The sequence below is a fragment of the Ursus arctos genome, unplaced genomic scaffold (genome assembly GCF_023065955.2).
Source record: "Ursus arctos isolate Adak ecotype North America unplaced genomic scaffold, UrsArc2.0 scaffold_18, whole genome shotgun sequence".
Taxonomy (NCBI): domain Eukaryota; kingdom Metazoa; phylum Chordata; class Mammalia; order Carnivora; family Ursidae; genus Ursus; species Ursus arctos.
Window position 1 is genome coordinate 57,937,078 of NW_026622852.1, and position 56,137 is coordinate 57,993,214.

General features: G+C 57.3%; 1 protein-coding gene, 1 long non-coding RNA gene and 1 other non-coding gene across 4 annotated transcripts; 2 read left to right on the forward strand and 1 right to left on the reverse strand.

Annotated features, from left to right (window-relative positions):
- Window positions 1-4,305: 4,305 nt before the first annotated feature.
- BRD3 (bromodomain containing 3) lies at window positions 4,306-36,415 on the reverse strand. 2 transcript variants are annotated; one of them, XM_048223202.2, is made up of 12 exons: window positions 36,282-36,415; window positions 21,863-22,187; window positions 20,935-21,072; window positions 20,043-20,190; window positions 18,982-19,196; window positions 16,712-17,083; window positions 13,803-13,931; window positions 11,879-12,070; window positions 10,732-10,973; window positions 7,373-7,665; window positions 6,150-6,278; window positions 4,306-4,516 (listed from the first exon to the last, which is right to left on the reverse strand). In XM_048223202.2, exons 2-12 carry the CDS (start codon window positions 22,073-22,075, stop codon window positions 4,401-4,403), a joined length of 2,187 nt encoding a protein of 728 aa, XP_048079159.1. In that variant the 5' UTR covers window positions 22,076-22,187; window positions 36,282-36,415; the 3' UTR covers window positions 4,306-4,400. The 2 variants fall into 2 exon arrangements, with proteins under 2 accessions (XP_048079159.1, XP_048079160.1); XM_048223203.2 differs by having other exon boundaries at window positions 13,803-13,928; window positions 36,282-36,386.
- Window positions 36,416-37,005: 590 nt separating this feature from the next.
- LOC130544059 (uncharacterized) lies at window positions 37,006-51,665 on the forward strand. Its single transcript, XR_008960005.1, has 3 exons — window positions 37,006-37,221; window positions 50,663-50,956; window positions 51,394-51,665. It is a non-coding gene; the product is annotated as an uncharacterized LOC130544059 (long non-coding RNA).
- A 4,191-nt stretch (window positions 51,666-55,856) lies between these two features.
- LOC113266652 (U6 spliceosomal RNA) lies at window positions 55,857-55,960 on the forward strand. The gene has a single exon (XR_003320455.2). It is a non-coding gene; the product is annotated as a U6 spliceosomal RNA (small nuclear RNA).
- The last annotated feature ends 177 nt before the right edge of the window (window positions 55,961-56,137 follow it).

A 56,137-nucleotide genomic window follows, 5' to 3' on the forward strand; every position in this document is an offset into this window, starting at 1 on the left:
TGTGCAAGTTCATTAGCAAACATCCCAGAAGTGGAACTGCTGGGTCAGAGCACATTCCCCAAACGTCCAATGTCCAGCTGGAGGCCTGGTCCTTAGTGATGGATGCTCGGCTGGCCTGCTGCGTGGGTTGGGCGGTTGGAAGTCACATTTCCTGAATCTCCTCCCGGAGTTGAAGAGGGAAGCTTGCCCCATCTACACCGAGTCAGACCTGCCATAGGGCCTGTCCGTCCAGCAGCCCTGACACCGGGATCACCCAGCAGATCGTTGGCTCAACATCTCTGCAGCTCAATCTACGTCCTGCTTGGGAAGAAAGCAAACTGCAGACTCTTCTGGAACGCCTCTGTGCTGCATGCTGACGCACACCTCAGATTAGCCTGAGAACAGGTGGTGCTTAGTTTGACCCCAGGCATGGACAGCACCTGGGAAGACCAGCACCGGCCACGGCTGGTGTCTGCACAGGTGACCGACAGGCACTGGCCACTCATAGGACAGCGGGCGCTAAGCTGCTTAGAGTGTAGAAGCCACCATCTGCCAAAGGGAAGCCTGGGCGGCTGGTTTCCCTGGCCGGGGCTGGGGCCACCGAGGTGGACACAGCCCAGTCCCCGTCCTTGGGGAGGTCAACCTGGATGAGAGAGGGTAAGAGTCTGGACAAGAATGGCGCATGCACACTGAGGGGATGCTGGAAGGGTGCACCTGCTGACAGCCAGGACGGCTCTGCAAGGCCAGGCGCTAATAGCCATGACTGCTCAGAAAACTGCGTCAAAGTGCCTGTCTGCCATCCATTCCTTGCAGAAGCCTCTCTTCCGTGCCGGGCTCTGCGCTGCGTGCTGGAAAACTTCAGCAGATGGGCAACTGTGCCCGCAGGACAGCGTCGGCTGCCCGCCGTCCGGGAACCCTGCCCAGTGCGGCCAGAGCGCGGGGAGGCATCTGCCCAGAGAGGAGCAGCAGTGAGCGAGGACCACAGTGTGACCGAGGTCGTGCTTCTTGTTCTAGGGAACGGTTAGCGGAAAAGAAAGGCTACAGCGATGTCCCCCAAATCCCCATGGCCTCCTGCCCAGGCTGAGGACCACAGCTACTCCAACGGCTGCGCGTTCCAGGGTGCGAGCCAGCAGGAGCTCCACGGCCCGGCTTGCAGCAGCGAGGGCAGCGGGCTGCCTTCGGAGAACCCGCACGCGCACACACGCGGGGCTGGGAGCCACCAGAAAGCACAGGCAAAGGCACGCAGAGGCACCTCTTTTTTTTCTTTTTTTGGTTTTATTATGAAAACAAAACAAATGCCCCAGGAGAAGGGTCCATGATTACCAGAAACATCAAAGAGTACTTTCTACCATTTTTATTCTGTTGTGTTGAGGCCAGCATTGCAATAAACAAGCTAAAACTACTTACATTGGACTCATTTTCAGTAACTGACATTTACAGGAATATACTAGAAACGGCACTAAAAAGTTTAAGAAAAGTTACGGTAAACTTGCATGCACATCATACAGAAAAGTAACATTTTAAATATAAAAAAGAAAAACTTCTGGAAGCGTTATGCCAGTATCGAGGAATGGGCTACACTGGGTGGAACGCATCCTTTCTCTGGGTGGTGTTTTTCCCAGAGGGCTGTCACAGACGTGGATGTCGCATAAGAACAAAAAGAGAAACAAAAAGAAAACATATCTTACAGTTTGTAAGCAAGATGACGGCGCCCAGCATGAGCAGGGGTCTCTGCCCCTGGGCCTCCGGGGCTCCCGGGAGACCCACCTCCTAACCACACGGTTCCTGCGCCCTCGAGAAGAGGCCGTGAGAAGCTGCCCTCAGGCTCTCCGTGCTACAACAGCCCTGCCTGTCCAGCTGCAGTCACGCCAACACAGAGACGTGGAGATGGCAAACACCCACAGGCTGACCTCGAGGGGGCTGAGGACGTTCCCCCAAACTCGGAAGAGAAACCGGCTTTCAAGTCTGCACAGAAAGCCTTAAGAAACCACAGCACCATCGAGCTACACTGCTCAGGATGGACGGCAGCTCTCTGCAGCACGGCGGCCAGCAGCCTCCTCCCGGGGGGCAGGGGAAAGGGGCAGAGATGGTCCAGAACCCACGTGTCCCACAGAGCCGGCGGATGGTGAAGTGCTCTGAAACGCTTCCACTGTACCGGACTCGAGGACCACGCGCCCCCTTAGCTAGCGGCTCACATGGGCCACGGGCTCCCACCATGCCCGCAGCTGGACAGGTGCTCCACGGGAGCACCCCCCATGCCCCCCAGCCCCCTCTGCTGCACGTTGCCAGAGAGATCCTGTTTTAACACCATCCATCGTGTCGTGTATTAAAGTCCTAGTTTAAATATTCCGTTACAGATCTGCTTAGAAAACACCTTTGAAACACAAGGGTAACTCTAAAAAATGGCAACTTGAAAAATCCACATATATCTTTTATTATAAACAAAACTTAATGAAAAGTTTAACAAACTGGCTCAAAACTCACCAAGCGTCAGAATCACCAGCAGTAAGAAACATGGTAACCCGCCACCCACCGCCTCACCAGTTCCACGTCCAGTAAGGGCATCCGTGGCCGTAAGGGCCGGTGGAAACTAAATCCATTTTAGGATTTGTAAAGACTGCCCCCCTACTCGGATACGGATGACCAGTCCCCCTGTCCGCCTGGAAACTCGCCACCAGACCAAAGGCCAGGCCACCCGCGGCCCCGCCCCCAGCACCCACCTCCAGGAAGTCCTCACAGGGAGGTCTGGGAGAACGCCCTGTCTCAGTCATTTCTGTGCTAACGGGAAAATGCTCGAGCAGGGAGCCTGGTGTGGTCTTCGGGGACGAACCCTCCTGCAGCCAGAGGCTCCTCCCGCCCCAGGAGAGCCCAGCCAGGCCCCTGCCCCTGCCCTCGGGGCTGGGAGGTGAGGGGCGCCCCATTGGGGGGCCTGGACGGCCGGCCCCGGGCACTCGAGGCCGAAGCCACAATGCTCCGAGCTCAGGCGGGCAGTGTGGGGCGTCCCTGCACTCAAAGGCCGCAGGGCAGCCTCTGGAAAAAACAAAACCAAAACATAACCTTCTGTTAAACTCTGTATATTATTATTATTTTTTTTTACAATAGAAAGTTAAAAATCAAGACTTAGATTTACTATACATTTTCTTCTCTCAGATTACAAAGTTTATATTATATAACTGGGGTTCCCTAAATTGATTTCTTGTAAAACAGTCCTAAAGAGACCAGAAGTGAGTACAAAAGAACTCAACACACAGAACGAAGACTGAGAGTGTGCTGCAGCCGGAAGTTGTCTATGCCTGTGCGACTCCAGATCCCACCCACGCACTCGGAGCACAGACACAGAGCCCCGCGGGGCAGGGCGGGGGCGGGGCGCGCACAGACGGGGTTGAGCACCGGCAAGGTGGCGGGACGCCAGCACCTGGAGGTCACAGTCCGCCATCGCAGCAGGGTCTGGGGCTCTCCTTCCAACCACTAAGGCCTGCGTTTCTGCTATTTTTTTTTAATGCATTTCTTTTGCAGTTTTGTTTTTCTTTTTTTAAAAAAAATGACCAATGATGTTAATAAATAAAGTGTTCATATATACACGAAACTGGGAGAAGGCTCCAGAGTGTGCGGCAGCGGCAGCTCACAAGTTGGGGACACACATTGGGCTGGACTTTCGTAGAAAATTGCTGAACCTTACAAAAAAGTCTCCTTTTGTTTTTTTTGTGGTTTTTTGTTTTTTGTTTTTTTTTAATCTTTTTTTTTTTTTTTTAAGTTGAGGTAAAAGTTTCAGTGTATGGAAAGCTGCGCGTGGCACACGCGGCCCCCGTGTTCCCTCCCGGGAGCTCCCGACGCCCCTCCCTCCGCGCCCACCCGCCTCGCCCCCACCCTCCCCCACGGAAGCCCGGACTGGAGCCCGCACCCCGCCCCCCCCACCCCGGCAGGCGCCCCCGCAGCAAGAGGTGACCCTGATGGGCCGCGGGGCTGAGCTCGGGGCGAAGGGCAGAGACAACAGCTGTTGGCAAAGCTGACAGCCCTCAGTACAGTACCATCTCAGAGAAACTTCCTTTCCAACAATTCTTTCTGGAGCTACAGACCAGGTTGGGCCTAAGAAAGGGGTTTTTGCAAGAAACTTCAGATCACATCTGACATGTTTTTCTACGGTCATCAGGTCAGCGTTTGAAGTTGCCATCTCCAAGCAACTGAACTCTGCTACGAAGAAAAGACTTTATGCGGGCTCACACCTTCCCATAAAGCCTCACGTACACACGAGAAAGATCTTTGACCTATTAAAGCAAAAACTGGAAGATACCATAACACTGAGTTAAAAAGAAAAGCTGCACACCGTGGAACGAAAGTAGTATATTAGCCGTGGAAGGGAACACTGCAGAGTTTCGGCGTGCGCGACGTCGCTGGTTTTGTTCTGTCTGTGAGTCCAGAGCTCACTCCGAGTCGCTGCTGTCCGAGCTGGATCCGCTGGAACTGCTGCTCCCGGACCCGGAGGAGCTGCTGCTGCTGAGCCGGGACGGCCCTCCCGAGGGCGCGGAGCCCGCTTTCTCTGAGGGAGACGCAGCAGGTGAGAGGCGCTCCCCCACGCACCCCACACACCCCTGCACTCGCCGCGCCAGCTTTTCCGGAACAGCCACCGGCTTCACGCCCACACGTCCCGAGCCTCAGCCCACCCATTTCCTCACCCCGTCGCTCCACCAGTACTAACAAATCTTTGCTGAAACGAACGTCTGCATCAACGCGGTTACGGTACGGAAAGAAATGCGCGTGGCCTTTGTCCGGGTTCCAGGCACAGAGCTCCGAAAACCCTTGGCGTCCCCTGAGTGATAAGACTGTCTCTGGTTATTCACAAGGGGCCCCTGTGGCTCACACCTGACTTTCTGCTCAGGCTGGTCACTAGGAAAACCACGGGATCGGGGCGGGGAGCCCCAGGGAGGGGAGGCTGCCTCAGGTAGAGTGCTGAAACACTCTGGGTGCCGGGAGCTTCCGGGCTGGGGGGCACGGGGAGGGGGGCATACCCAGCAAGGAGAGGGAAGCTGCGTGCCCCTGCCATGCCTCTCCCTGCACCTCTCTTCCATCTGGCTGTTCCTGAGCTGTATCCTTTAGGATAAACTATGCAGTAAGCAAAAGCACTTTCTAGCAAACGGTCAGACCTGAGCAGAGGGTCACGGGAGCCCCACTGTACAGCCTGCAGGTCAGCAGTAAGGCAGGCCCGGGACTCACACCTGGCACCTGAGAGAAGGGCGGTCTTGTGGGGGTGTGCCCCCCCACCTGTGGGCTCTGACCTACCCCTAAGTAAACTGTGTCCGAAGGGAACTGAACTGCCGGACCCCACCTGCACCTGGGAGTGCAGAAGCCCACACACCTGGTGTCAGAAGTGTGAGCAGAATAGCTCACAGGGCCACAAAACTATCGCCATATGCCAGAGTCTAGAAACCACGAATGCGGTCCACCAGGAGGAACTAATGGGGCGTGGGGGGAGGTCAGCAGTTTGAAGACAGTCGTCAGTCACATGGTGCCTACTCTGCCCTTCCCAGGGGTGATCTAAGGGGGCCCTCCCCACCTTTGGAGGGAGCGGGCAGGGCAAGCGGGACCTGGCGAGGTGGCGGCGCCCAGTTGCCCTATGATCGTGGACTCTGACCGCTCATGACCTGGGCCCCACCATCCCCGGGGCTCGGAAAAAGATCTGTCCTTTCTTGCTGGCTCCAGAGGAAAGAGGTAAGCAGTGAAATCACCCGCTCACCTAAAAGAAGACCCCATTGTCCACAAAGCACAGGAGCTGGAGACAGGGAGCTGGAACCTGTCTCCTGCCTGGGAACAGCCAGAAAGCTGCTGCCGGGGGTCAGGACCCCACTCGCTCTCAAGCCATGGGGTCTACGCCCAAAGACCACAGCTAGGCCCTTCCAGGGAGTCCTCCCCGGGGGGTTCTGGCACGGGGCGCACTCACACACACCTTCCATGTGCTGGAGCTCCCTGCAGGACCGGGGCTCTGGCCCCCGGGTCACAGACAAGGGACTTGGGGTTTCAGGAGCTTGAGAGCTTCATCTAAGGACACACAGCTCCTTAGCTGGTCGAGCCGCAGCCTGAAGCTTGGGGCTGCCCGCCCCCCACCCCCAGCCAGAGCAGCAGCAGGGGCTGCAGGGGCCCGAGCCCTGGCAGCAGCACGGCCCGCACGCAGGTACCTTTCTTGGCGGGCTTCTTGCTGTTGTTGAGCTGTCCGCTGACGTCCTGCAGCCGCTTCTCTAACTCCTTCTTCTTTTCCTGAGCTAACTCCTCCTTCGACTTGGCCGCCTGCTTCTTCCCGCTCGTGGCTGTAGAGGAGCACAGAGCTGAGCCGGCCGGCGGCCACCCCTGGAGCTCAGCAGGGCAGCCTCCAGGTGCCATCCAGCCCCCCCGGGGGCTCACAACGCGGGCCGGGACCCCGCACGGCGGCTGCCCAGGCTCTGGACAGGACGACACAAACCCTCGCCACAGGCAAAGCCCTTCCTGTGACCCTCACGCCGTCCCCACTCCACACAGTGCACAGACGGGGCACATGGGGCTTGGCGACACCGTCCCCGGTGTGGAGGGCAGAGTCGAGACCTGACGCCGACCCTCCGACTAGCCCTTCTCCTCCACCGCGGATGCGGCGCTCCCTCAGGCTCAGCAGGGAGGCCTCCACTGCCTGGCAGCCTGTGCCACCACCTCTGAGTCCAAGGAGAACTTACCAAGGGTCAGATGTGCCTGACTGCAGGGCTCATGCGACTCCATCCAGGAGAAAGCAACTGACCCCTCAGAGTGACGGAGAAAGCCCACTGGGAGGGCCCCACGCAGGCCTAGGTACACCCTGGGTGTGACCTGGGGCCAGGACCACTGCCCAGCTCTCCTGCAGCTGCGGGGCTGCCTCAGGCCTGCCCTTCCTCTCACTCCCCAGGACGCACTGCCCCAGGCAGTGCCTCGTCCCCATCCAGTAAAGTTGCTGACTTCCGGGACAAGCCCGGGCCAGTGCCAACGTCCATCCTGGAAGGTCTCTGGACCCTCAACTCCAGGCAAAAGGGAACTGGTCTTTCCCAGCAGGGGACCATCGAGAGGTCACCTGCAGCCCTGGTCCCAAACAGAGCCTCAGGAAGGCTCGTGGCGAAGACCTTCACTGGCACTTAAACAAATGGGGGCTGGGGGCCGACCCAGGGCTCCTGCCTGTCCTGGGACGGCCAAGATGTGCAAAGCACTGCCCACCTGCCCAGAGCAGGGAGGAAGGGCCCGGCTGAGCACAAACCGTGTCCTTGGGGCACACGGTGGGAATGGGCAAGGAGAGTGACCCGCCCCACTGCCTGGCTTTCCCCCCCAGGCCTAAAGGAGAGGGGAGGAGGGGAGGCAGGGGTGAGGGAGGGGACGGCGAGCATGGTGCTCTGTCCCCACGACTTACAGAATGGCTTCCTTTGCTTTTTCTGTAAACAAGACTTGACATATCTCTCTAGCTCCCGCAAAGTGGTGGGTTTCAGAGTCTCAAAGTCAATCTCTATCTCGTCGGGGTTGGAGTCCCTGAGCGAGGGCTCCCGGGACTGGATGATGTGCACCACGCGGCCCAGCTTCTCCCCGGGCAGCCGGTTGATGTCCAGGCTGAGCTGCCGCTTCTCGTCGTAGCTCATGGGCAGGCCCTCTTCCTCCTCCTCTGAGTCGTAGGAGGCCGATGCCTGCTTGCCACCCTTCTTCGGCTGCCTGAGACACAAGGCAAAGAACACCGTGGCTTGGAGTTCCCTGCCTCTTTTCCCCCAGTCCCTGTGGAGCCCCCAGCTCCTGTCCCCCCAGCCCCTGTGGAGCCCCCAGCTCCTGTCCCCCCACCCCCATGGAGCCCCTGCTCCTTGCCCCCATCCGTCTGGCCTTCTTCCTCTCCAGAACCAGGCTCTTCTACCAAGAGGCAAGCCCTAAGTGGTGCCCCGGGCATAGCAGCCAGGTGGACTGTCTAAGGGCTGCATATGTGTCTGCAGGGACATAGAAGACCCTGTTTCAGAGGTCAGAGCAGAAACTGCTCCCCACTTGGGGGTTTCTAGCCTCAGCCAGGAAAGAGTCTAGTGGTTAGCTCCCCTCAACACCCCACAGGCATCTCAGATTCGGCAGGTCAAAAACTGATCTCCATATTCAAATAATCCAAAAGGAGGCAGAAAAGGGAGACAGAGGAATAAAAACCACAGGGACAACAGAAAATAATGGAATGGCAGACTGAAATGCAACCGTATCAATCCTTACACTAAATATAAACAGTCTACACACCAACTAAAAGTCATAGACTGGATAAGAAACAAGACCCAACTTACATGTGGTCCACCAACCCCACTATACATACAATGACAGAAGTAGGTTAAAAGTAAAGAGATGGGGGGACTATCCACGCAAACACTAACCGAAGGAAAGCTGCAGTGGCCGTGTTAACTTCAGACAGTGGAGACTTCAGAAACAGGAATAGTGTCAGGAAGAAGAGGGACACAGCATAGTGAGAAGAGGATCAACTGACCAAGAAGACATCACTGTCCTCAATGTGTGTGTGTCTAAAAACCGAGCTTTAGAATGTATGAAGCAAAACTGACAGAACCAAAGGGAGGCAGAAACATCAGAATTACAGCTGGGGATCCAACGATTCTCTCTCCCCGTGATTAATAAAGCATATCAGCAAGAGGGGAGAAGACCCGAACAACACCATCAACCAAATTAACCTGACACGTTTCTGTTTTGTTTCTTCCCTAACTAATATTTAGATGACACTCAACCCAACAGCAGGAGAACACATGTTCAAGTCCACACGGAACATTCCCCAGTTCTCAGCCATAAAATAAATCTTAACAAAAGCACTGAAATCACACAAAGTATGTTCTCTGACCCTAATGGAATTAAGCCAGAAACCAATAACTGAACCATGTCCAGAAAAAAATCTCCTAATACTTGGAAATTAAACAACATACTGCTAAATAACCCGTGGTCAAAGAGGAAGTCAGAAGGGAAATTAGAAAATATTTTGAACTAAATGAAATCATACATAGCGAATTTGTGGAGTACAGCTCAAGTACCGTTTTGATAGAAATAAATAGTACTAAATGCTTACATTAGAAAAGAAGGTCTCGAATCAGTAATCTAAGTTTCTACTTTACGAGCGCAAATTAAATCCAAAGCAAGCAAAAGGAAGTAATAAAAATTAGACCATTAACAACAGGAAGTGAAAGCAGATAAAAGCCAATGACATCAAATGCTGGTAGCTTCATTCAACCACCAATAACTCAGCAATCTCTCTCCAGATTCACCATGAAAAAAACCAGATTACCAAAGAAAGGACACATCACTACAGGCCCTACAGAGGTTAAAAGGACAATAAGGGCACACTGTGAACAAAGCAGTGCCCCTAAATTCCACAATTCAGATGAAATGGAGCACAAATCTCCAAAACTCAAGATGAAACTGATCACCTGACTAGTCCTGTATCTGCAAAAATAACTGAATTCATCATTAAAAACCTTCTCACAATGAAAACTCCAGGCCCAGATGCTTTCACTGGGGAGTTCCACTTAATATTTAAGAATTAATACCAACTCTATAATAATCTACCCAGGAAATACAAAAGAATACTCCCAACTCATCTTTGAGGCCAGTGTTATACTGACACCAAAACCAGACAGACATTACAAGAAAACCTGATTTCTGCCTCCCCTCTGAAAAGGGAGGGAGGACAAAACCCAACCATTTCCACCCCCACTCCTAGCTAATGCCGCTGACTAGCCAGCTGCCAAGGCCCAAATGCCCCATTCCCCACGTCCCTGTCCTCCTCCTTCCAGACACCAAGGCCTGTCCCTTCTGCTTCCCACCTCCATGGCCACCCTGGCCTCTCTTGCCTGCAGAACGACAGAACCTTCCCAGGCTGTTCTTTCTCCCATTCCTGCGTCCCACTGATTCATTCTCCACATTGACCAGGATCTGACCACGTCCAGCTCAAACACCTCATGACTTCCATGCACTTGCTTGCAGGATAAAACAAGAGGCCTCAACAAAGCTGGCCAACCTCAGCTGTCTCTCCCGGCCCCTCTTCCCAAACCAGTCTCCATTCCTCAGTGGAACCAACCTTGTCCTAATTCCCGCTAATTCCCAGAACAAGTTTGCTGGCATCCACAGCTCCGTCCCCGCTGTTCCTGACTCTTGGAACCCTATCCCGACTGCTGCCGAGTTCACTCCTGCACAGTCGTCACCCCTCCTCTGGGAAGCCTTCCTTCTACCCTGCAGGAGAGGCACGCTGGCCCTGAGCACCTCCCCCCATCTCCTCTCCCTGTCGCCCTGTCCATGGCAGGCATTCCTCAGGGCAGTGCCCGGCACAGGAGAAGTGAAGACAGAAGGCAGGTGGACCAGGAAGTAGAATCCGTGCCAAGGCACAATGGCCCCTAGAACTCCTTGGCCCAAATCAGGAAAATGTCCCCAAAGACTTGGGATGCCAAAGTCTGTGCCAGATAGTGCAGTCACTCTGGTACCCAAGATCAGGAGGCTAACCCCACAGACAGCTGAGTGACACCCTTGGGAGCTCAGTCTTCCCAGCAGAGGCCTCATTTTGTCCCCCCAAGCTCCCCAAAAGATGGCAGAGACAAGGACCTCCCAGCCCCCATCCTGTTTTCCATGTACCAGCCCAATCTCCGTGTCACCAGGATTTGCAGCCAAGGCGTGAAGGCCCAAACCCAGTACTCTTCCCACCACACAAGCACCTAGGACACGCAACACTGGGCTCCCAGGGCCCTGAAGGGCCCCACAGCCCACCTGCTGGCCGCGGCCGTGCTGCTGGCCTTCTTAGCGGGAGCCTTCTTCGGCTGGGCCTGCTTGGCAGGTGGGGCCACCTTGGCCTTCTTCTCGTCCTCGGACTTTGCCTTGTGCCTCTCCTTGTCCTTGTCTTTGTCCTTGTCCTTCTTCTTCTTCTCCTTCTCCTTCTTCTCCTTCTTCCTCTTTGGCTTGTTCACTGGGGCCTGCGACAGGGCAGCCAGCTGCTCGTGCACAGCCTTCAGCTGGAAAATAGCAGGCGGCTGAGCAGGACTCCCCCGGGGCTGGCCCGAGGGGGCCTTGGGGTGCCCTTGAAGCCACCCCACACATGCGGGGAGGTGAGCCCGGAGCACCAGGGCCACAGCCTGCTGTCGAAAGCCAGACAGGTCCAGGAGCACGTGGCGTCAAAGGCCCCCCTGCCCTCACCACCCCTGTGAGCGCCGGCGAGCTGCTGGGCCTCACCGCCCTCACCTGAAACACGGCTCACGGGTGGCCGAGAGGCCGACTCACGAGCCTGGTGGCACACTCAGACCTGCACAGGTGGCACGGTAACAGTTTTCTCTCAGCTTATGATTTTTCAGACAAAGACGACTCTACCCAGAGGTTTCTACGTCTGTACATCTGTACGAAGGAGACGTGCAAGAGCTACCTTCAGAAGCCATGTGCACGTCGCACGGCATACGTACAGGATGAACACGATCCAGGGCCAGCAGCTGACATCTGCCCCGTGCCGACACGCACCTGGCAGCGTGCTCAGCGCTCTACGTACTCCTCACTGCAGTGGCCCCCACGGGGCCCGTGAGGGGCCACCATGAGCTGCGTCCCACAGGGGAGGCAGCGGTGTCACAGTCCGGGACCGCCAGGTGGCTGCACCCAGGGCCACCTTCCCTGTGGCACCACCTCTAACGAGGCTCAGGCCAAAGTGACCGCGGGGCCATCTCTGCTCTACTCTCTCCTCCCTGTCGGAGGCCGAAGTGGGGCTGCCTCATTCCTGCGGCAGCCACGGAGCCGGCACCCACTAGACACTTCCACGGCGGGCGAGGCACCGCATGTCAGGCTGGCACAAGCCCGACCTGCAGTGCTCCCGAGGGGCCCTCGGAGCTGACGCCTGCCCCAGGTGCCCGCCCAGGCGGCCCACCCCGTGGCACACCTGTTCCTGCAGTTCCGCCAGCCGGGTGGCCCGCTCCTCCTCCGAGTCCGAGCTGCCGGAGTCCGAGGAGCTCTCCTCACTGCTGCGGCTGCTCTCGGCGCCCTTGCTCAGCACGGGGGCCGCGGGGGCAGGCAGTGCCGGCGCCTCCACGGGCTCATCTGGCATCTTGGCAAACCGCATCTCGAACACGTCCTGGAGGAAAGCCGGGGCCGCGTGAAGTCCTAGACGCCCATGGGGCAGCCCCTTGGGGTGGGGGACCCACACCTGAGTGTCCCTGAGCTGCTCTCGGAGCTGCACCTGCAGCTGCTTCGAAGGCCAGGCCCACAGGGGGACTGGGCCAGCCCCAGCTTGCTCTCCTGCTCTCCCTCCCTCCTTCCCTGTCCAGGCACCGAGTGCGGGTCCGGGAGTAGGGGCCGTGGGGCCCAGAGCCACGGACGCAGCCTTCTAGGACTGGTCCGCAAGCTCCCTTTATCAGGCATGCAAGCCTTCTGCAGGAGATCTACGTGTCCTCTTGGCCTGTGGGTCTGAGCCCCTGCGAGGCTGCTGCCCACTGCAGCTTGAGTGCCAGCCTTTGTCTGAACTATGACCCCTACGGGGCCCCCAGCTGCCGGGTCTGGGGGCCAGTTGGCATTGTCCCCCTTTCCTCACCCTAGGGCTTTACCACAACATCACCTCTCATTCCGAGTTAGGCCCAAAAGTTGGCTCCAAAGGCAAAAGTCTTGTCCTGACAAAACAGGCTCTGGAAAGCCCCTTGCCAGCTCGCACGGAGTAGGCCCCAGGCCCTCAGGAGCACCTCCCAGCCAAGGTCCCCTCTCCTGGCTGCCCAGATTCATTTCGGATGGGGGCCCACAGCCACGTGAGAGCTCCCTCTCTGCTAAGCCCAAATCCACACCGGCTCACACTCACGCTCCCCCATGAGGCAGTCTGTATCAGCAGAGCCTGGGAAAGGCCCCCCCACAGGAGGACCCAGCAGCACGAAAAACAGCTTCTCCCTCCTCCCTCCTCTGGGTCCTGGGTGGTCAAGGGTGACACCATGAGCTGTTTCACGGGGTTTTCAAAAGTGTTCTGAGCAAAAGACTAGGAACATTCACACAACCAAAGCCTGTATCCTGGGGGAAAAAAACCGCTGGAAGAGAGCAGAGATCCACAACTTTTACTCTTTCCTCCAAAAAAAACTCTTCCAATTACATAACGTTTAAAATTTTGGTGCTGTTGGGGCCCCTGGGTGGCCCAGTCGATTAAGTGGCCGACTCTTGATTTCGGCTGAGTTCATGATCTCAGGGTGGTGGGATCAAGCCCCACGTCGTGCTCCACGCCCAGCGGGGAGTCTGCTTGAGAGTCTCTGTCCCTCTCCCTCTGCCCTTCCCCCAAATTTGTGCTCACTCTCTCTCCAAAATAAAAAAAAACAACAACAAAACTTCAACATTCTGGCGCTGGTATTCATAGAAGCAACAACACACATCACAGAGGACACTGACCCACACCTACACAGGTGGGCGGCACCACGCCGGCAGAAGGCCACACACAACTGTCACGTGACCCGGCCTCCAGCAGCCTCACTGGCAGGCCCGTGACAAAGCCCCCCTCGCACAGAGACCGAAGCTGCGGCAGGAGGGACGCCTCCCTTCTCATCCTCTCCTTCCCTGCGGAATGCGTGCCCGTCCCGGAGAGCGCCTTCCCCGCGCCTCTGCCTGCAGCTCCCGGAGGACAGAGGCTGGCCCGTCCGCCACCGTGTGCCTGGGAAGCAGGCCTGGGGCCTGACAAGTGCCGGGTGCCGCTCATGAGCAAGATGTTCTGCGGGCGAGGCTCTCCCACGGGCCCCTGGCTGGATGCTCTCCGGAAGGCCTCTTTCCTGGGCGCCCGCCCCGGGCTGCTGGTCCCCTCTGTGCCCAGAAGGCCCCTCTGCCTGAGCGCCTCGGGTTACCTGGAGCTTCCTGGCCATGGCCACCACCTCGTGGTCCGGGGGGTTGTACTTGTAACAGTTGGAGAACATTAACCGGACGTCGGCGGCAAAGCCCTGCGCGTCTGCGTACTCGCGGCCGTCCATCTTCTTCTGTAACACACACGCGGCAGGGGTGAGGCCACCGCCCCGCATCCCGGGGCTCAGCCAGACCCCGCGTGCACGCACTGGACACCCGCCACGCGACCACCATCCACAGCCGGCCCCAGGCCTTGCCCCGGGAGCCCCGAGGGACGGTATGGGCGCGGGACTGCAGGGCTTGGAAGGGAGGCTCTGGGACCCCCGGGGAGGCGGCTGCCCTGGGTGGAAGGTGGAGCAGGAACCCCGGCTCCTGCAGCCGCCACGTTAGCTCTCTCGCTCTAGCTTCCAGCTCTACCCCTTGTGTGACTCCACAGAGCCAAGTCCCCGACTTGGGAGGAGGAGCCAGGAAATGTCACTCGGGGCGGGGGAGGCGAGGTCTCCTCAGTTCACGGATCGAGACATTGACTTCATCTCTGTGAGAATCCAGGTGTTGTTGGCCCGCCTGCCCCTCGCAACCCAGCAGGACAAGGTGGGGTTGGTGGGGCTGAGACAACAGGCACGCTCACGGGGAGGACAGAAGCGCGACCATCGACAGACACCGCCAGTCGGGGCAAGCGGAGGGGAACTGCTTGGTGAGGCAGCGAACTCCCTGTGTCTGCACGGGTTCAAGTAGAAACCATCAGTCAGGGACCTCCTGTCGGTGAGGGGCACCCCCTCTCCTGGGGGCTGTGCGCTGCTGGAGCAGGACACTGCAGGTGGGAGCCTGACCACCTGTCTCACTCGCACCTACGCGGACACAGTCCTGGACGCTGGCGGGTGGAGCGCAGCCCGACTCCAGGGCCTACAGCCTCAGTCCTGCCTTGGGTATGCACCCCTGCCAGTCGCAGAGCTTCTGACAGCTCCCAGGCTGCATGGCTCCGGCCCTCAGCACAGCTAGGGAGGCCCAGCTAGGAAGGACCAACGGGCGCCCGAGACCCTCTCAACTTCTGCCAGATTTTCAGGCTCTGGTCCTAACTTGACCGCTGGCCATTCTCCTGGGGGGTGGGGGGGGCATGGGAACAACAGGCTAGACGTAAGTGCACTTGGGGTGCCCAAGGGCAGGCAGGCAGCTGTCTGTCATTCCTCACCATTTCCTGGATGATGGGGTGTTTGTGAAGGGGAGCGCCAGAGCAAACCACCCGCATGCATGCAACGCCCCCGCCAGGTCTCCCAGCAGGACACGGCCTCAGCCTGCGGTGGCACCAGCACACCAGGGCCGGGCAGCGCCCCCCGCCCCCGCCACACCCTGGCTGTGTGGCATGGACAAGTCACTGTCCCCACTGGCCTCCCGAGAGTTCTGGGGGTTAAGAAGGGCACAACGCGTGTCACTATTGCCAATAATGCCCTCATCTGGCTGACGTGAGCTCTGCCGTCTCAGGTCAAGGCTCCAAGAGTCAAAGATGTGGACTTGGGGACTGGCTCCACCAACAGCTTACTCGGGGTGGGCCCTCCAGCCTCAGCTTCCCCATCTCTGAGCAGCAGGGGTGCGTGCAGACAAAAGGCCCAGCCCCTATACCCCCCACCCCAAGTCCCAGCCACAACATTGTCGGGAGGACAAGACGGGCCACAGTCCTGTCTGGGGCTGAGGGGGCCAGCCACCCACTGCAGGCCCAGAGCCAGGACCCCACAGACCCTAAGCAGGGAGAGCTCAGCCTCGGACCCGTGCACTTGGCAGCCCCGTTCCTGCTGCCCCACAGTCAAGACCGGCTAGGAGAGAGCAGGCCTCGGCTGAGAGCGAATCCAAACCACGGTTAGGAATTCTCTCCGGAAAAAGGGGCAGCAGTGTGCTCTGCCCTCCAGCCTCTGCTTTGCTGGAATTTTCCCACTGGTTCTCTACTTGCTGCGCTGGCTCACGCAGATAAGGCACCGTCCAAAGGAAAGGACGTTACCGGGCTCCCAACAGGGGCAGGATGGAGGGTAACTGAGGAAGAGGCTCGGTCCCCCGTGTGGTTTACCTGGCACCACCGCCCCACACAGCCAGGTCTGTCCTACCCGAAACCCTCAGGTGCCCTGGGGGAGGCCTCCAGTAAGGAGATTCTGGCCCAAGCTGGCATCACTGGGGAACCAGGCAGAATGCCAGAGACCAGCCATTCAAGGCCCAGACCCTCTCAAATGGAAAGAAGTAACCGCTACCCTTTGTGGGGGTACCTCCCAGGGCCACATGGGCAGCAGTCCCCAACGGCCAGGGGCATTCTTGAGGGGGCCAGGGACCAACACCAGGCTGGCAGGAAGTGCTCCCTGAGGGAGGGCAGGTGCGCTGGGGCCCCAGCTGATCGGAGGGTCGGAACCCCACCTGCGCGTGCCCAGCCCTGGGTCTGCTGCCCTTGGGGCTACCGCCACCGCCCGGGCACCTTCTCCCTATGGCCCAGCACACGCCTGCTCTCTGCTTGTACACAACAGGCCGGACTCGGAACAAAACCCATGAAAGTCCAGGGAGGAGCCCCCAGCACGGGAGGCCCAGGCTCTGGGTCTCAAGTCTGCTACCTCCCCCGCTCTAGGGCCTGCCCCTGGCCAGGGCAGGGGAGTGGGTCACCCGTCACTTGCAGACGTTACAAAACCCGCAAACTGAGACAGGAGACGGGTTCCGGCAGAACGGAGGACCGCGAAGCCCCAGGTCCAGTGACAGCAGGCAGAACGCACCTTCTTCCCAGACCCGGCCGGACCCATGCCTCTAGTGGGCCACGGGACAGCGCCATGCTGAGCCGCCCCCCAGCCAGCACAAGACATCAGCACGACACGGCCTGGACAGCAGGAGAGCAGGCGGCTCAGCCAGGGTCAGGGCCGCACCCGCCCAGAGCCCCGGCACACGGTACCTTGACGGTGCTGAGGTCCATGGGGTGCTTGATGATGTCATGGTAGTCGTGCAGCTCCAGGGCCTCGGCGTCCACCGGCTTGTAGAAGGGCCAGGCGTAGGCCGCGTGCTTCTTGGACAGCATCTCCTTGAGGATGCTGTCACAGTGCCGCAGGTGCTCCGACAGCTTGCCCTTCTTGCCCGCGTGCTGCGGCACCTCGCCGTCCTCCAGGTCCTTCTTGGGCGGCTTGATGGGGCGGCCCCCGCTCTCCCGCCGCGCCACCACCTTAGCCTGCTTGGGGTCTGACAGCGGCGGCGGCGACTCGCTCCGGCTGGCGGTGATGGCGGACGTTGTGGGCGTCGTGGTGTCTGCTTTCCGCTTCACGCCCTTTTTCTGCGGCAGCGAGACAACCGGTGAGCCCCAGCAGGGAGCACGGGGCACGAGAACGCGGACGCCGGTAGCTGCGCTTCCAGAGTGCTCTCTGCCAGGCACCGAGCAAAGCCACGGCATGCACAGCCGCACCGTCCCCCCGGCTGCCCCCCGCGCTACGCAGGACGCCGAGGCTCAGAGGGGCCATGTCTCCGGCCCAAGGTCACACAGCTGGTAGTGGGAAGGCTGGACTCAGAACCCACCCCAGGAGCTGCCCCTCGGGGGTCCCCTCCCTCTCTCCCCAGGGCTCCGAGGTCACGTGGACCAGAGTGAAGTGCGGCATGGCATTCACCTGTACCGAACCTCGGGCCCGTACAGGGGGCTCCAGAGACAACATGACCGAGTGGATCTGGCACTGGGATCACCCCCAAGCGACTCAGGCTAAGGGACAGCAGAGACGAACGGAAATCCCTGCGTAGAAAGGCCAGTGGGAAGGACCCAGACGAGGGCCCCCAAGCTGGAGCTCCGAGGACAGCCATCGTGGAGCGGGCCGAGGCCAGGAGCAGGGAGAGCATGCGGGGCAGGGGCTGGGCGGCAGCAGTGAGTTTGGGACCACGGACTCCCGGGGACTGACTGGGCAGGTCTGGACTTGAAGCCTGAAGGCAGGGGGAGCCACAGGGAGCTGTTTTCCACAAGGGGAGGGAACCCTTTTGTGGCTGTGTGCAGGGCAGACACTCACACGGGTTGTGCCCCGAGGGTGAGAACGTGGGAAATACCCCCGGGTCCTGGGCCGTGCAGGTCTCAAGCACCGCGCCCGGGGCCCCCAGGCATCACGGCACGCTCCGCAGCCAGGGCTCAGCACGTCCCCGAGACCAGCTCAGCCAGCTCCCTGCCTCTCAGACTGGCAGAGGAGCCCCTCGGAGCCACAGCGCCCGGGCTGATGGCCTCACAGCGGCCGGCTCTCTGGGGCACCACCATGGCCTCTGCCCCAGCCGAGCCGCCGCCCTCAGGCTGGCAGGGGCACGAGCCGGCTATTCACAAACACGTGGGGGCACCCACAGTACACCAAGCGTGTGCCACAGAGGCCCGGAGCGGGGAGCTCACCCGGCCGTGGCAAACAGGACATGCTCCAGGAACAGCCGGGCCCGATGGAAGGCAGCCTGGCCAGGCGCCGCCCGAAAGTGCAGGCAGTGAAGGCCACGGGGGAGGGAAAGCAGCGGCGGGGGCGTGTTACCTTGCGGGGGGCCACTTAACCCCCCGAGCGCCTGCTTCCTCATCTGTAAGATGGGGGAAATACTGTCTGCCCCACAGGGCCGCTGTGAGGGGCAAACGAAGACGACACACATCAGCGCCCCGCACACGGCCTGCCCGGACCGCACGGGGAGCACGGGGAGCACGGGCTCTGAGCCCAGACCCGGCCAGGACGGCCCCTGCCATGAGAGTTCCCAGCCACACTGGGGACACGGACATGCTGGAGCTCACGCTACCAGGGCACACGGGGCAGGCCGTCGGGGCTGGCTCCTCACCGTGCACCCGGGCCGCTGCCCTAAATCCACGTGTGGGCAGGGGGGTCCGGGACCCTCCACCCTCCTCTCCCACGCCTTCCCACAGTGACCCAGGCACGGCAAAGGCCAGGGCTTCAGGGCCAGAGAAACTGGGGTTCAGCGCAGCCCGCCCTCACCAGCTGTGTGACCTGCAGCTCCCTGAGCCTCGGGCTCCCCGTCTGCGTCAGGGGCAACGGCCCAACCTCACGGGCACAGAGAGAACCACTCCAGAGTCACGTGTACCGAACACCCGATAAGTAGTGGGTACCCAGGGACAGGTGGCAGATGTCCCCCCTGCCCTCCCCACACCTGCCCGAATCCAGGAACCCCGGCCTGGTGATCAGACAGCCAGCTGACCTTGTCCCCAAGGACACTCACCTTGACTACAGGCGGTGTGGGAGGGACCACGGGGATGATGGGCGTCGAGGGAGGAGGTGGGGCGGCGGCCGGGGGAACGGGGACCGACGTGATGTTTGCAGTGATGGTTGGCACTGGGGTGGCAGCAATGACAGGCGTCTGGGAGACAGTGGGGGGGACGCTCTGGAAGGGGGTTGCTGGGGAGACAGAGGACACGGCCACCACTTGCTGCGTACCTTGAAGACAAGGAAAGGACACTGAACACACTAAGCTCTACCTGCCAGCTAGCTTCCAGAAGCTTCCTGGACCATCCCCTCCAGCCAGAGCACAGCTGTACCAGGGAGCCCCTCCTCCTGAGACCCCTGGCCCTGCACCGTGGCTGCTCCACGGAACCGGTTTCCACAGGCGCTCACCCAACAAACGGAAGGGAATCCCTCTGGCCAGAGACCAGAGTCTGAATGAGGAAGCCTGGACTAGGTGCAGCCTGGGAGGAAGAGCCAGGCCTGGGCCCAAGAAACCGGGGGTTAACTCAGACTCCACCAATAACCAGCTGAGTGACCTGGGCAGAGCTACTTAACCACCCACCCATCTCATCTGCAAAGTGGGATGGCTGGCACTGGTGGGGGGCTCCTTTGAGGGCTGGGGTGCCAGGCCTGCCTCTCCATCAGGGCGCACCTCTGCTCCCTGTTCCTGGACCAGGTAAGATCCCCTAGGGCTCCTAGTGCTAATCCTCATCCCCATCGCCCTCCCCGACAGGTGACACGACCCCTCTACTGTCCCAGAACATACAACACCTGCTAAGGAGGCCACATCCTAGGGGGAACCAAGGGACCTCCTGTCCAGACTTCTGGAAGAGGTGGCCTCAGCATGGGGGCACAGCAAGACCACAGTCTCCCCACCAGAGCAGGCTCAAAGGCAGATGGTAACAACGCCACCAAGGGCCAGCCGTGTCGCCCCAACTTCACAGACAGGGACACTGAGCTCAGAGGGGCAGAGGGATCCGCACAAGAAATGCTGTTGTCAGGCCCCGGGGTGAGGGAGTGGTTATCAGGACAGAAGGACGGCACCGTCCGCCCCATTACCTGCACTCTGGGTTCCTGCAGCCGGTTTCCGGCCTTTGCCCTTTGGAGCAGGGGGTAATAATTCAACTTCCTCCTGGGGCATCTGGGCCACTTTCTGCAGAAAAATTTTCTCTAAGGCTTGGGCCATTAGCACTATGTCATCTGTGGGCTGAAGACACAGGGAGAGCCAAGGTCACTTGTTGGGCAAGGGGCCACGTGTTTGCAAAGACGTCACTGGCTGTGGCTCAAGAAAACATTTATTCAAAAATCCGTTAAGAGATTTGGTCGGGCAGGCGGGGGCGAGGGGGCAAAAGGAGCGTATTTCAGCGTGGAGACTCTTGAAAGAATTCAGAAAACCAAGAAGAACAAGAACCACCCTTTGGCCCATCCCGTGCAGAAAACAGAACGCTCCACTCGGTTTAGCTCATCTCGGCTGTATCCCGTCGCAATCGCAAACAACAAAATCCCCACCGAGTCAGGACCACGTGGGCCTTCCCTAACCTACTCTTCTACCCGAAAACCATCGTGAACACGTGCTCCCTGGTCGTGCAGTGGCCCGGCCACGTGGGGCGGCTGCACGCGGATGTCACAGTGTGCTCGGCCGCCCGCCCCCCCCCCCCCCGCTGCCACGTGTGCACGTGCTGTGACACCAAACATGTGAGCCCGTCCCGACAGCTGGAGTCTCAAGGTCTGAGGGCAAGAACAGTTCAAAGCGTTTGGTATACAAACTTCCCCCCAAAAGGCTGCTCCAGGCTTTACTACCCTCCCCCGTGGGGGGGCGTGGGCAGCACATGGGACCCCCAAGTGGAGACTGCAGCCAGGGGGATGACATGCCCCCATCTGAGAGCCGCTACAGAGCCCGGGCCCCGCCAGAGGGTCCCCTCTGGGAGCCACGTCGCGGGCGCTTTCTTACCTTGTTATAAATGTAACAATTTGTAAACATGGTGTTGAAGTCCTGCATACATTCGCTCGCGCTCCAGTAATAATTATTTTCTAGTCTCTTCTTAATAGTCCCCATATCCATTGGGTTTTTTATGATTTTATGATAATCCTGGGAAAGAGATTTTCAGAGGCACCATCAGCAGATTCTGCGGCGTTGTGTTCGCCGTCCCTGAGGAGGGCGACTGCACACGGAGCGTCTTCTCGGGTGAGCTGGGCACCGGGGTCGGGCCAAAGGCAGTGTCTGGTCAGCGGAGGGCAGGTGCAGGGTCCGGGGCGAGCGCCCGGCCCACTTCCAACCCCTGCCATACATCTCGCCCGACAGATTCTGCCTGCACAGGCCGTTCTTAGAGACGCACGGGACTGGGCAGCTGGGGCAGGCCCCAGAGCTGATCGGCACTGTGGAGAGGGGGCCGAGTCCCTCCCAGACTCCAAGTCCCGGGCCCACCAGTGACCGGTGCCGAGCTGGGCCTAGAACCCAGGCCACCAACGAGTGGCCCAGGGCTTCCCCAGGCAGCACTCAGGGTTTCTCTATTTGGGTCCAAATAAGAAACCCATCAGATGATGGGGCCAGCACTGAGGAAGCAGCCAGTGTAACCTCCCCTGGAAAGTGGGCCACGACCTGCACTGCAGGGGGCAGAGGCATGGTTCCATGGGAGGGTACACGGCAACAGCAGGGAGGCACGGGTTCTCCCCTGCTCCCTACACTTGGGGACCACCGCCCTCCACACTGTCACGCCCCTGAGGAGCCCCTCCACTCCTCGGTCACCACAGGCCCTGGGCTGTGCCTGGCTTACCGGCACCACAGCTGCCTGGGCCCAGGGGCAGTCCTTCCAGGAGGGGGGCAAGAGAGGGGCAGGAATGCCGGTGGGTGGGGGAGGGGAGGGGTGGGGGGCACTCACGGGCAGGTTCAGCTTGATTGCGTCCACGGGCTGGTAGAAGGGCCAGGCGAACTGGTGTTTCCAGAGGGTCTTCACCACCACATTCTGCATGTACTGCAACTGGTTGGTCTTGCGGCCGGGCTTGGCGGGGTTGGAGACCTCCGGTGGGGGCGGGTTCACCGGGCCCGGGGCCGCCGGGATCCCCGCAGGGGCGACCGTCGTCGTGGTAGACATCCTCCGCGGCTCGCTCACTGGCCGTCACAGCAGCGGCTCGGGGAGGCCCTTGCTTCCACTGTGCTCCTTTTGGAGGCCTGACATCCCATTTCTGGGCCCAACCGGGCAGCACCTACAGGAGAGGAGGGATGGCAGAGACAGGCCGGTCACCCAGGCCCCCCATTCCCAGCCTTGTGGACTCCCGAGCACACGCGAGTGGTCACAGGGAGGCCAGCTCACGTCCCTCAGGCCACTCGCCCTGCTCAGCCCAGCCCTCACCTGTCACAGACCCACTCTCTAACCACTGCTCTCCAGTGGGGGCAGGGATGTGACTTGAACACGGGGCCGCCTGGGCGGGGGCGGGGGGGCAATGCAAGGGCGGGAAGGTGGCGGTCCAGGCACACAGCCAGCAGTGGGAGGCGGAGGCCCAGGACGTGGCCTCTCCTGGCTCACAGCCCAACGGCCTGCCTACTGGGGGCTGACTCGGACTGATCTTGATCGTGGCAATTTTGGGGGAACGATTCACACATAGAGAGCGCTCCGGCATGGACCCCACAGAGCTGAGCCAGGCAAGCAGAGCGTGTGCGGAACCACGCGTGGCATGCGGAGCTGGGCCCCTTTGGGGCGAGGTTCTGACGTAACCGTGAGAACCAGCGCTGGTTTGTGATGGCGGGACAGGGTGTGACACGCCCAGCCCCAGGCCAATGGGAGGGCAGGAGGAGGCGCACCTCGCCCCGCACTCGCAGCAATGCAGGGCTGCTGCGGGCCTCCCCTGTCCCCCTCCAGCTTTCAGGAGTGCTTGCCAGGCTCACGGCTGGGAAGGAAGATGACCAACTACGCCCCAGAACCAACAGGCCAGTCCCGACATCAGAAGCCCCACTCCGTCCTGGATGGAGGCCACGGGCCCCACTTTTACTTGTAGGGCCCAGAGCAGACTGGGGGCCACACATGGAATGAGAAGACCAGGCCACGTCTGTGTGCCCTGCCACACTTTAGGTTTTTATGTGTCCTTGTCACGATACTCAGTTGGGTTGGGGCTGAGTGGCAGCACCCACAGCATAAGGGGCTGGACGGGACTGGGGAGACAGAGCAGCACACGTCCGCGACTAGATCAGCCGCCCCACCTACGACTTGCAAAAGCGGATCGTTAAAGCTTTGAGAATCCCATGAGCTGGTTAACGTCCTGCTGGGAGCTTGCCACCTGCCACGTGGGCGTGTTTGCACCAAATAACTGGCACTTGCTACGAACCACTCCAACCAGGGTGAAAAGGGTTCAAGCAGATAGCAGGTGTGCCTCACCCACCAAGGAGACCTGCTCTGCATTCAAGGGACACCCTGGAACCCCCACGAGGCGCCACGCCCATCACCCCAGGGAACCTACAGCCCCTCCCCTCTTCCACACCCTCCCGGGCGAGCTGGTACCTCTTCTTCTTCTCCATCTTGCCAAGCCAGGGCCATGGCACAGTCAGCATGGTGCCCACGGCCCCCACCAGCTGCTCAGTGGGGGCGGCGGCCGTGCCAGCTCGTGCTAATGGCAATGAGGATGGGTCCTCACTACCAGAAAGATGTGGGAGTCTGGAGCAAACCTGGGTCATCCCTCCCGCCCCACTGCCCCATCCCTACCCCCACCCCCACCCGGTCAGCAAGTGCAAACTTGGCCCGGGCACCACCACCACCTGTGGGGATCTCCCCAGCAGCCTGCCCTCCCTACGTGTCCGGCAGGCGGGGCGGGGGGGTGGGTGTCCAGCACCCAGCACTGCTGCTGCTGCAGGTGCATGGCACAGAAAGCCAGGGAACAGTCAGGGTGCAGCCAGGGCCTAACAATGACCTGGGGGTCAGCGGCCAAGGTGCAGGCCGGCCTCCTCCAAGCAGGAGGACAGGCAGGCATGCTCAGTGCAGCAACAGGCTCAGGCTGCCACCAGGACTTGAGGCCTGCCCCAAGGCCTCCCTCTTCCAGCTCCGGCCACCGCTCCAAATGTGTGGCTGAGCAGGAAGCCAGCTCTGGCCACAAACATGGGAACGCATCCCTAACCCTGTCTTGAGGGAGGTGCCCGGGGGCAGCACGGCAGCTGCCATGAGTCTGAGCCAGGAGCTTGGAGGAGCTTCCTGGACTGCTGCACACCAGCCCTAACCCCCCAAAAACGGCAGTGCCAGGGGGTCCCAGACCACAGAGTGCCCGCAGAGTGCCCGGCACTGGTACGTGCTCCCTGAGGGCCAGCGGTCACTACAGGCCACAGGAATCCTTCCACAGTGGCCCGAAGCAAAGCTTGCCTCTGGCTCGACATCAACAACCCCGGCAGAGTCCATGAGACTCAGCGGGGATGCATGCAGAAAGGGCCAGGTACGCTCCAGCACACAGGTAGGTGCCCACGCTCTGCGGGACTATGCATGGCGAGGAGCCTGTCCCCTTTCTACAAACACTCCGCTGACACAGGGCAGGACACCCCCCACACTCAGACCCCTGCGAACACCTGAGGACAGCCGCAGGGCTCATGGTGTCCCCTCAGGGTGGCAGTGTCCAGCCCTCTGCCTCTCGCAGCACCCGGCAGCCCGGGTACCAGCTCTGGGAAGGTGGGGGGGGGGAGAAGAAGGGCAGCCAGAGCATAAGAGGTTGGGGGCCCCGCATAAGCCCTGCCATCCCAGATGCCAGAACCTACCTCTCAGGACGAGACCAGCAAGGGGACGGTCAGAGAACTTGGGCCAGATGCCCCCAGAGCCTGACCCGTGGGAGCCGCCCCGGGGAGGGAAGAGGACTCAGAGAGGCTCCCCGGGCACAGGTCACCCAGCGCTATCCCCTCTGGGGTGGCAGGCAGGGTGAGTGCCCGCGTTCCTGCAGGGGCACGCACACCATCACCCTTCAGACAGAGCCAGACCTGGGGGTCAGACACTGCCCAATGCACAGCGGGACGGCAGGTCCAGGGCGAGCAGAGCCACAGTGAAAGCCTGGCCTTGCCTTTTTCCCCTGGACGCTTCTCCAGGCCGGACAGGGATGTGACAGACACTGCCGAGCATGCAGGAGAGCCCAAGGCCACCTTGGGAAGCCCCGGGCGGAGGCAAAGGACGGAAAAGGGCCTCCTGGGGGCCCGCAGCCAGCAGAAAGCGAGCCCACTGATCACCACCCACCAGCCCGTGAGGACAGGGGCTCTCACCCTCTGCTTGCATTTCTGAACAGGTTTCTTCAGCAAATGGAAGAGTGCACTCAGTCGATGGCCAAGTGTTTGGGGCTTCTGTTTCTCCTCCTCCAAGGCCTGGGGACGCTGCCCAGGGGTCAGGGGGAGGGCTGAGCAGCCCAGCGTGCTCCCCGAAGGGGAAATCCTAGGACCACCATGAGCCCAAAGCAGGGACTTGCGCTCAGCAGCACTGCCAGCCCCTGGGGTCGCCAGCTCTCACGGGGTCCGCCTGTCCTCCCAGACGCCCAGAGCACCCTGTGATCTTTCAGTGTCTCACGTACAGCCTCTCCCTGTGACATGTCCAGCATCCACCTCACGCCCTGCCCCATGTGACTGCCCCGCCACCCTTGGGCCCAGCCCTCACTGCTGCCCTCCAGGGTCAGGCCAGTGGGAGCAGACAGCAGCAAAAACACCAAGAAGTACGTTGAGTGGTCGGCCATGGCCGCAAGCCCTTCACCCCTGCTGATGCTGAGATGCTCGTGTGACCTGAGGTCAGAGCCACTGTGCCCACTCACAGATGACAACGCCGAGGCTCCTCCCCCCTTGGGGTAGTTCCTGAGCCTAACCACCTGGGCATTCGGGGACAAAAGCCACAGTGGGGGGAGGGGGGATACCCAGGCAGCTGAAGCAGGAGATGGCCCTGCTGTCACCACACCAACATCAAGGACACCTATCAAGGAGGGCCGTGCAGAGGGCGGCAAGGAGCACCCACCTGGGCCTGCCCCACCAGGATTCAAAACTTGGCTCCCCTCACTGGCTGACCTCCTACCGAGTGCTCTCAACCCAACCCCATGGACAGAGACACGGGTGCCATGGCTTCCCACCCACAAGGTTGTAGGGGCCAGGGACATCCTGGCCAATGGCTAGGGAGATGGGTGACACTGGCATGCTGGGCTGGAAGAAAAGGAGCTGTCCTGGTTCCCAAGTCACCTGGGGAGGGGACATGGCACAGCCAAGCGTCCGGGACCAGAGCCTGAGGGTCTCTATACGCCCATTTGCAGGCACTCTGCAGACACAATGAGGTCACACGTGGGACAGATAATTGAAACAGGTCTACCTCAGATAAACTCAGCCTTCCATCCTGCCTCTGTGGCCCAGCAGAGCAGGACCAGACCCTCGATGTCCGCCCAACTCCATGTTAAGGCCAGCCACGCAGGGAAGCATCCTGTCTGTCCGAGAAGCAGGAAGGCTCTTGCTGCACCCACTGCTCTCCCTGGGCCTGCATCTCCAGGTGGGATCTGGCCCCTCTGCAGCCCACCAGGCTTGGGTTCTGTGCAGGAACACGAGACCCCTCAGCCCCACCCCTTGGCCATGCCAGTCTGGGGAGAAACGCCCGGGCAGAAGCCTGGCCCCACACGGGCTGGGGACAGACAGAAGGAGAGACAGAAAACTGCCATGGGGGTCAGCTTGGCCTGCGTCTACTGCCAGGGACCTCCAGCACCTGCTCCTTGAGGGAGTCCCTAGTGGGATACCCCAGGGCCCCCAAATCAAGAAGGAAACAAAGGCAAATTGCGGCCCCAAAAGGGTCTGGTCCCATCTTGTGGCCCAACCTCGTGGCTGGATGGGGGACACCAAGAAGGGGGTCACGTAAGGAGGGAAGAGAAAAAGCCCAGCTGGGACCCGATTTCTCAGGGTCCCCCATCAGCCTGTGGCAACATGCACTGGGTGCCGGTCACAGAAGGGAAAACTGAGGCCCAGGGCGCTCAGAGCTAACAGGTGGCACGGCCAGCTCAGAGGGCTCACAGCACCGCACTGCCTGTTGGGCCCCCATGGACACCCCCACCGCTGCAGACAGCCTGTGAGCCCCAGGGACACCCGACCTCCCCTTAGCTCCAGCACCCACCCCACTCAGGGCACAAGCAGGCGATGCCCGCAGCCACCGTGCCCTGGCTATGGCTGAGGCCTCGCGGGATGGGCTGGAGTCTGACGCCGCTCACCGCCTTCTCTCCTGGGAACCAGGCATACCCTGATTGGGTCTGTTGGATTTCAGAATCCAGCAAGCCCACCATTCCAGGGGAGCTGGGGGGAATCTCTCATATACACCCCACCCCCAGAGCCTGGGATGACGTCCCAGATCAAACACGATATTCTGCAAGGAAACACATGAATTTTCATTGTAAGGATAAATAAGGATCACAGATGGCCTTTTCTCCGCTGCCAAGGGTCAGGTTTTGCTGCAAAAGAATTAGGAAAAAAGCTCCATCCCCAGAGTTTGTGGCGTCCGAGGAGGAGCCGAGGATGGTGGCCCTGTGAGAGGACAGCTGCCCGTCACTGTGGTCAGCTTGTACACCCAGCCTGGGACTCCAGCACGTCACATGGAGGGGGACAGGCCTGTGCTGTCCCTTTCACGGTCTGGCAATCACGGGTGGGCGAGGGCCAGTGGGCGGCGGCCCCCGGCCTCCAGTGCCAGAGCCAGTTTGCTAGAGATGCCTGCTGAAAAGGGAACGATTTCAACACTGTTTGAGAATCTTTCGGATTCAATGCTAATGCTTTGGGGGTGATAGTGGTATTGCATTTATAAGTTTTCTAGAGCCGTTATCTTTTAGGCACAGGTACTCAAAGTCTTCTGAATGACACACATGTCCAGAGCTTGCTTCCCGATAATGGGGGTGGGGCCTGAAAATGAGCAGGAGTCTGGAGGAGACAGGACAGAGCAGAAGCGGAGCGCTCTGGGGGCTGTGGACCGCCCCTCCACTTGTCTGCCCTGAAAGCTCCTACAGCATCAGAAGAGGGCGAACCCCACTTTCCCTTAGGTGTTTGGGGCCCAGCATCCCCCACCCCTTCACAGCAACTGTGAGATCTGGGGAACACGACCTTGCTCCCCACTCACCTGGGTGGAAAGAGGACCCCTGTGCACAGGCTGGGCAAGTGCAGGTGCCAAAGAGACCCAGCACCTGGAGACTAGACACAGACTTACAAAATCGGTAAGCGGCAAGGTCTGCCCTGCACCCCCAGCTGCCCCCAGGGGAGGGGGTGTGCGTCGCATCTTCTAGGGTAAACACGCAGGGGCAACACATACAGCTCCAATTCACTGACATCAGAGCCCACAGGCCCGCCTAACGCCAGCTGGCTGGAAACCATTCTTCTAGAACGTGGGCCTAAAGGTTTGTAAGCACACATAACGCAGGAGCGGTTAATTTCACCGCTAAGCCTCCCGGTAGTCAGGGAGCCTCCAGAATGTGCGCATGGGGCCGTCAGAGCGCAGCGCTCTCCACGCACCTGCTGGCAGCCGCCTCACTCCAGAAAGCTATTTACCGCAGACAACAACCCCCTGCCCCCGTGCAGGCAGCCCTCCAGTCACGGAGCGGGGACTCCAACGCAGCCACAACCAGCAGGGAAGTGGCACTCCTTCCAGGGACAGCCCGGAAGCCTTTGCCCAGAGTCCACTCTGTGCGAGGCACCGTCGGGCAGGAGTGGAGCCCAGGTTCTCAGAGTGGGAGACTGAGGCTCACACGACCTGCCCCACTTCCCAGGGCACACCCGCCAAGGCAGAAAGGCAGCACGTGCAAACTGCGTGAAGGTCAAAGTGCAGACAAGCCGCCTTTGACACAAGAGGATCTGAAACTGCCCAGAGCGGAAACTCAGATAAACCACAAAAACCCTCAAACACAAGTGAAAGCCAGAGATCCGGAGTCCTGGCGAGACCCCGAGGAGGGTTTCCAAAGTGGGCAGCTGGCAGGAGAGGGCAGGGGACACTGCCTGGCCACCCCACCCCCCGGGGCCACACACACTCCACTCTGAGGGGCTCTGTGCTGGACCCTGGGGGATGGGAGGGGGCCCCCCGCACGGCAGGCTGAGAGCTGGGGGCTGGCCTGGAGGCAGCAGGCCATCTCCCCACTGCTTCCCAAGGGCCTGGACTCAGCCTCTGGGACTCCGTCCTCCACAGGGAACTAGAATCCAAGAGAAAACGCAAAAATCCACACCAAGAGGCTCACTCAGCCCACGGGAACATCAGGAAAGACCTTATTCAGGGTCCCCAGACGAACGAGGAGTGGGGGCCTCTGTCCAGTCGCCAGTGTGGAAAGCACCCCCATACCGGACAGCAGCCGCAGCAGCCCTCCCGAACAGGGATGTGGGGGGGGATTCTGCCCCCCAGAGCCACAGGTGGCACGGGAGACAGTGCTGAATGCTCCTGGGCATCGGAGACCGAGGCCAGCGGGGGGCGGACCCCCACAGGCTGGTGGTGGCAGAGCACCTTCAGCCCGGGGTGGGGGGTGAGGCTGGGAAGGGGGCAGGGGCCACACGGTGGGGGACATTACCAGGCTGGCCTGGCCCAGAGCGAGGAACTCTTATTTGGGCCTGGGGCGGGGGAGCCCCAGCTTTCAAAGGAAGGGTCGAGGGGAAGGGACAGGACGGGGCAAAGCTGCACAACTCCACAGGGGTCTGGACCGCAGGAGGGCAAGGGTCAATGGAGGGTCCTCGGGAGGCTCCCAGTGTGGGGGCATCTGAGGGGAGACCGTGGCGTGGCATATCCTGAGGAGGCACCTGAGGATGCTGCCACTGAGGGGGGTGGTCGGAGGTAGGAGTGGGTCCCCAGTCTTGGCTGGGGACGGAGACGAGGGGCAGGGCCTGAGCTTGCCTAGGCCCCCCGTCCTGCTCAGATCCACTGTTCCCACCAGCACCGAGGACGGTCTTCAAAAACTCAGCGTCCTGACGTGGGTGCAGGTGGGCTCACTCTCTCTGTGCCCTGGGGATCTCCGTGCCTGTGCGGGACCCCTCCCCCCGCCACTGCCACAATCCAGTCCCGGTCTCCTTGCAGTCCACGTGGCCTGGCATCGGTGGGGGTCACGTGAGCTCCATCTTCCGGCTGGGGATGGGGGCTCAGAGGCGAAGGGGCACAAGGTCGCCCAGCCAGAAAGAGGCAGAGGCGGGCCTTGAACAAGACCAGGCACCCCACACCAGCCTGCCCAGAGTGGGCCACCTCTGCCACCAGCGGCCGCCTGGGGCTGGCCGTCCAGGTCTCAGGAAACAGGATCCGTGAGGCCAGGGTCGGCTTCCATGACAGACGGAGCCAACTGCCTCCTCGTGTGGGGCCAGGGGAGGGGACCCCAGGGGAGCAGAAGGGCAGGCAGGGCCCCCCACCTGCTGGGCGCTGCTGGACGCCACCTCCCGCCCGCACCCTGGGCCTGTCCCACCCTGCCAGGCACTGCGGCCCCGGCCAGGGCCCCGAGCCCAAAAGGTCGAGGTCGCACCTGCCGTCCAGCAGCAAGGGACCCGCCCCCGCTGGCCCAGGCCCATCAAACGTGCGGGCACTCCACCAGGTCTCTGCAGGACGGTCACAAGGCCCCAGGTCCGGCCTGCAGACGGACCCATGCTGTGCTCCCCTCACCTTCCTGACGCCCCACTGTGTCCTCTGGACTCTGCACCCACAGCACCTGCAGGGCCCAAGCCCCTGGCCCACCCCGTGCTTCCTCAACCCCGTGTCTGCTAACGTGTACTTACTTCTCCCCAGCCCGCCGGCCCTCCTCGGGGAAGCCAAGCTCTGAAGGCTGGCTCCTTTCTTGCCCGAACATCAGCCCCAACTCGGACCTGACACCCCACTGCGGGAGGCGCCTCCAGCCCTGCCGAGCGGGGCTCGTGGCTCACCAGTGGGGGGCCAGGCCAGTCGCACCCCCTCACCTCTGCGAGGCTCTGTCCCTGTAGGTCTTTTGACCTCCCCGCTCCCGCCCCCAGGAGGAACACAAAAAGACCTGCTACCAGGCATGCCTCTCAAGGGGTACAAAGGCCCAGGGGATCTGGGGAGTTACACACGCTCAGAGGGCACCCCCAAGGCCAGGCCACAGGCTGCACCGAATAACGCCTTCCGTGCGTGACCCACAGCTCAAAGGAACCTATCCTCAGGGAACAACGTGAGGAGGCCAGAGGGGAGGAGCGTGTTCTCTGGGTCAGTCAGTCTCCCTGAGGACACTAGCGGTCAGGTGATGCTGCCCACACATGGAGGTGGGGGGCCCGGCCCTGTGAACACCACTGTTCAGCATGCCTGCAGCTCCACCCACCCGGCAATCTTCCAGAACAAGACTCTAGCCGGCCAACCCAGTGCGGGGCGCGGCCCTCAGGCCCTGGTGGGTTCAATCCCAGGGAGATGGCCGTCTCTTCTCTGAGATGGGCTGACGGGACCATTTCACCAACCAGCACTGTCCTGGGCTCCTGGGGCAGCGCTCCACGCTTGCAGGAAGGGAGCCCAGGGAGCTGACTGCCACACCTGATGGGTCCTGACCCGATGCGCCCCCTGCAAGCTGGACCTCGGCCCACCACGGCCTTGCCTCTGCCCTCCACGCCTGTCCACCCAGACACAGAGGGCGAGGGAGGGACCTCCTGAGTGTCTGGCCACCCCTCATATAAAGTGAGTGGGACTACAGCCTACATACACTGGAAATACTGCTCACGGCGGTGGTGTTACTACAGCCCCATGCTCCCGGATGTTACCGCCCACGGCAGTGGTGTTACTACAGCCCGGTGCTCCCTGACGTTACCGCCCACGGCTGTGGGGTTACTACAGCCCCGTGCTCCCTGACGTTACCGCCCACGGCGGTGGGGTTACTACAGCCCCGTGCTCCCTGACATTACCGCCCAAGGAGGTGGTGTTACTACAGCCCGGTGCTCCCTGAGGTTACCGCCTACGGCAGTGGGGTTACTACAGCCCCGTGCTCCCTGATGTTACCGCCCACGGTGGTGGGGTTATTACAGCCCCAGTGCTCCCTGATGTTACCGCCCACGGTGGTGGGGTTACTACAGCCCCAGTGCTCCCTGATGTTAGTACCCACAGTGGTGGGGTTACTACAGCCCGGTGCTCCCTGATGTTAGTACCCACAGTGGTGGGGTTACTACAGCCCGGTGCTCCCTGACGTTACCGCCCACGGTGGTGGGGTTACTACAGCCCGGTGCTCCCTGACGTTACCGCCCACGGTGGTGGGGTTACTACAGCCCGGTGCTCCCTGATGTTACCGCCCACGGTGGTGGGGTTACTACAGCCCGGTGCTCCCTGATGTTACTACCCACAGTGGTGGGGTTACTACAGTCCCGTGCTCCCTGATGTTACTACCCACGGTGGTGGGGTTACTACAGCCCCAGTGCTTGCATGTGTACCAAGCTCTTCTGCAGGCTCACTTCCCCCTCACTCCTTCAGCCCCTCCTGACAGGCCTGCAGGGGCGGCGGCTCTGTCATCACTGGGGACAGTCACATGGTCATCTGTGTCTCTAACCCCAGCTCCACAATCGGCTGGGCCAGGGCAGCCCGGAGGCAGCTAAGACAGTGTAGCACGGAGAGGTGCATGCCCTATCTGGGCGTCCACAGCCAGCGGAGCCCAAGCTCTTACCGCCCGGCCCCTGGCACTGGGCTGGCACTGCGAGCACCCAGTCAACGTTAGGGCTGGCAGCGCAAGCAGACAGCAATAAGCTGGGGGGAGCACCTCCTTCCTGAGGCCCAAACCTCCCTTTCTGCCCCTGACGCCCACGCTGCACCCCTGTGACACTCTCCGGTCACAGTCATTGCACAGGGAAGGCGTCCCCTCAGCTCTTAGTCACAGAACTGAAATGGTTCCTCCTCCTCTGGTAACCTTTACGAGGGTCCAGACATACAGAACCACGAACGTGTTCCTGCCTGTGGGCAGCGGCCACCATGACAACGGCCAGCAGGTGAGGACACTCCCACCTCCAAGTCCTGGGGCTCCAGGTACCCGGGACCTCAATGGGCCCCCACTGTGGCCACTAAGCTCGATTTTAATCACATGCAGAGAAAATGGACGAGGGGCACCTGAACCGTCACTGCACTCCAAGTGACACTTTGCCAGGAGCTGTAAGAGTACTTCCAAACACCTCACTAGCTTCAGACGAGGTCGCCCACAACCTCTGGGGCCTGTGGCAAGGAGGCAGGGGGCTTCTTCCAAAATGGGTCTCTCAGCTAGCTCTCACTGGAGGTCATAAAGCCCTAAAAAGGAGATCAAGTGAGAGCAGACTCTTCTAGAATAGTTAAAAGCTAGCGAAAGAAATAAACACTCACCCATAGCCCTGAGCCAGCGGAGCTGAAAGCCTCTGGCCACGGGCAGGTTCCCATTATCGCCACTGTAAGCATGCATCCAGGGGCCGGACTTCTCATGTAAACCGCCAACGTGCGAATGATCCCGAAACATGACACTTCGCCTTTAAGAGCCCCCAAGCTTCTCGAATGGCAGGAGCACAGGTACCGAGTGGGGGCAAGCGCCAAAGCGCTTCCTGGACACGCCAGCCACCCCCTGGGCACCTGGACAGTGACCGGTGTCCCCTGACCCAAACACTGGGCAGCCCAGGGCTGCCCGGCCACCTGTCGGTCTCTCCTGCCCAAACAAAAGGGCAAAGTTTCACTCCCAAGAAGATGCAAGTTGCCGGGGCACCCCCAAGTTGCCAGGGCACCCCCACGTTCCCAAACGCAAGGATGCAGCAAGCAGGGTGCTGCTTTCTGCCCTAATTCACTGACATTTCCTTGCGAAACGAAGAATGCTTCAACTGGCTACCGGCCTGCTGATGCAAGGGATACAGGGCCTGCCTTTGGGGTCCCGTTGGTTATAGTTCACAAGTCAGGGAGGAAAAAAAGGAGGACCGGGCGACCTGCCCATCCACACTACTGAGCCAGCTGCCTGAAGTGCCCCCCAAATCAACAACCTGCAGAGCGGCTTCAAGCACGTTTCCTGCGGCAGCCGCTAGGTGGGCTTTGGGTCTGGGTGGGCCCCCACTCCTGGCCCGACCCCAGCTTCCCATGGACCCACAGAGGGAATGCTGCCCTCCCAAGGAGAACAGGGCCACCAGGGGTGGACAGAAAGCCAAACAGACATCGTGGCCGGGCAGCGAGGCAGCGTCCTGTTAGTCCTGCACCAACCCCTCCACTCCAGGAACCAGGAGCCAGCGCGCCCCAAGGAAAGCTCCGCCACCTAGAACCAGGAAGTGGCCGTGCACCTCACCACTGGCTGGGCACCGGGCTCTGGTGGCTGGCAACTCGCCAGCCTGCAGGAAGAGGGCACAGGAAGGAGCCGCTGGCTGCAGCAGCGCACTGGGCTGGGCGGTGCACGGCCCCCCCTCCGCTTTCACTTTCTGCCCAGGACTGCCCGTGAGTCAAAGGCGGGAGCAGAGTGTTTACAAATCCCGTCCTTTATTAAAAGCTCTCTTCCAAAGCACGCGTGAGCTGCGGCTGAAGAAAATCAATTACTCTACTTCCTAAAAACAAAACAAAAATCAAACGGTGCCGAATGTCCACCCCAAGAAAGCGTCTTAAATCCTTCCTCCCTGGATGTCCCCATGGCAGGGCTGGGACTGGATCTAGGCCTCTGAGGAGCTGCTGGGAGGCTGCTTCCAGATGCCCAGGGGCCGAAGCACCCCCCAGGTCACCTGGAAAGGTCAGACAGAAATGCCCCTTGCCTCCAGGCGTCACCTCCTGTCCCTCCCGCCCCACAACGCAGTGTGCCCTATCTTTCCTGATCTGTAACCACCAGCACACATCAAGGCCTCAAGACAGAAAAGGGCAAACACAGAGCTTTATTTGCAAATGAGAGGCCACATTCAGGGCCGCTGTGAAGGGCCCTTGGAAGGAGGGGAAGAGGTCCCTAACTCCTGAGGACTGACCCCTTGCACAGATTCAGACCTTTTTTTGACCACTTTAAAGCCAAAACTACTCCCCCCAAAAAACGCCAGGCCAGGCCACTTTCTGTAGACTTGAGGATCTCGCAGGGCCACTCCATGGGCCCAGGAAAAGAATCCCCATCTTAAAGGAAAGAGTAAGGGAGACAGCCAACAAAAACTCCCCTCTCCGTCCTCACTGGGGTGGGGGAGCATGAAGACCAGCCCGGGCGAGTCCTTCCCTCGCTTTCCTCCTATCCCTCCGGCCCGTTAGTTTGCCTACTGACGCACAATACCCACCCCACACCCACCCCCGCTAACTTTGCAGTCCACAACCAAGTTAACAGACGGGGGAGGGACACCAGTTCTGCACGTCTGGGCCGAAAGCTTTCAGCCAAAACGAAGGGTCGCAGGACACTCGGGGAATTGGCCCGACGGAGGGAACTAGCAGAAGAAACCCGCCCCAACCCCATTCTGTGTCCCGACTTTCATCTTTCCAAAACCGTCCCTGGGCCCCAAGGGAAAGGAGGCCGCCGAAGGCTTCTACGCTAGCCCTGCCCCCATATGCGCAACCGGTACAGGGAGAACTCCCCCAGGCCCCCATCTTTATTCACGGGGAGCCCACTAGGGCCATGAAGACGTTCGAGGTTCCCGTGGCGGGCATTCCCCCCCGACGGGCTCGTGCCATGGTCACGCCGGTGCCCACTCGAGGGGAAAAGAGGGGAAGCACCCCGCTCCTCCCACTCCAAGTCGCCCTCGCCCGGATTAAGCGCTTTTCTGGCTGATTTCAAAACGGGAACTGGGTCTCCTCGCCTGGCTGCAACGACCCAGCAACTCCAAACAGCTCAAAGTCAGCGCCGGGCCCCTAACTCTGGGAGGAGGCTGACCCGCGCCACTCCGAGAAGGGCCCGGGCCTGGTCTCGCCCCCCGCCCCGGCGGCGGCGCCGGGCCCCGAGCGGCCCGCAGCCAGGGCGGGCGGGCTCCGGTAAAGTGGCGCCGGGGCGCACGGCGGTCCCGGGACGCCGCCGCGCACCTTCCCCTCCGCGTCCTCCCTCGTTCCCCCTCCGAAAGATGGCGGGCAGAGGAAAGGGGGAAAAAAATCCCTTCCGCGAGGGAGGGCGCGGGAGGCCGGGTTGGCGCGGGGCGCGCGGGCCGTGCCAACTCCGGGCTGCGCGCCCCAGCTGCGGCGACGCCCCCAGCCCTGGGCGCGGGCGGCCGGGAGGGCGCGGGCGAGGGCGAAAGGGAGGGAGCCCGCGCCACCGCCGCCGCCGCCGCCGCGACCCCGGGCGGCCGCCGCGCTTTGTTGCATCGTGGCCGCGCACAAAGGCGGCGGCGGCCCGGGCGCCCGGCACCCGGGACGCGCCGGCGGCCCGCGCGGGGCGCACGGGGCCGCGCTCCCCGGCCCGCCCGGCCCGCCGCCGCCCGCGCCGCCCGCCGCCCCGCGCGCGCAAGGAAGCAAGAGAAAGGCGTACTTGGCCTCGGCGGCTCCACCGGCCGTCCCTCCCGGCCCGCGCGGCCGGCTCCTCTTTGGCTCGCCGGCCCCGGCAGCATAATAGACGCGCCGGAGCCGAGCAGGGCTCATGCGCTGCGCCGCGACGCCTGGCGGGAGTCGTAGTCCGCGGCCGGGCCCGCGCCAGGGCCGCCCAGGGGAGGCCGCGGCGCGCGGACTACATGTCCCGGCCCCGCCGGCGCCGCGCCCCGCCCCGCGCGCCCCCGCCCGCTGCCCGCCCCGCCGACCCGGCCGCGAGCGGGCCCGGCCCGGGGGGCGCGCGGGGCGGGGCGGGGCGGGGACCCCCGGCGGCCGCCCCCAGCCTGGGCCCGCGCGGCCCGCCCTACGTCCCTGCCGCCCGCCCTCCCGCGCAGGGGACTTGCGCCTACAGGCGAATTTCCTGGTGCCCGCGGGAGGCGTGGAAAAGGCAGGAGCGCGGCCAGCACCGGCCCACCCGCCGCCTCTCCCGCCCGGGGACCCCGGAGCCCGGGGATGGGGGGGCGCCCTCGAACCCCGGAGCGCACAGTTGGGGCGGCGCGCACCTGCCGAGCCCCGTGTTTGTAAACAAACCGCGCGCCTAATTAGCCCGGCGGGGGCGCGCGCGGAGGGCGGGGGCGGAGCGTCGGCGCGCGCGCAGGGGCGGCCCCGCCCGGGGAGGAGCCGCTCTCGGCCGCGCCCCCCTCTATCTACCCACCTCCGCCTGCGCCCGCCACCCCGCTCGCGTTCCCGGGGCGCGCGGGGCCGAGAGCCCAGTTCCCCGTGGTGGGGAGGGTGCCAAGCCGCGGGAGCTGGCGATGAGCGGGAGTTGTGGCCAGCCCTGAGCAAAGACCTCGCCCGCCAGCCTCAGCTTCCCCGTCTGCCCAGTGAGGGGCAGGAATGAGATGAAAGTCCCCGTCCTGAGATTCCAAGAGTGGGCCACAAAGGTAAAAACAAGGAGCCTTGGCCTTTATGTGTTTTGAAAGGCTCAGCTCGTGGGCACGTTTCGGGTCTTGTTTTGGATGGCCATTCCTCAGATGCATGCATTAGTACACTTTCATCCAGCTGGAACGTAAGGTGGACGCGTGTTGTGTAGGTTAGGCCCCTATAAAAACGTCTAAAATAAAACAAGTTTTCCCCTGTGCTGGCTGAACCTGCCAACTGGCAGGTCGAGTTTCCTTGTGTGGGCTGGACCCATCCCAAGCCGATGGGGTCACTGGGCTTACTTAAGGGTGAGCAGGAGTTCTGCCCCCGGAAATGCACACATGTTAATATGAAAGTGAGTGCGGGCTCCTGCCCCTTGCCCCGCCTCGCCCACTGACCCACTGTGTCGTCCCAGGCTCACAGGTGAGGGAACTGAGCCTCTGGGAGGAGCAGTGATCTGCTCGGGGTCACAGAGTCAGTAAGTGGGAGAGATCTGAGATGCCAAGGCCCCCCGGGCCTGGGAAACAGTTTACAGGAGAGGCTGAAACTTTCTCCCGCCCTCCACGCAGCCCCTTTGCCGGGAGCCCAGGACCTCCCACACACCCCAGGCGGGACTCCAGAGCAAGGTGCTGGCAGGGGGGGAAGACCTTGCCTTTCTGGTTTACAAAGTGGGAGAAGGTCGAGGAGTGGATGGTAGGTGGTGAGAATCTGCCGGCTGACACCTCAGACCCAAGGTCCTAGTTGCACCCCTCCCGGAGCCCTGATTTGATACCCTGGGTTTACAGACTCCTGTGTTAGTCACCCCCAAGGCTACATTCCTTTCCTGCCATCTAGGCCTCATCCTCTAGGACATCTTAGGCACTCGCCGTCGGGCTGATCCCACCTCACTCCTCAGGCCAGAGCAAAGAGCCTCTCCACCTGGTCTTGGCCTTCCAGAGTCTGGCTGGAGTCCACAGAGGCTGCCCCTGACCAGCCGGGCTGTCAAGGCTGCCGACCGAATGCCCAGGACCCTGATGAGCCTCCCTGGGCCTTCTGCTGACCCCAGGAGTATCCCCATGAGGAATACAGCAGGAACCTGGGCCCTCCCTGGGGACCTTGGCTTGGATGGAAGGACCCAGGCCCCCACCTTTCCCTTCCTCGTGCCCACTGGTCCTGCTTGCCACTCGCCTTGCCCAGGTGGGTCAGTGGGGTAGCCTTACGCAAGGCTGAAAGTCTCTAGGAGGCAGAATCTGCAAGAGGAATGTGACGGAGCCTGGCCTTTGGGCATTATGGCCCCTGGCTAACTACCTGTCAGGCCTAGTGCAGGGGCTCCTCCCTAGGGCCTCTTGAGAGGCAGGGCTGCCTTGGGAAGAAACTCGGCATGGCCCCAATGCCCGTCCCCCCCACCAGCCCAGGCTCCCGGAGTTTCAACACCACTGAGGTTGGGCCTCTGGGGACTGCTGAGCGCCCGGAATGGAGTCACTTAATCTCCCCAAGTCTGGTTTCCTCATCTGTCAATGGACTACAAAAATAGGACCTGAGTCTCCTGCTGTGGGAGGGGGAACGGGTGTGTACCAGAGGCCCCGCCTGTGGCCCCCTCCCTTGGTCGTGGTTCCCCTCTCCGCCTCCATCTCCTGCTTACAGGGTCTGTCGATTGGCTGACCCCCCTCAAGCCCCTCCACTGCGGCAGCTCCGTGAGAGCAGGGGTCCATCCCCAGGGCCTACAAGGGGTCTGGAGTGAACCAATGAATGTTTTCTGCACCCCTGTCCCATCCTCCAGACTCCATCTGCAAACGTCAGTGCAGCTAGACCTCCTGCAGCTAAGGCAGCTGGCCCGCGGGAGGGAGGCCGTAAAGCCGTGGCCTTAAAGCTTGCCCTTGGCCTTAAAGCCGCGTTAGGGCCAGGATGGGGCCCAGGGTCTCGACTGCCTCCTCCTGGTTCACGCAGTCTTTACCCACCATGCCCGTGGAGGCACAGAGCTGTTTGTTATTGCGTTATAGTTCGTACACAAGTCTCTTAAAAGTTTGATTATTGTGAGTCCTTCCCAGGAGACTGATCAGCCCTCAGAACAGGAAAGAAAGAAAGAGAGAGAGAGAGAGAGAGAGAGAGAGAGAGAGAAAGAAAGAAAGAAAGAAAGAAAGAAAGAAAAAGAAAGAAAGAAAGAAAAGGAGTTTCTGTCTCTGCAAAGAAAGGCTGGTTTGCAGAGAGCTCTGGGTGGTGAAGAGCAGAGGTTTCTAATTACACAGTCATTTTTTGACCACTTATCGTGTGCCAGACACGGTGTCAAGAGCTTTACATACACAATTTCACTGACTCCCCAGACAATTCTGTGAGGGAGGGGTGATTGTGCCCAAGTTACAGATGAAAATGGTGGCGCCGTGAGGCTGCATTCCTGGCCTGAGCCATGGTTTGAACACAGAGGAGAGTTCACATTGCACCTGCAAGGAAAGTACCTTCCAGGAGCCTGTGTTTTGGTAGTGGGGGGAGTATTTGAGGACACGTGCCCATGCTCGCCAACTGGTGGTCCTCTTAGAAAAGTGTGGGGATCCCCCATCAGGGGATGGGGCTTGAAGGTGAGCTTTCTCACTTCCCCATTTTCCCTGGCCCCAAGTGGAAGATCATTTGCATAAAAGCAATAGTAATGTCCTTAAAAGCACACAGTGCAGAGGGCTTGGGTGTGATCTGGGAGCTTGGGGGAACAGAGGGAGTGGGCTGCAGCCACAGAGGTGGGTCATAGACAGGCGGTCAGCAGGAGGCAGGGCAGGAAGACAGGGGGTGGCCCCCAGAGTCTCAGTCTGCTCATCCGTAGAATGGGGGTAATATATGCCTGCCTCATAGGCTTGCTGTGAGGACAGCTGTGGTAGAAGGACACACTCATAAGACAGTGTCCCCATCCATTCATTCATCCGCTGCGTAGGGACGGGTGGAGGGCATGGCTCCCTAAGTCCCACTTCCCGGCATGGCAGATCCAACAGGGAACAAGACAAAGCCAGCTGCCGCGGAGCCGACAGGCACCTGGGGGCGCACAGACTATCATAAATAAGTAAAATATGCCGTGTGCCTCGGGGTGTTTAGTGCCGTGGAGGAAAGGAGCCGGGGAGCTGGCTAGGGGGGTCATGGCAGCTACATACGGAGACTAGGACTGTGAGTGATTTCACTTCATTTTTCTCAATGATCATTTCTTTCTTCCATTGCAAACAGGTATTGCTATGTACCAAAACTCGAGTTGTCTTTGAAGAAATGGTCGTGATATAACGGGAGAGGGGACGGGCCTACGAGGTGCTCCAATCTCCGGGCCCCCGGAATCCTTGCTCAAAGTTTAGGTGCCCCTGGTGTTAGAAGGTCGCGGTGCCAACCTCTTGGTTTGGCCACCCGTGGGAAAGCTATCTGCACTGATGTCCTGTGACATCACAGCCCCGTCTGTAGTCCCTCCTCATATCCCCTGCCTCCGAGAAGGAACCCCAAGATTACAAGACAAGTATGTTCAGAATGATTGAAGATATACAATAAGTAATTTTTTAAATTTTTTTTTAAAGATTTATTTATTTGACAGAGAGAGAGACAGCCAGCGAGAGAGGGAACACAAGCAGGGGGAGTGGGAGAGGAAGAAGCAGGCTCCCAGCAGAGGAGCCTGATGTGGGACTCGATCCCAGAACGCCGGGATCACGCCCTGAGCCGAAGGCAGACGCTTAACAACTGCACCACTCAGGTGCCCCAATAAGTAATATTTTTAAAAAAACTAATAACAGGCGCCTGGGTGGCTCAGTCAGTTGGGCATCAGGTCATGATCCCAGAGTCCAGGATCGAGTCCCACGTCAGGTTCCCCGCTCAGTGGAGAGTCTGCTTCTCCCTCTGACCGCCCCCCTGTGCTCTCTCCCTCTCTCCCAAATGAATAAATAAAATCTTTAAAAAAAAAGATTAATAAAAAACTTGAAATTTTGAAAAAAAAATCTTGGAAGTTGTAGAAATCAAAGATATAGGCTACAGTGAAATTTGAAACTCAAAGGAAGGGATACGTAGCGGCTTAGACAATGTTCAAGAGAGAATTAGTTCCTAAAAGATAGATCTGAGGAAATCAACCAGATTGGAGTTTAGAGGAGCAAAGAGGTGGGAAATTTAAAAATTGGAAAATTCAGTTAAGAAACAGGAAAGTGGTGTTATGTCATCTAATAGGAACTCCAGACAGACCAAATTGAGAATTAAAGGGGAGAAGAAATCTTTGTACAGATAATAGATGAAACTTCAACAAAATAGGTGGAAGAAGTGAATCCTTGGATTCAAACACAAGTAACAATAGGATAAACAAGAGTACATGTATCACAGAGGAACAAAAACGTCAGAGACAAAGAGATCTGACCAGCAATGGGCTGAGATGAAGTCAGCAAAAATGTCAGAGCACAGAACGCCAAGGGCCCATAACTCTGCAGAAACATCAAACAAAACTGGCAAAAGATGTCAGAATAAACTTTTTTTAAAAGATTTTATTTATTCATTTGAGAGAGAGACACAGACAGAGAGAGCACAAGCAGGGGGAGAGGCAGAAGCAGACTCCCCCCTGAGCAGGGAGCCCAATGCGGGGCTCAATCCCAGGACCTGGAGATGGTGACCTGAGCCGAAGGCCACCAACTGAGCCACCCAGGCGCCCCGTCAGAATAAACTTTATCTGAACTCTGGAAACAAGTCAAAGGTTTACATACACTGGGAAACAATCAAGAAGAAGGCGGCTTAATCACAGCATTTAAGGAAATTTCTATTGACTAGCTAGCTGACCAGTAAGCTAACCAAACAGACACTTCACTGGCCACACACAGCACAGAATACTGCATTTGCAGAATAAGGTCAGAAACGTCAAGCACCAGCAGCAGCAGCACCAGCAAACCCTGGGGTTCAATTCGTCCAATTTTCAACAACGGCAACAAAATCATGAGGCATACAAAGAAACAAGAAAGTATGGCCTGCACGTAGGGGTGAAAATGTGAAAATAAATGGTCCCTTAGGAAGCAAGCCCAAATGTTGGACTTGCTGAGTGAAGACTTTAAATCAACCCTGTTAATACGATCGAGAGCTATAGGACACCGAGCACAAAGGACAAGGGAACCACAAGCATGAGATCTCACCAAATAGATAACAACAGTAGATAGACATTACTACAAAGAACTAAATAGAAATTCTGGAGTCAAGAAGGACAGTAACTGAAACAAAAGGAGGCACTGAAGGGTACTCTGCAGCAAAGTCAAGCAAGCAGAGGGAGCCATCCCAGAACATAAAGATAAGCCAGTTGAGATGATCCAAACTGAGGAGTAGAAAGAAAAATGAACAGAGCCTAAGAGACCCGTGGAATGCTATCCAGCATACTGATACACGCACAGTGGGAGTGACAGAAGCATGGGGAAGAAAGGATCTTTTAAGAAATAATAGCCAAGGGGCGCCTGGGTGGCACAGCGGTTAAGCGTCTGCCTTCGGCTCAGGGCGTGATCCCGGCATTATGGGATCGGGCCACACATCAGGCTCCTCTACTATGAGCCTGCTTCTTCCTCTCCCACTCCCTCTGCTTGTGTTCCCTCTCTAGCTGGCTGTCTCTATCTCTGTCAAATAAATAAGTAAAATCTCTAAAAAAGAAAAAAAAGAAAAAAAAAGAAATAATAGCCAAAAATCTCCCCAATTTGATGAAAGGAAGAGTTTGCAAAACCAAGAAGCACAAGAAGTTTATCCAAGTTGGGGTAAACTCAAAGAGATCTGTACGCTGTAATCAAGTTGTTGAAAGACAGAGAGAGAGAATCCTGGTGTCCTGGGGGTCCTCCGTAAGACCAAGAGCTTATCTGCCATAAGGAACCACAGAGGCCAGAAAGCAGCACGGTGACATATGCCAAGTGCTAAAAGAAAAAGAAAAATCCCATCAACCAAGAATTCTATATCCAGCAAAACTGTCTTGCAAAAAGAAAGGGGGGGAGGGGAGAAATCAAGACATTCTGAGATAAACAAAAACCGAGAGGGTTTGCTGCTAGTAAACCTGCCCTTTGAGAAATGAACGGACAGGGGGGAGTAACCTGAATCCACATGAAGAAAGAACAGGAAAGGGAACAGCTTCAGTAGAAACAAAAGTCAGCAGGAATATATGTTTGGTTAGTAACGCCTCTTTCTCCACCTATGTGATTTATTTATTTATTTTTAAAGATTTTATTTCTCTATTTGAGAGAGAGAGAGAGAGAGAGCATGAGTAGAGAGAGAGAGAAGCAAACTCCCCACTGAGCAGGGAGCCCCCACATGGGACTCAATCCCAGGACCCTAAGATCAGGGCCTGAGCCAAAGGCACTCAACCGACTGAGCCACCCAGGTGCCCCTAAACCTATGTGATTTAAAAGGCAACTGCATAAACCAGTAATTATGTCCCTGGGCAAACAATGTATAAAAGTGCAATTTGTAACAATAACAACGTGAGGGAAGGATAGAGAAACAACATTTTTGTATGTTATTGAAACCAATCCAAAATAGCTTATTATAAGTTAATATGTTGATTGTAATCTCCAGGGCAACCAATAAGAAAATAACTAAAACATATTTAATTTAGAGAAGAAAATGGTACAGTAGCAAATACCTAATACAAAAGAGGACAGTGGTGGGAGAATTGGGCACAATTAAATGTTTAAGACATATAGAAAACATACAGTAAAACAGAAGGGCTTCTGTATAAGTAATTACATTAAACGTAAATGGGGGCACCTGGGTGGTGCAATCAGTTAAACATCCAATTCTTGGTTTCAGCTCAGGTCATGATCTCAAGGTCGTGAGATCAAGCCCTGCGCTGGGCTCGGTGTTGAGCAGGGAGTCTGCTTGAGAGTTTCTCTCTCCCTCTCCCTCTGCCCCATCCCACTCGTGCACACCTGCTCATGCTCTCTCTCTCTCTCAAATAAATAAATATTTAAATATAAATGGATTGAATTATCCAATTAAAAGGCAGCGATTGACAGGATGGATAAAAGGGAAAAAAAGATAATCCAACCATATGCTACCTACAAAAAGAGACTCACTTTAGAACCCAAGAAACAAGTTAAAAGTAAAAGAATAGAGGGTCTCCTGGGTGGCTCAGTCAGTTAAGCCTCTGACTCTTGATTTCAGCTGAGGTCATGATCCCAGGTTCCTGGGATTGAGTTCCACATCAGGCTCTCTGCTCAGCAGGAGCCTGCTTCTCCCTCTGCCTGATGCTTCCCCTGCTTGTGCCCTCTCTCAATCTCTCTGACCTATAAATAAATAAAATATTTGAAAAATAAGTAAGTAAATAAAGTAAAAGAACAGAAAAAGATATTCCATTTAAATAATGACCAAAAGAGAGCTGGAGCGGCTCTACTTGTATCAAACTAGACTTTGAGACCAAAACTGTCACAAGAGACAAAGAAATGCAGTATATAACGGTCGAGGGTTTAATGTGCCAAGGACAAGCAACAACAATGAACATATATGCACATAAAAACAGAGCCCCCAAAATGGGGCAGTGGGAAGCAAAAGCTAACAGAATCGAAGGGAGAAATAACAGGTCAGCAGTAATGGTTGGAGACTTCAACGCTTCCCTCTCAATAGCGGATGGAACAAGTAGACACGATGGGCGAGGCAACAGGAGACGGAGACACAAAGGATACTACGACCCAACCGGAGCTCGCCCTTACGTAGATCACTCTGCCCCACAGCAGTGCACACACATGCACACGTGTTCTCAAGGGCACGTGGCGCGTCCGCTGGGACAGACCACATGTGAAGCCGCAGAACAAGTCTCAATAACTCGTTAAAAAGATTAAAATGATACAGTCTCCTCTGACCACAACTGAATGAAGCGAGGAATCCGTAACAGAAAGAAAACGTGAAAATTCACAAATACATGGAAATTTGACCACACGCTCTGAAACAACTGATGGGTCGGAGGAGTAATCACAGGGGATGCTAGAAAACACTAAACACGTGAAAAAAAAACCAAACATGCCACATGTATGGGGTTCTGCAGAGGCAGCACCCAGAGAGAAATTCATGGCTGTACCGTACCTATATTTTTAAAAAAAGAGTAGGGACACCTGGGTGGCTCAGTCAGTTAAGCATCTTCCTTCAGTTCAGGTCATGATCTCAGGGTCCTTGGACCCAGCCCCTCATCGGGCTCCCTGCTCAAGGGAGTCAGCTTGTCCCTTGCCCCCCTGCCTGCTCATGCCCTCTCTCTCACTCTCTCCCTCTCTCAAATAAATAAATAAAATCTTTTTTCAAAAGGGGGGGTGCCTGGGAGGCTCAGTCAATTAAGTGTCTGCCTTCTGCTCTGGTTGTGATCCTGGGGTCCTAGGATTGAGCCCTGCATCAGGGGTCCCTGCTCATCAGGATGCCTGCTTCTCCCTCTCCCTCTGCTCCTCCCCCCAGCTCATGTTCTCCCTCTCACTCTCTCTCACAAACAAATAAATAAAATCTTTTTTTTTTTTAAAGAAGAGACCTCTCAGATCAATCACCTGAACTCCCACCTAGAGGAAGTAGAAAAGGAACAAACTAAACTCAAAGCAAAAGGGAGGAAACCATACAGATCTGAGTGGAGATGAGTGAAATAAGGAAGAGAAAAGCAATAGAGGAGACCAACTGAACTAAAAGATGTTTAAAAAAAAAAAAAGTCCAGGGACAACTGGTTGGGTCAGTCGGTTGAGCGACTGCCTTCAGCTCAGGTCGTGATCTTGGGGTCCTGGGATCGAGCCCTGCATCTGTTGGGCTCTCTCCTCAGTGGGGAGTCTGCTTCACCCTCTCCCTCTCCCCCTCCTTGCTCGTTGTCTCTCTGTCTCTCTCTCTGTGTCTCTCTCAAATGAATAAATAAATCTTAAAAAAAAGAAAGTCCACAAAGCTGACCATCCTTTAGGCAGATTGGCCTGGAAAACAAGAGAGAAGCTCGTACTACCAGGTTCCTGCCGCCCTCACAGAAATAACACGGGCTCTAGAAGAGCCTTAGGAGCAATGGTGTGCCAACAGACCCAATAACCTGGATGAAGCGGACGAACCCTCAGGAATCCACAGGCCGTCAAAACTGACTGGAGAAGAAACACAAAACCTGAATGAACCCCAAATAGGTAAACAGATGGAACAGGTGTTCAAAAACTTTCAACAGAGGAAAGCCCAGGGCCACATGGCCTTGTTGGCCGATTACATCAAATGCTTAAGGAAGAAGGAACACCAATGCTTCTCGGCCCCTTCCAAACACAGAGGAGGGGGAACACTTCCATGTCATGTATGAGGCCATCATGGCCCTCGTACCACAGCCAGATGAAGACCCCTTGTGGATGCAGGCACAGAAACCCTCCACCAAAGACCAGCAAGCAGCAGATGAAGAGGATTACACCTGGATTTATTCCAGGAACGAAAGAGCAATTCAACATATGAGATCAGTTGATGTAATAGCACCGTATTAAAAGGATTAGGGGAAAAAACGATGAGCATGTTATGGGGGAATTCTGTACCCCCTCCCAATTCATGTGGTTGAAACTCCTAACCCTCGTTAACCTCAGAATGTGACTGTATTTGAAGACAGGGTCTTTAAAGAGGTAATTAAATTAAAATGAGGTCATTGGGGTGGGCCCCAATCAAAGATGACAGATGCCCTTATAAGTAGAAGAATTGTGGACACCGATGTGTACAGAAAGAACAATCTTTTCAGCAAATGGTGCTGGGATTACTGGATATCCATGAGCAAAAGAACAAAATTGGACCCCTTCCTCACACCATATACAAAAATGAACTCCAAGTGGACCAAAGACCTAAAGGTAAAAGGTAAAACTATGAAACTCTTAGAAGAAAACATGAGAATAAATCTGCTTGACCTTGGATTTGGCCATGAATGTTTAGACACTAAAGCAAAACGTAAGCAATGAAAGAGAAAAATAGGTAAATCTGACTTCATCAAAATTAAAAACTTTTGTGCCTCAAAGGACACCATCAAGAAAGTGAAAAGACAACCCAAAAGAATGGGAGAAGATATTTGCAAATCATATATTTGGTAAAAGTCTTATATCCAAAATACATGAAGAACTTTTGTAACTTAGCAGCCCAAAGACAGGCAACCCAACTTACAAACAGGTGAAATACTTGAACAGACCTTAATGTTTAAGACCTTAATAGAACGTAACAGACCTTCGTCTCTCCAAAGACTGTCTAGAAATGGCCAACAAGCACATGAAAAGCGGCTCAACACCATTAGCCAGCTAGAATATAAAGGTCAAAGCCACAGTGAGAATACCACTTCATACCCAGGAGGACGGCTATTATAAAACAAAAACAAAAAACAAAACAAAACAAAAAACCCCAGTGTTGGAAAGGATGTGGAGAAATCAGAGCTCTTGTACATTGCTAGCAGGGATGTGAAATGGAGCAGCCCCTTTGGAAAACGGTTTGGTGGTTCCCGAAAAAGTTAAACACAGCGTTACCATATGACCCAGCAGTTCCGCGCTCAGTTATGCACCCAAGAGAACTGAAAACAGGTGTTCAAAGAATAATTCAGAGAAGCATTATTCCTAATAGCCGTAAAGTGGAATCAAGCCCAATGTCCATCAAGTGATGCGTGGTCAGTATAAGGTGGTGTGTCCACACAGGAAACGATTCAGCCATAAAAAGGAAGGAAGGACTGACCTGTTACGACATGGATGGATTTAGAAGGTGCCATGCTGGGTGAAAGAGACCAGACAGAAGACCGTAGATGGTAACTTCCGTGGATACTGAACGCCCACAGTCGGCAAATCCGCAGAGACAGAAAGCACGTGAGCGGCTGCCAGGGGCTGGGGGAGGGGGCGCGGGGAGCGACTGCTTAATGGGTACAGGGTTTCTTTGGGGGGTGATGCATCACGTGGGACATGGGTAGAAGCCACACGTGGTCTTCGCTCTCCACCCGCAGGAGAGGAGGAGCCCCCCACCTGACCAGCCCTAGCTCCCTCCTTCGGACTTTGTTCACGGTGTGTTACTTTGGGCTTTGTTACTTTTGTGTTACTTTGAGCTGGTCTTAACCCCATTGACCTAACAGGAGAGATGGGCGGGGAGGGGGGAGGGCAGGACTCTGAGGTCTCTCTGCACTCAGCAGGATGGAGAATCGGAAGGGTACCCACGGAGAGAATAGCAGTCGCATGGCTAGCTTACAAGCCGTTAAAAGGACACCAGAAAACAAGTTATGCTCTGTCACACGCACGTGCACACGCCACGCCGCGTGGGGAGGAGGTCAGTGAGGGTTCGGAACAGTGGCCCCTGGACATCGGCCGTTGAGAAGCAGCACCGGCGATCGGAGGGCGTGCGTTTCAGCGTCACACGGATCTGGGTTTGAGTCCTACCTGCCCCCTTGTCGTGTGGCCTCCAGGTAGTTGCTGAACCCCTCTGAGCTTTGGTTTCCTCTGCTGTGAAGGGGAAATGACAAGGCACGTACATGTCAGGGCTCTGGGGGGGTAAACAAGACGGCGCTCGCACAGGCAGATGGAGCAGAACGGCCCTGCCCACAGCCCAGAGCGTGAGCTGGTGACTTGGGCCTGACAGCGAGGGAGGGAGTCCTGAGAGGGGGCAGATGAAGGGCAGACCCGTGGGGCTCCCTGCCTTGGGCACAGGCTCCCCCATCTCCCAAATGCCTCAGTTAGGAACTGGTGTCATACCCTTGACTCCCACCACCTCACTCCCCATATCCAGTTGGCCACCACCTCCTACGGGTTCTGCTTCCTAAATACCACTCCAGTATGTCCACACTCTCCCTTTTCTTGTAAAACCACTGCAGCCTCCAGCTTCTGCCGAGCAGCGGAAGGAAACACGCCTGTCCAGGCTGTGCAGTCTCCAGCCTGGCCTGCAACTTCCACATGTTCCAGCTGATCGCATCCTGGCCCTCAGGCTCAGCAACTCCTTCCTGCCACAGGGCCTTTGCATAAGCTGTTTGTGCTTGCTACTTGGAGCACTCCTCTCCTCTGCCTGGCTTTCCCTGGCTCCTGCTGCTAGGACCTTTCCTGTGTCCCCTCAGGCTCTCGGGGGTCTCCTCCTCAGGGAGCCTGCCTGACCATACCCACTCTTTTATCCCTCACACACATCTACAGGACTCACTCCCACCATGGGGCACAGCTCTTTGGCTCTGTGTCGCTCCCAAGGGCCGTGGCTCTGTGGCTGTATTAGTCTCCCTGTCCATGCCTGGTGCTTAATGAGCTCCACGAACAATGTTTGGACTGATCTGTCGGGTACAGCTCTCAGCCCGGGGGTCGTGAGTGCCAGGCGGGGCTCTGTGCAGGGCCCTTGTCAAGGGGGGAAGGGGAGACACCAGGAGTGGATGAAGTCACTGTGGTAGCCCTTGGTATGTGGCCGCTTTCATCACGATAGCTGCTAATTTCATTTATTTTATATTTATTTTTTTAAGGTTTTCTTTTTTTAAGTCGTCTTTACACCCAACGTGGGCTCGAACTCACAACCCCGAGATCAAGAGTTGCATGCTCCACTGACTGGGCCAGCCGGACGCCCCGATAGTTTCTCATTTTAGGAAGACTTGTAGAGCTCTTTGAATCAATGTTACGTCTGGTAGATCATCCCTTTCCTTAAGCAGGAGAAGAAGTCCATCCAGAATTTCTAGTCCATCTACACTTGCCCAGTGTGCCCCTGCATTCCCGGGGAAGGGGCTGTGGCGCCCAGCTGAACCTTCTCTAAAATATGGAGGAAGAACATGGTGTGTAAGCTCTTGGGAAGTCGTCTTCCCCAAAGCCTTAGGATGAAGCAGAAAGTCGGTGTGGGGGAGGGGCGGAGGAGGTGGAGGAGGCCTGCCCACCTGCACACCCGCCTCTCCTTCCAGGCCCTCTGTCCCTGCTGTCACCTGGCCGCTCCCTCTGAGCCACCTTACATGCAGGAGCTCAGCACCCCACCCAGATGGCACTTCCCTCCCCCAGCCCTGCACCAGCCCTGGACTGCCGCATTCAACCCTCCAGACCCCCACCCTGCACTGGGTCTGGTTACTGACGTGCCTTATACACAGACAAGAAAACACAGGCAAAGGGGCTGCACGTGTGAGTAACGTTAGAGCCAGGACCGGCCAGCACCCATGGGCTTAACCACGAGGCTCCCCTGACTCGCGTCCACACTCCCAAAGTTCTGCACACAACACCGGGGGGTCCACAGAGGCCGGGGATGTGGGGACCCCGGTCAAGATATGGGTCAGTGAGTGGAGCAGGGAGTGGATGTGCCGCCTCACCGAGGTGACCCCCAGAGCTTTGCAGGGCTGGGACAACGCTGCAGAGGGAGCTGCAGCCCCATGGGTCACGCAGGGGCCTGGCTTCCTTGGGCCCCACCTGTTCCCCGGGCGGAACAGGGCAGCAGTGCACCTGCAGCAAACAAAGACTCGAAGAAGGATGGAGACCAGCCTCTGGTGTGCAGTGCTGCCTCAGCGCAAGAGCCAAAGCCCCCCACGTGCTCTCTGGCCCCGCAAGGCTCACGCCCTATTCTTTTCTAAAGAGACTCTTTATTTTGCATTGCTTTTAGATTCACAGAAAAGCTGCGGGTACAAGGGGTTGCTGTAGACCCTTCTCCCAGATCCCCCATCCTTGCAGACTTACTAGGTGCGCGGACGACTAGAAGCCGCACTTGGCACAGACCGCATGTGGGTTCTGCTGAGAATCGGACTTTTCGCCACGTGCGTTCTGCGGCTGTCTCCTCCTGTCTGTGACAGTGCGTCCGCCTCTTCCTGTTCCTCGGCGCCCGGGACGGCTGGAGAAGCACTGGCGAGGTGCCTTCCGGAATGTCCCGCAGTCTGGCGTTGCCCAGCACTTTCTCATGGTGAGTCTGGGGTTATGGCTTTTTTTTTTTTTTAAAGATTTTATTTATTTATTTGACAGAGACAGCCAGTGAGAGAGGGAACACAAGCAGGGGGAGTGGGAGAGGAAGAAGCAGGCTCTCAGCAGAGGAGCCTGATGTGGGGCTCGATCCCATAACGCCGGGATCACGCCCTGAGCCGAAGGCAGACGCTTAACCGCTGTGCCACCCAGGCGCCCCTGGGGTTATGGCTTTTGAAAAGAAAGCCACAGAGGTGAAGAGCCCTTCTCGCCCCATCCGACCCCTCCCCGGGGCCCTGCTGTCCTCAAGGGGTCCGTGTGTCTTCCCGGGCAGTCACAGCACATGCCAGCTTGGGGGCGCGGGGGCAGTGGCTGCGCTGGGAGCAGGGGCTCCCCCATGAGGAACAGCTCTCTCTCCCCTCCGCCACTTCTTTCTTTCAGCGGGGACTCGCAGACATCTAGTTCACACTCCGGGCCGTGACCCAATGATGTGTTTTCCCCCTCGAACCCTCCAGCAGAGGTGGCTCTTCGGGTGGGCTCCCACGTCCCCGTGACCACAACCCAATCTTTTGCTTTTTGAGCAAGTTCCTTACTTTCTGGCATGACAGCATGCTCAAAAGCCGCCACCCCAACTCTCCAGCTGATTAACTTAATCTCTTGGTAAGTCATTATTAAGCACCGCCTGTATACCCACTGCTGTCATGGCACCACGAATAAAGTCAGTGTTCGTAAAATATTTGTCCATCTTCTGTGCGGCAAAGGGCAGTTGGTCCAGCCGCGGCTCTCTCTCCAGGGTTGTACGCAGCTGGCGGGTTCTGGAGAACGCGATGGGAGGAGGGCCCTGTCCTTACAGAACGTACCCTCCAGAGGGGCAAAGAGACCCAAAACCATAGTTATAGCAGCACCAGTGCAGTTAGAACAGTGATGAGGTCTATGCAGAAGGAAGTCGGGAAAGTTTGGAGCCCCTCAAGGTAGATGGAGATGGTGAATCTCGGCTCTACACTGACTCTTTGGAGCAAGCCGCCATCACAACCCTCTTGGTGACCACGTGGCACGTGACAGTATGTGGAGATCCTTTCCAGAACCCTTCCCTATGCTGCAAGGTGGGGTGGGGGTCCTAGAACAGCGGAGAGGACTTGCGTACGGGTCTGTCCGAGCAGCCGCGGTGCGGGATGGCAGTCTGGTGCAGCGGCATCACTATGGCGACCAGCCTCCCATCCGGGCAGCACTTGGCGGACCCACTCCAGTCTCCAGTGCCAGAACGGGGACCCAGGGCTGGCTAGCAGTGCCACACACAAGGCAGGCTGGTGATCTTGGCACCCAGGAGGCCGAGCCTTGGCACCCAGATGTCAACACACATGGTGAATCCGGGATTAGCACAGGATAAGATGCTCCCTCCCTGGAAATGAAATGAAGATTCCAGAGCCTCAGGTATTAGAGGAAGCACTGCCTCCCATCTTCACCTAACCGAGGAGAATGGAGGAAAGAGAGAAGAGGGAGGAATGTATGCACTTATTTACTAATAGTTGGGGAAACTGAGTCAGAGGAGGGCTGCAGGCAGGCCTGAGGACCCCAGGAAACCCAGCTGCCTGGCTTGGTTGGCAGCTGAGTTTCTACAGATGGCATGAGTCTACCTCACAACTGCATGGACTAGGTGTGCTAAGTTGGGGGCACGGGCTTTCTCTCTTCTGACCCTAAGCTACAGCCAGAGCTGAGCGTCCCTCAAACCCTGGGGTCATTTCCTCCAGCTAGCTACCCTTCCCGTGGTCTGGATGCCCACCACCGATATTTGTTGTTACTCATAGAATCCTTGGGACTGAAGGGCTGAGCATGGGGCAGGCCATCTGGTGGGAGTGGTTCTGCCCCTTTGCTTTCAACAGGGTGGACTCGGGGTGGGGGAGGGTGATTTCAGACCCTTTGATGTCCCTGGGGTAAGGATCACATTTGTCCTATTGCTTACAGTGTGCCCTCAGCACCTGGCACAGAGCTCAGCCACAGAGCAAGCTCTTGAATGATGTCTGTTGAATACATGAATACAGCACAGCCTGGGTTTCCGTCTCAGGGAGAAGACTCTGAAACGTGCTTAACCAACATTCCCTGGGGCAGGAAAACCTCTGATCATCCGCGGGATGTTCTGGCTTTGTCGTCTCCTTGTCGTTGGGATTCCTTCTCACAGTTGGGCAACTGAGTGGGAAAGAAGAGTGGGGACATCTTGGGTCCATGAACCAGGGGTCTCTGGGCTTGAATCTCAGCTCAGTGCCATATCTCCTTTGTGGATTGAATGAGATGATGTGGCAGAAACGTTTACCTGGCAAAGCAGAAGAACTCAGTAATTGCTATTTGTATTATGGCCATCACTGATGCTGTGATGTCTTGCCTGGACTGTGTACTGGCCTCCTGATGGCCTTTCCTGTATTCCATCCATCCATCCATCCATCCATCCATCCATCCCTGATTAACTACAACACGCAGGCATTGGGATGTTGGTTAAGTCCTAAGGGTATATCTATGTGTATCTGTCTAAAGCACACTCAAGGTATAATATTTCCTAGTTCAAGATGAATCAGCAACATTTTTGGAGGGCTACTTGATGATATTTATCAAATTTAAATGACCTCTGTTTCTGGGAGGATGTAACAGAGACATACTTCTCCGTATTCCTCTGCTAAGTACAACTAAGAACCCTGAACATTATACATAAAACATAAGAAGTCTCCAGAAAGGGGTGAAGAAGGCCACTGGGGATCTCAGGACCCAAGGAATGCCATGGTGGTGAGTTCCCCAGGTTTTCTTTCAGCCTCCTATATTGTCGTTGAAAAGCCAGCAACCTGGAAATGAACAGTGGGCACAGACACAAAAGCCTGACAAAAGCCTGCCGTCTTGAGCCAAAGGACCAGAAGAGGGACAGCTTAGCAAGACAGAAAACTTTTAGACAATAACCACTCTTCTGCAGCCCAAGACCACCCCAACCACAATGGCACCACCCTGCCCTGGCCAGCAAAAGCAAATTAGGGAGCAAAAGTCTCCCCTCACCAGCCTGCACTGGGACAACTCACCTCCACACACTTTGCTGGGTTTATATCAGAGAAGGACAATTAGGAGGCCAGGAATTCATTTTTGCTGGCTGGTGACCCCCTGCCCTCACTGCTGCAGTGTGTGTGGAGGCCATGTGGGGAGCAGGCCCAAGGCACTCCCACCTCTTCCAGCCAAGGAGGTATTGGTAGAAGCCCACTGGGGAGCTGGAACTCTGACCCCCAGCACTAACAAGGAGCAGCTCTCTCAGGTCGGGTCTGGACTTGTTTCTCCACTTGGCAGCAACAATGAAATGGTACCCCTCATCCCAACCCCTTACCAGAGCAAAGTCAGAGGAAGCCAGCTAAAACAGCTTCACATAAGACCCAGAGCCTCATAACATAATACCCAAAATGTCAAGGTTTCAATTAAAACAAACAAACAAAAAGCAACAAAACAGTGGTCATACCTAGAGCCAGGCAGATCCCAAACAGAATGGAAAAAAAAAAAAAAACAAGTAATAGATGTCAACATTGAAATGCCAGAGATCTTCCAATGATGTGATGAAGATTTTAAAGCAGTCATCATAAAAAGGCTTTAGTGAGTAGTTGCGAATACACTCAAAACAAGTGGAAAAAATAGTCTCAGCAAAGAAAGAGAGGATGTAAAAAAGAGCCAAGTGGAAATTTCAGAACTGGAAGATATACAATAGCTGAAATTTAAAAACTCAATGGATGGGTTTGGACTCAAGAGCAGAATACAGAAGAGAGAAGAAAGAGTGATGAATTGGAAGATAGGACATATGAAATCACCCATCCTGAACAACAGAGAGAAAGTAGACTGAAGGAACACACACACACACGGAGCAGAGTCTCAGACGCCCGTGAGATTCTAATGGAAGCTCTAATGTTCATGACACTGGCTGCGTTCCCAGAAGGAGAGGACAAAGGGGCAAAGCATAAAAAAGTAGTCAAAGGAAAAATGGCTGAAAACTCCCCAAATCTGGCAAAAGACACAAACCTGCCTATGGATTCAAGAAGCTGAGTGAACCTCAAACAGTTTAAACTTGAAGAAATCCACACCAAGACACATCATAGCCAAAGTGCCAACCACTAAGTACAAAGAGAGCAATCTTGAGAGCTGTGAGAAAGAAACATCCTTTATTAAAAATATTGAAGGAAAAAAAGAATGACTGCAGACTTCTCATTGGAAACTATGGAGGCCAGAAGGGAGTGGAATAACATTTTTAATGCATCGAAAGAAAAAGCTGTCAATTCAGCAAAAATATCCTTTAAGAGGGATAAAGACTTTCTCAGATGAAGGAAAAGAAAGAATTTGTGGCAGCAGAACCGCTTAAGAGAAGTTCTCAGGTGAGAGGGAAATGAAGCAAGAGGGAAATTTGGAACGTTGGGAATGACGCAAGAACAGAAATCGTAAATAGGTAGATAGACCATTTTCCCCCCTTAATTTTTAAGAGATATGCATGATAATTGATAGTTGAAAGAAAAAAAAAACATTGCATTGTCTAGTGGGACTTTCAATGTATTTGGGCCTGATACATGTGACAACTATAACATAAGGGCAATGGGGAAAGGGAGGAACGTGCCGGTGAGGATCTATGCTCTCTCCTCGACATGGTAAAATACCGACATGGCATAGATTGTGAAGTAAACTTAGAGACACACTTGTTAGCCCCTACACAATCCACTAAAAAGTGCACATACAAAACACACAAAAAAACCCAACTGATAAATGACAATGGAACACTGAGAAGTTTTCAAATAACGTTTGAAGGGCAGGAAAAGACAAATGTAGATTTAAAAAAGGCAAATAGAAAATAATAATACGATAGACCAAAATCCAGACATGCTAATAATTACATTAAATGCAGTGCTTGTTTCAGCAGACACACACTAAAATTGGAATGATACAGAGAAGATTAGCATGGCCCCTGCTCAAGGATGACACACAAACTCGTGAAGTGTCCCATATTTTTACTGAACACCCAAAAAACAATTCAGTTAGGAAATGGGCAGAAGACACGACTATACGTTTTCCCAAAGAAGACATCCAGATGGCTGACAGACACATGAAGAGGCTCAACATCACTCATCATCAGGGAAATGCACATGAAATCCACGATGAGATACCATCTCACACCTGTCAGAATGGC

Coding starts and splice junctions, on each gene's coding strand:
- BRD3 (XM_048223202.2), bottom strand. CDS start 22,075: ATGTCTACCACGACGACGGTCGCCCCTGCGGGGATCCCGGCGGCCCCG. Junction 13,932..16,711: donor TGGACCTCAGCACCGTCAAG/GTACCGTGTGCC, acceptor TGTGTGTTACAG/AAGAAGATGGACGGCCGCGA. Junction 7,666..10,731: donor AGCACGGCCGCGGCCAGCAG/GTGGGCTGTGGG, acceptor CTTGTGTCTCAG/GCAGCCGAAGAAGGGTGGCA.